The 60,948-nt window shown below is 49.0% G+C and overlaps 1 long non-coding RNA gene across 1 annotated transcript; it reads left to right on the forward strand.

Annotated features, from left to right (window-relative positions):
• Positions 1-36,452: 36,452 nt before the first annotated feature.
• On the forward strand, positions 36,453-59,954 carry LOC112651853 (uncharacterized). Its single transcript, XR_003131109.3, has 3 exons — positions 36,453-36,969; positions 57,711-57,957; positions 59,150-59,954. It is a non-coding gene; the product is annotated as an uncharacterized LOC112651853 (long non-coding RNA).
• Positions 59,955-60,948: the final 994 nt, after the last annotated feature.

Below are 60,948 nucleotides of genomic sequence, written 5' to 3' on the forward strand. Positions count from 1 at the left end.
CCATGACCTTATTTAGCAACAGGGTCTTTGTAGATGTGAGCTGTGAAAATGAGGTTATATTGGATTAGGGTGGAATTTTGGCCCAATGGCTAATGTCCTCACAAGAGGGCAGCTTGGATGGAGCAGACCTACGGGGAGACACCATGTGGCGATGCGGGCAGAGATAGGGGCAATGCATCTTCAAGGCAAGGGACGCCAAGGGTGCTGGCCACCAGCAGCCTCAGGACCTTTCCTCCACACCTTCACTGGAAGCCTCCCGACCAGGATTTCAAACCTCTGGCTCCTGGAGCTGCGAGGGAACCCAGTTCTCTCGATTAGGCCGGTTTGCAGTAAATTGGTGTGGCTGCCCTTTGGCACTCAGGCCCCTGGCACAGCACACTTTCCTACCCCTGTCTGCTTCCATCATGCCCGTCTGCCCGGAAGCCAAGCAGCCCCTCAGGTCATCTCTCTGCAAATTCCCTTCCATCAACTCTCCTTCTGACCTGTCTCAGCTTCACTGCCTGAGTCTCACCTTGGGGCCCAGAACTCCTGGGGACCCCTCTCCCCTCCAGATGCACACCCGACCACTCCCCATTTGTCCTGATGCCCCATCCCCGTCTGGATGAGTCACACCCCAAACGCCACCTCGTCTCCCATCGGCTTCCCTGCACCTGCAGGCTGGGGTTGGGCATCCCTCTTCCAGTCCACCCTGGTGAGCACTTGTCCCTGGCTTGTCACACTCTTGGAGGAGCCCATAAATTGCACCTGTCCCCATGTGGGAAGGATGGGATGCCCAAGAGATGAAGGACCTGTCTCACTGACCACATAGATAGCTTTGCCAGGTTAGGCAATTTTGCTGATGTCACCATCCTGGAGATATTAAATATTGATAATGTAATAAATTTTCCCCGCACCTTCTATGACTCGTGTCTTGGTGTGCGCCGAAAGGAAAACAAGCAGACCGGGGTGCCTGCCTTCAGGCTGACGGGCTTCCATTCTCCGGCACTCTGGGCACCAGAGTGTTCTTACTCTGGAAGGGGCCTAAGGACATCATCGGGTCCACCCCTCTCAGGTCGGGCCTTAGCCTGAGAGGAGCATTCTCTGCAGAAGAGGAAATCTCTCAGCACACTACACTGATCAATCACTCTATCTCAGGAAATTTTTCTTTTCGTCTGACTGGGATCTATGTGAAGCAGGACCCTGATGGGTGAGCCTCTTTTCTTAACAACCAAGTGTTAAGAACCAACCTCCCCAAACCTCATTTCTAAGCGTACTTGGCAGGACTCAGAGGTCTCCGTCTGACCAGTTTCTGTGTGACTTTGCCCACTTGCTGTGTGACTTTGGGCAAGTTACAACATCTCTGACCATCAACGTCCTCATCTATAAAATGGGACCATGATCTCTGCCGAGACTCCTTCCCAGGACTCTTGGGAGTGGGGCTTCCGCTGCCCAGATGCACACGGCCTGCTAAGTGGAGGGAGGACTGCTGGGCCAGCTGTCCCCTGCAGTAAACAGCTTGATCAAACCAGACAATAAATGTGGAAGGGCTTTACAGATGTAGATTGCTTTGTAAATGCAAAGCTTTGTGTAAATGTTAGGGATAATTATATGGTTCAAAAATTAGGATCCTCAAACCTAGAAAGAGGAAGGCTCCTCAATGGTTCTTTTATCCCCAGTCCTGGAGGCCCGGGTGTGAGTTCGTTGAGAGTGGTGGGAAGCCCCTCAGAATGTGAATCGTGCCCTTCCCCTCCCACCCTTCTGTCCCCTTGGGCTTCAAGCCAGGCTCAGGCTCCTGATTAAAATGGGCCAGGAGCGAGTAGCTTATCAGTTACTTGGAATCAATAGGCGTTTTCTTTATATTTTTCAATTAAAAGAGCCGACAGAGAAAAGGGAAAAACTCGAGTGCCCTGGCAGTCAATAGCTGTCGGGCGAGGGGAAGAGCAGGGTCAGTGGGCTGGGCTGTTTGTCAATGCCAAGTTCCGCCGGCCCTGTGCTCTGAATCACCTAGAGGCCCCCGGATGAGGGACATTAGACGAGACAGTGCATCTTCCGTGGCTTCCTTAGACTTTTTGGCTGTGGGTACACTGTCTCCCAGACCTTCATTTTTCAAGAAATAAGCGGAATTAAACTGGTGCTACAGTGAGAAAGCCCGGCAGCCGGGGAAGGGTTGATGGGATGGCCATCCGCAGCTGTGATCAAGCAGCTTCGGAGAACTACAGATGGGCGGGAGACGCTGAGGCTTGTTTGGGGAAAATGCTCACCCACTGTTCTCAGAGCCAGAGAGAAAACACAAGAGAAAATGGGCTCAGGAGGCAGCAGGCAGGATCAGGGCAGATGCGAGGAGATATTTGCAGACAAGGTTGGATTGTCAGATGCCCGATTTCTGCTCTTGAGATATCCAGGTTAGCACTCGGGTCTCTGAGCCACAGAGGGGGGCAGTCCTTTCCTGCCATGAATCCTGTTAGTGGCCCTCCCCGACCCGCACCCCTCTCTCCCATCTGCTGGGAGTGTCGGCTGCTAATGCCCCTTCGCCCCATCCCACCTCTCCACCTGGGGCACCCTCAGCTGATGACTATGGGGACACAAAAGAATTACTCTTGCCTGAAGGTGGCACCGGGTGGTCCTGAAGCCACATCCCTCACCTGGTGGGGTAAGGCTGAGGCTAGACTTTCTTCCTGCCCTATCTGCCTCCCTAACTGTCATGGAGCTCACCTGAGAGCATTTCCTAATCTAGCAGGTGCACAAGATTCCCTGATTCAGGCTCTGCTGGCTTCTGGGAGAACATGACCCATTCAATTTATTTGTGCGGCAGGCATTTATTGAGCATCTACTGTGTGCCGGGCTGGGCCCTGGAGACACATACGTGACCATGACTGACCAGCTTCTAGTGGAGGAGAAAGGCAAAAAACAGGAAAACAAGTAAATGGGTTAGATCAGAGTGCTCTGAGGAAAAGAAAAGGAATGACACGGTAGAGAGCATAGGGGTGGAGGACTGCTATGGATTCGGTGCCAGGGAAATCTCTCTGAGGAGGTGATACTTAGGTGTGGGTTTGAATGACGAAGAGCCAGCCATGTGAAGACGGCTAGGGGGTGTAGGGGGGCAGTACTCCAGGTAGTGTGGGGAAGTGCAAAGGCCCTAAGGCCCCGGGGCTGGGGTGTGCCTGTGGGGTCTGAGGCTCCCAAAGGCCAGTGTGCCTGGAGCCTAGTGAGTAAGTGGAAGATGAGGGCAGCAGGGCAGGGAGGTAGGGGGCTGGCCTGGTCAGTCATGGCAAAGGCTTTGTTCTAAGGACAGTGGGGACCTTTGAAAAGTCATAGGCCAAAAAAGACAGAATCAAGTGGTGTTTGCATAAGATCACCATGGTGGGCCCGTGTGGATGGGCGGGTAGGGAGATGGCTATGGGGTCTGTGACAGCTGCTTCTGGGGCCCCACACCACTCCCCAAAGCCCGCTGGTGATTCCAGCTGCCTCTGAGGAGCTGAGGACAAGCCTGTCTGCTTTTGCTCTGGGAAGAGCTCACCCGGCCTGCAAGGGACAGCCTGGGAGGAGGAGGGGGACAGGGAGCCTAGACCTCAGGAGACCACCATCTGGCAAGGGGGACGAGAGTCAGTAAACAAACACCCTAGGCTGCTGTCTGTCCTTTGAGGGTACTGTCTAGCCCACAGTGGTATCAGTAACTCAAGAAGAGGCCCTGGAGTGGCTCTTCCCCTTTCCTGTCTCTCTTGCATCTTGGGCTCGCTCATGTGTGCTCCTGAGATCACCTCCCAATAAGCAGCCCGCACACCCATCCTTGTCACTCTGCTTCTGAGGGACTCCACGGGGGTGTTTAGGGAGAGATGGTGGCAGCCTGGAGCGGGTGATGGCAGGGACCAGAAAGATCTAGAAACAGATGCAGGCCACACCTTGCAACCTGCGACAGGACAAGCTAACGAATCAGCTATAGCGAGGAAGGCAAGGGAGAGGTCAAGGACGGCTCTGAGGACTTGAGCTGGAAGGCTGACAGCTTCCAGGGGACGAACAGAGGTGTGGAAGGGACTCAGGGGTTGGCTCGGCTGAACTAAATTGTCAGTGCCTGTGAGACCGCCAAATGGGATTCCCAGGAGGCAGGTGCACATGTGAGTGCAGCTCTGGGCGGAGGTTAGCGCCACAGACAGCAATTTAAGTGTCAGCCGTCAGTTTAGAAATGGTACTTAAGCCATGGGTCTGGGTGAGAGCACCGGGGAGAGTGAGCAGAGGGGGAAGGAAAGCAGAGTGAACAGAAGAAAAGGGGCACCCACATCTGTCCTACCGAGCCAGGAGTCATAGTCCCATGGGATCCTCCCAGCAGTCCTTAGAGGCAGGACACAGGCAAGACTGCTTTATGTGGTCACACAGGCCAAGCACTGCAGGACCCCAAGGGGTACTGTTTCCATGGGCTACCATGTGACAGGCCCCCCTAGAGTTATTCAGGTTACAATCTTACCACCGTGCACATCTCTTTGTAAAGCCAGAGAGAGTATGGGCAGGACCCTACATGGGCCAGAGTGGAGCTTCTGAGAACTTAATGGAGGAGGAAACAATGGCAATTGGGGCAATCAGAGGAGGCTTCTTGGGAGAGGGGGCATTTTCCCCAGAGCTCAAAGAATGGGGAAGGTTTCCACCATTTGAATTGGGAGGGAAAGAGACACTTTAGCAGAGGTAACTACACTGGGTGAAGTCCTGGAGGTAGGAAATTACAGGGTATAGGTGGGAGTTTGGGTGTCCGGGATCACCAAGGAAATAAGAAGGCTTGTAGGAAGACTATTTCCGGCTAAAGGGTGGAGGCCCTTGAGTTACATGCCAAGGAGATGCCCAGAGTCACCTGACTCCGTTAAGGTCACATGGTGAGGGAGACTCCAAGCCAGGACTTCAACCTGGACCGGACTGTGCGCCCCCCACTATGCCATCAAGACACAGTGACCTCTTGCCCCGCCTGTTCCCCTTGTCCCCTGTGGCAACTCTGCAACCCCAGGAAGCGGTGGCAGCTGTCTCCTCCAGGCCCTTCCTGGCTCCTAGAAACCAAGAGGCCTGTTCTGCCTTCATTTCCCCAGAGCAGCACTTAGAGACGCCCAGCGGGCCTCCTGCAAGAGGCCAGGTTATCAATGGAGGCAGACACTGCATTGCCTCTGAGGGGCAGCAGCCCAGGAATGAGGGGATTAGCCAGAGCCAGCTCTCCCCAGGCCAAGAGTCTCCCAGGCATGGGGGCGGGGGAGGGGGTTCTTCGTACCCCTGGGGAAGAGCCTCTGGGCACCTGGCCTACAGCACAGAGGCTCAAATGGGAACACCCAGGCACCTGACAATGTGCCAGGGATGAGGGTCAGGGGAGATCTGGGGACACAATGAGCCAGGACTGAGGACTCCACTATCTACAAGACCATGGGGGGGGGGGGGGACAGGCCAGCAGGGGTTTTACTCCTCCCTCCCTTCCTGCAGCATTTATCAAATGCCCGCTGTGTCCTAAGCCCCATGCTAGGCCCCAGACATGAAACAGCTGTCTGCACGATGTGCACAGGCTGGGGGGACGGGTCAGGGCAGGCTACTGCGACAGAGCAGGGCTGAGCAATGATGGGGGCTGGGGACTCAGGACGGGACACCTAAGTAGATCTGGGATAACAAGAGGCTTTCTGAGGACAATGACACTTCACTGGAAGGTGGGGCATGGGTCTCAACCCGGAGGCAAGAGACTGTCAAATCCACAAACTGCCATGTGTGCAAGGAGCAGGCTTCAGCTAAAGGGGGGCCTGGGGCTGTCTGTCACCAGCTCTTTGTCACTCTGGAGAAAAAGGCTCCCCCCCTCCCCCGAGGAAGTGCGTCTTGGAAACCCTGGCGGATGCGGACGCTGCTCTGTGCGAGGCTCTGGGGACAGAGCTGCCTGGAGCCCAGCTCGGCTCTCCTGGTGCCGATGGCCCTGCTGGGAGCCAGGCAAGGGCCAGCTTCTGGGAGGCAACTCACGGAAGCCCTCCCAGGGGAGATGGTGCTTGGGATGGTTCCGCACATACGTGCAGGAGGAGGTGGCATGGAGGCAAAGGGTGCTCCGAGAGGAGGGAACTGCATGAGCAAGAGCCCGGGCCGGTCAGCGCTTGGAGCCTGGAGGAGTGCCTTCGTCTACTCGACACGGGCACTTTAAGTAGGTTATCCTGTGCCCGGGCCCCTCCGAAGTGCTGGGGGACTTCAAAGTGATGGTGCGACACTTGCTCTGCCCTCAAAGATTCTCTCCATCCAGTGGAGCTTCCTCTACTTCTTCCATGGGACCCACCCACCGTCCCCAGCACATAGTAGGTGCTCAGCAAACATTGGCTGCTGGACAAGAGCAGAGAAGTATGCTGCTGTTAACTTTATGGGAGCCCAGGGAGGAAGAGGAGGCCCCGGCAGGCTGGGGGAAACTGGGGAGCCTTCCTGGGGGAGGCAAATCTGGAGCTGAGCTTGGAAGGACTCGACCAAATAATGAGATCTGGGGAGGGGAGCAGGAGGTAGCTTCTGCTCAGATGTTCCCGTGTTTGCAAGAGCATCACTGAGGTTGCAGAACTGGGAGTCCAAGAGCCACACAGGTGTGTGAGAGCCTGTGAGTAGGTGAATTTGTGTGAGTGCTCATAAGCTTGGGATTGAATGCATGAGAGCAAGTATGAGTACGTGTGTACAAGACCGTGTGATTATGTGCAAATGTGAAAAACCACAAGTGAGTGGGAATTTATGTGTGTGTGTGTGTGTGAGCTGGCGTGAGCATGTGTGTGAGGGTGGGCTGCGAGAGTGAGTGTGAGAGACTGTGCGTGACTGTGAGTGACTGTGAGCTTGAGTGTGAGTGTGAGTGCATACCACACAGATACCAGGGCCACGACTGTGCTTGTTTTTGCAATTGCTACGTTTGTGGGATGTCAGCCGGGCAGTCAATCCTCCGTCAGACATAAAGAAAATGAATTTCCTACCCTGGGGACGCTCTGTCCAACCCCGATGGACAAGCACGTGGTGTGGTCAGCGGCACAGAGCGGCAGACAGGAGGTCCTTGCTCACCAGGAAGACGGCTCCTGTGGGGAGGGCCCTGCTGGGCCCTAGGAGCCCCCTGTGTGACCTTGGCCTGGTCCCCGGTCATCTCCAGGCTTGGCCCTTGCCCAAGCGGGAAGGCAGTGCAGAGAAACATGACTCATGAGAGACCGGAGCTGCAGGAGTAGGCTCTCTCCTGAAAGGCACACGCGCTCCCCCCAGCCTGTGGGAAGGACTACGGGGGGCCGGAGTGGGAGTAGAAGGAAGAGCACGCGCTTCAGAGCTCACTCCTGGTTCAGACCCCAGGGCTGCCCCTTACAGTAATAGTGATTCAAGCCACCACTTATTCCGAGCACGACTGTGCGCTTCCCATCTGCTGTCCCACGCGTGTCTTGCTGTGGCCCAGTGAGGGAGGAGTGATTAATCCCATTTTATGGGTGAGAAAACCGAGGCTCACAATGCCCCAGGGGCATGTGCCAAGCTGGTAAGTGGCTCTGACCACCTGTGTGGACTGCCTTCCTGGACTCCGTTTGTGTGGAACGAGGGTAGCCCTGTGGGCTTGTCCTAGGATGTAGTGAGACACCGTGGCTGAGAAGGGGCCAACAGGGCAGCTGGCTCCCAGGGGACCTGTCATGAGCAGCCCCACTCCTCTGTACAGGAGACAGGACCTGAGAGGGAGGTGGGAGGAGCCTCCCACTTTCTATAACTCACATACAACCTCCAGGCCATAGGGCCTGGATAAGGAGGGCTGGGCTGGGGTGGGAGTACCCACCTCATTCTCAGAAGACCAAGATTTTGTCCCGAGGGTGGATCAGGTCTCAGGATGCCCATTGCCTCACAGAGGGGAAGAGGAGAGGCCTGAGGCTGGCACCACCCCACGGTGCTGCCTGACGACAGGGGGACAGGGAGGCAGCCCCATGTCCACAGACCTTGCCTCCCCACCAACCTCCTGACACCTGTACAGAGCAGAAGTCCTCACCTCCTTCAGCCCACAGGGGAGCTGGATGCCCCGAATTAAAGCAGGTGCTAATGGGAGAGCTTGATGCCTCGGGCCTGGTGCGGCCTGGTAAGCAGCCACCCAGGTTCCTGGGGAAGGTGAGTGTGTGTGAATGTGCTCAAGCCCTGGTTTGTGGGGCCACCCGGCCCCGGGCTCCCTCGCACTCTCCACAGAGGCCTGAGGCTGCCATGTCCCTACCACAAGTCCCCCTTGGTCAAATCTGCTCCTTCCAACCTAGAGACTAGTCACCCCTCCGTAGCCCTGCTCCCAACCCCAGGCGCCCAGCCCCACACTGGGTCTTGTCCCCGGTCCTTGAGCAGAAGCCTGACTGAAGTGCCCTGCCCAGCCAGGGCTCTGGCCATCAGGCCCTGGATCTCTCTCCAAGGGCCCGTCCTTCCTGGAACAGGGCCGTGGATAAGGGGCGTGCTTGGGGAGTGTGGGGGACTCTGTGCAGGGATGCTCTGTGAGAAACCCAAGATGAGGGATGCCTGGGTGGCTCAGCAGTTAAGTATCTGCTTTTGGCTCACGGCGTGATCCCGGGATCAAGTCCCACATCAGGCTCCTTGCATGGAGCCTGCTTCTCCCTCTGCCTGTGTCTCTGCTTCTCTCTTCTGTCATGAATAGATTTTTAAAAATCTTAAAAAAAAAAACAAGATGAAAATACAAGTGAATAGAGCAAAGATGTTCTTTTCAACAAATGGCACTACAACAGCTAGACACCCACATGTGAAAAGTGACTCCGGACACAGCTCTTACAGCCTTCACACAAATTATCGTAACATAGATCACAGAGCTAAATGTAAAATGCAAAATTATAAAACTCCTAGAAGAGAACAAAGAAGAAAAATCTATATGACCTTGGGTGTGGCAATGACTTTTGAGATCCCACACCAAAGGCGCCATCCACGAAAGGAATAATTGATAAGCTGGACTTCATTGAAATTGAAAAACTTCTGCTCTGGCAAAGGGAATGAGAAGACAAGCCACAGATCGGGGAAATATATTTGCAAAAGACACATCTGATCAAGGATCATTGTGCCGAATATTCAAATAATTCTTAGAATTCAACAATGGAAAAACAACCTGATTTTAAAAAGACCTTAATAGACACCTCACCGGTTGAGAAATACGGATGGCAGATGAACCGTTTGCAAAGACGTTCGTCATCATATGTCTTTACACAGTTGCAAATTAAAACAATGAGATACTGGGACACGTGGGTGGCTCAGTGGTTGGGCATCTGCCTTCGGCTCAGGGCATGATCCCGGGGTCCTGGGATCGAGTCCTGCATCAGCCGGCATCTCTCTCTGCTTCTGTCTCTGCCTCTCTCTGTGTCTCTCATAAATGAAGAAAATCTTTTAAGAAAATAATAAAATAAAACAACGAGATACCACTAGACATCTATGAGAATCCAGAATCCGGAACACTGACAACACCCAATGCTGGTGAGGGTGTGGAGCAACAGGAAATCTCCTTCGCTGCTGGTGGGCACGCAGAACAGTACAGCCTCTCGGGGGGACAGTTTGGTGGCTTCTTACAAAACTGAGCATACCCTCACCATAGAATCCAGCAATTGTGCTCCTCGGTATTTATCCAAAGGAGCTGAAAACTTGTTGTCTAGACGAAACCCGCACATGGAGCTTTCCAGCTGCTTCATTCATAATTGCCCAGACGTGGAAGCAGCCAAGATGTCCTTCATCAGGTAAATGGATAAATCAACTGTGGTTCATCCAGACAATGGAATGTTCTTCACTGCTAAAAAGAAGTGAGTGACAAGCCCTGAAGAGACATGGGGCAAACCGACGTGGACGTGACTAAGTGAATGAAGCCAGTCTGAAAAAGCTACATACTGTAGGATTCTAACTAGAAGACACTCTAGAAAAAGCAAACTATGGAGGCGGTAAAAGGCCCAGGGGTTGCCAGGAATTGGGGGAAAGGTGGGGCAGGAAGGGAGGGATTAAATAGACAGAGCACAGAGTGTTTTCAGGGCAGTGAAACAAATTCCGTCTGACACTATAATGGTGCATACATGTCATCATACGTTTGTCAAAGCCCATGGAGTGTACAACCCCAAGAGAAAATCCTAGTGTAAACTACAGACTTTGGGTGAGGATGTGTCAGTGTAGGTTCATTGATTATAACAATGTAGCACTCTGGTGTGGGATATTGATAGTAGGGGACAGTGGGGGTGAGCAAGGAGCATATGGGAAATTTCTATACTTTTCATTCAGTTTTGCTGTGAAGTTAAAACTGCTCTAAAAAATAAAGTCTGTGTTTTTAAAGATATGTAAGTGATGGATACTTAAGTTTGATTCCTGTTCGCATCCTAAATCCACGCAACACGACCCTGATAACATTCCCATTGACAGATAACTGGGGCTGTTCTTATTATTGTCAAGTGTGGCTGTTATTATTATTATTATTATTATTATTATTATTATTATTATTAGCAGTCATTGAGCGAGCATGGGTCAGATACTGTGCTATGCATTTGATTCTGATGATCTCATTTGACCCCATGACAACCCCAAGACGGAAACTGGGGCCCACTTTACAGACAAAACAGCTGAGGCCTATCGCACAGGTGATCGGTGATGAACCCAGATCCATCTGGATCCCAAGCCCCACCTCTTCACGTCATGCAAACAGGATGGTAACAATTCATACTGACTACCCATACGTTTTTCCATCACACTCTCGTTCGCTGTCGTCGTTGGCGATCCGTATGTGGGAAGCTAGGCAGAGGGGTGAAGCACTCTGCCCGCGTTGGTTCCTTTGCAATCACACCCTTGTTTCTGGGGCTGTCTCCCCAGTCTGAAGTCTCAGAGGCTCCATAGGAGTGAAAGAAAATGTCAAGAATATTAAATTTGTAATTGAGTAAAACCTGAGGAGAATCATTAAATCACGATTTAATATTTCCCAAATGGTTCATCGACATTTTGAAGATGTGTCAAACTCTTTAGCGTTCCGCATCCTGATGGGGCGGATGAACACGTTGGATACAGGTTCAAGAGGCCAGCTGGAGAGTGGCCTGCACGGCACTGTCATGCCAACAGCATGGACCTGAACCCAGGGCCACAGCCCACCACTTCACAGCGCCCTCTCAAAGTCATTCTGCAGGTGAGGCTCGAGGGAGGGAGACATGGAGGTATGGAGGTCCCGGAGTGATATGGAGACATATGTAGCTATCAATGCGTAAGGACCCCTGAGTTACGTTGGATGCCAAGTCATTTTCAGATATGAAGTTCCAGATGCCTTATCCATGTAAAAATGTACTTAAAATAAATATATATGCCTAGCACCCAGCTCTTGGTTTCTAAATACCATTTTCCAATGAAAGGGACCAGGATCCTTGGAGAAAGGACTGATTCCAGGGCTGGGCAGAGAAAATACAAGGCAATCCCAAAGCTTTGTGGTGTCAGAAAATGAGGTAGTGCTAAAAAAAAGACAATAAGAACCACATGATAAACTTATTATAATCCAAACAGATTACGAAGGCCATATCAAGAGAACAGAAGAGTCTGCCTACGAGAGCTTCCAAAGCTGGATCAATTTGAGCAACGTGATAAATAACAAGACCACTGAATTCCAACCAAGAAAGTAGAAGGAATGAGGAAGCAGAAAATCACTATTAGAACACCAAGATGGGAATTGCCACGGGCTGGATCCACCCAGGGCTGCTGGGATTAGGGGGTGAAACTTGAAGGAGAAACAGGACCCTTACATAGTTTCAAAGTAACTCCCCTCCCAATTTATTAATGACCATGCTGGTTTTCACATTTGTCCACCAATTCATAGATGTCCAGGGGGTGGGGTTTGATCCCTCTCTTCTGGAGTGTGTGGGCTGGCTTTAGCAACTTGCTTCTAAGAATAGAACACGGAGAGGGAAAAATAGCAACTGTGCAACGAGAAAATCTGGCAGACACTACCTTAACCTGCGATCAAGGTTAACATCACCAGCGAGAAGTCCTGTGGATGTCATGTGCCCCGGTGGGACGTCACGTGGATCCGTGGGTTTTCACCAACAGAAAAGCCGGTGAAATTCAAAGTTAAGCCAGCTGTGGACTCTGTTAGCATGGGGAGTGCGGGGTGAGGGGGACTCGGGAGCTCTCTGCTCCATCCTAGGAGGACTCTTCTGTAAGCTTAGAAGGAGTGGGAAAGAAAATGTTGTCTAAAAAACACACATCTTGGGGGATCCCTGGGTGGCTCAGCGGTTTGGTGCCTGCCTTCGGCCCAGGGCGTGATCCTGGGGTCCTGGGATCGAGTCCCACGTCAGGCTCCCTGCATGGAGCCAGCTTCTCCCTCTGCCTGTGTCTCTACCTCTCTCTGTATGTCTCTGTGTCTCTCATGAATAAATAAATAAAATCTTTAAAAAAATAAAAATAAAAAACCACACATCTTGTTTTGGGTTTAGGATCCCCAAAACGTAGAATGCGAAAATACTGGCCTGAAATTAGGCTATTTTGAAAGCAGTAAATCCAACCTTTTTGTTCCCTCTGCAATATACGTACTGCATGCATAGACACACATATACGACACATTTGTCCAAATGGGATTGTGCCGTGGGCACAGTTTTATGGCCTGCTTTATTAATGACAATCCACCAGGAGAGAGCTGTAAGGTTTATCACAAACGCATTCCAGGAACTATAGTTAGGGGGTGTGGGGGGGGGGGTTTCCCAGACCTGGACTCTTTCCTGTGCCCTGCCGAAGCTCTGTGACCTTCTTTCCACACTCACCCTTGCCCTAGTCCCTGTAACAGAGGGCCGGTCGTGCCCTCTAGATCTCAGCAACCTAGGACACAGGACGGCACCCGGGAGATACTGTCTGGAGCTGTCCTGAGGTCTCCAAGCTGTGAAATGGGGAGAAGAATTCCTGGCTATGCCTGCTGTGCCCAGGATTCCAGGGGCATCAGGAGGAGGCCACCCATGGGAGATGTTGGGGAGCACTGCATTAGCTCTTCATCTGAGATCCGGGGTTCAAATCCCTAGTCTGTCCCTTCCTGCCTGGGCCCCCTTGGGCAATTTGACCTCACCAGGCCTGCTCCCTCACCTACAAATGGGACTGATGTGAGGTCTGTTGGTGGCACCTGCAGTGATTGCTACTTTGGACATTAACCAAATACACAGGGAGGAGGCCTGGGGGCTTCCTGGCACAATTGTGTGGCAGCTCCAGATGCCAGTGGTGGCACGCAGCCCTTCCTTCTCCTTGGAAGCAGCCCCAGTCAGCACAGCCTGCAGTCCCCCCGCACTGACGACCAGTCCCCAGATGTCTAGTGTCGCCTGGCCCAAGACCCAGCTCCTGCGGGCATCGCGGAGCCACCGGCTGGGTTAGAAGCTTGGCCAACAAGAGAGCAGGGCGGCAAGGGCCGAGCTGGGGAGGGTTGGGAGGGGACAGGGCCCTCCCCCCAGCCTCCTCCAGCCTCCCTGGAGATGTCACAGGCTTAGCAGGGGCTGCTTGACACATGTCGGATAAAATAAGGAAAAATAAATAACAATGTTTATAAGAAGATTAGCGAGAAGGCGGCAAAATTTCTCTAGGGAGTCTCCTTGGCTGCATCTGGGAGTGACAGCTCCCATTGCCTTATCAGAGACGTAATGAGTTGCCAGGATTTGGGGTCATTAAAAATCCTCCGCGGCTGGGCCCCCTCCCTCTCCTGTCGCCTTTGATGGTGGAGTCAGGGGGCCTGGTGGCGGCCCGGGCCCCCTGCCCCCACTGTGCTGTCTGCCCCTCGCTGTCCCATTCGCCGGGGGGACAGAGGTGCGATGGTGGGGCCCAGCTTGGCGGAAGTAATGCAACACGACGGCCCAATTTGTGCCCGCGGCCCCTCGGGCAGAGGACCCGTCTCCCTGGTGCGGATTAGACTCTGTTTTATCTCAGCTGCCTTCAGAGACAAAAGAGGGGCTCTGTGTGGACACGTGGACACGACGAGGCCTCTGCAGCTCCAGACTGCCCTGTAGGGAGGGAGCCCCGCCGGCCGTCTAGCACCCCACTTTGAAACTCAAGTCCGGGGATGGGCAGAGGTCAGAGGTGGCTGCGTATCGGGGGCAGAGTGAGGCTTTGAACCCAGGCGTCCAGGCTCCCAGGAAGCTGGGTGTGTTTAGGGGGCTACTGCATCCGTGCATAGGGAACAGAGCGGAGGAAATTCAATTTCATGAGGAAAAAACTGCGCCCCTGTCTCCCACAACGTGCAGGTGGCTGGGCGAGACGCAGGGACCCCAGACGCAGGGACACACGAGTCTGCGGCCCCAGGCGGGCAGGAAGGATGGATGCAGAAGCCGGTGTCCACAGGCCAGCATCTGTCCCACACGCTCACCCAGACTTTCTGATCCATTCCCAAGCCCCTGTCAGGCTCCCGGGAAAGAGCTCCCGCCTTCCATCACCTCCCTCTTTGTCAGAAGCTTATCTTCAAGGAGCTCAAAGCACTTGTAGTGTATTGATTTTCTCAACCACTCACGGGCTCCGCTTCCCTTGAGGGATGGAGGCTTGAAAGAGGAAGGATTACCCTGTGTCTCAGTTCAGGAAACTGAGGCTGGGAGCGGCCCACTCATGGTGCTACTGGCCCGTATGGTACCTTTGTGCCCTGGGCAAATACAGCCACATGCTGAAAGAGGTGCCTTGGTGGGCAGAGTGAGGCTGGATCCCAGTGAACAACCTGCCCAACTGTGTGTGGCAGCCCTGCTATCACATTTAACAGCAGAGGATGGCCATGAGGTCTCTCTCAACTAGATCTCTGGCAAAATAGTAAAGCCTGGAAGGTCCTCCCTATTGTGGAGAAAGCACCTAACTTCTTCAAGCATCAGTTTCCTCATCTAAATAGGGTACAATAAAGGCCTGTAAGGCAGTTGGGCTGATTTGTGAAATACTAGATGTTACTACCATCTTCTGTGAATAACCACATAAACACTGTGGTCATTCATATGGTTGCTCCGTGGAGCTGGTCACCTGCACCCTCCTTCTCAGTCTCACACCTGCCACAACCCAGGGTGTGCCTACCAGGTTTTCCCCCAGGGAGGGTCTCACCTGTCGGCCCACCAGATCTCCCTAGTGCTCACAGGCCAAGGCCAGAAGCCCTGAGTCACCCCTACCGTGCAGCACACCTGAGGAAAGACTGCAACAGCCCCACGGCCCAGGCAGGACAGCCAAGTCCGGCCAGGCCAGCGGCCTCTGCCCCCGATCTGCAGACCCTCCCGTCTCAGCCTTTGTGGCTACAGCTTCTAGCTGTTTCAGCAGGTGGGGTCTGGAATCCCAGGGGGGCTTTTGTCCAACCCTTCCTTCCAGGGCAGGGGTGATGTGAAACGGACCAGAAGAGGGAGTGTGTCCTCCCCCGCAACAGAGTCCCAGGCTGCTCTTCCTGCGGGCTCCTCCTGGGATCTCCTCGTAGGCTCTGGCCAGTGCAACTTTCCCCAGTGGAAAGCTGTCCGTTTGGCTGTCTTCTGGTCTGATTCCAGAGCCTCAGAGGTTCTCTGCTTACCTGAGCCCAGCCCTAGGCATTGGGGGTCCAGGGCGCTGCCAGAGAATCAAATTCAGTGGTAAGTAGTGGGGTGAGGTGGGGGCACCGCAGGCTCAGAACAGCCCAGTTGCTGGTTGCATCCCAGCTCAGGCCTGGGGTCTCTCCCGGGTGCAGCAGGCTCCATCACAGGCCCACCTGGGGCAGCCAGCACCTGGTGAGGCCACGCAATTCATAGGACTGTGAATCCCAGGGCCAACGGACAGAGCTTCCTCCCTGCAGCTGTGGCCCGTGACCTGGATGTCTGGTGGCCTGGGACAGCCGGCTGGGCCCTCGGCTCTGCTGCTGGTCCCTCGGCCTGCTCCCTGTCAGCCAGGGGGGCTTTCGGTGCCACATTCGACCAGCAATAACAGAAAAGTAGCCGTTTGCTCACAAATTATATTTGAAAAATAAAGTTGATTCGAGGCTACCCCTGTAATGCTGCCTCGCTTAATCCTGGCATCCTCACACTAAAGGGGGAGATCCTGATAATAATAGTAATAATAACTCGTATTTACAGGGCACCTGCTAGGTACCCGGCGCTGTGAGTGCTGCACTTCGAACAGCCCTGTGGGTCTAGAGGGAAGGGCAGGTGAGAGTCGCAAGCCTGGCTCACCGTGGGGTTCTCTGGGCACTGTCCCCTCCATGATGGAGGCCCTCCCCTCTCCACCGCCTCTCCCTCCAGGAGCTCTTTGACTACTATCTCCCGCCCCCTTCTTCCCCCAGGACGTGATGAGTCATGTCCCACACCATGGGGTTTCAGGATCTGCTCTTGGAGGCCAGCTGACATGTTCTTGGTTTGGGGATCCAAGGCTCATTAGCTTTACAAAACAACATGGCCACATCCAAGCAGCTTGTCCTCTGGGGCAGGGGTGTGCAGAAGGTCTGGGCTTCACCACCCACCTTCCCCTCCCACCCCTACCTGGGCCTCAAAGCACTCTTCTCTTCCCCCAGGCCTCCTCAGAAATTGCTTGCTCTGGTTTGCATGGGGAAACTGAGGCTGCTCTCCCTGCAGCCCAGTGCCTCCTCCCCTCCGTCCCTGAGAGCCTCAGGGAGGTCTCTGGCCCCCCATCTCTGAGGCCTGGGGAGGAGAGAGAGCTTGGAAGCATTTGTTTCTTCTCAACAAAGCAACTCATTTCTTTAGGCAAATGAGCTGGGGAGGAAAGGACGGGGAGCCCAGCAGTGATTAATTAGAAAGGAAATGAGTGGCCTGCACGAAGGGGGCAGGGGTGAGGCAGCAGGAATGGGTGGGCTCAGGGCAGGCAGGACGAAGAGCTGAGCCCAGGACACGCACAGGCTGCACCTGGAGTTGGGCCCTGACGGGGAAGAAGGGGGTGCCTGGCTTGGCCTGGGGGAGCTCACGGATCTGCTGGGGAGGCGAGCCGGGGCCAACAGGAGTGAGGTCGAAAAGACACAGGAGGTCACTCAGGAAACCAGGGGGTTGCTGTCTGGCTCCCCGTGAGGCCTGAGTCAACCCAGGAGTGTCCCTTCTAGCATCCCCTGGCTGCCCGCCCCCCAGTGCTCTGGCCGCCCTGCATCTCCCTGGGGTCCTGTCCCATTTGGGCCACTCCTTCACCTTCACAGCGGCCTTGCCCCGTTCAACACTGTCAGCCTAAACCGAACCCCAGTTACTCAGGGCACTATCCGCTGACCGATCATGCTAGAACAGACACAGGGCTCATCAGGATGATGTAAGAACATGGGACAAACGCCCTGTTAGAGCAGTGGGGTTCTCGTGGGCAAAGACAGATGCCTTGGCTTTTCGCAGGCCCTGTGAGGCCTTCGACCAGTTTTGGGTGCCACTCTCAGCTCGGGTCCTTGTCACAGACGTCACAGCAGAGGGACCCTTGAGTTTAACACCTCAGACCTAGACCAGGGGCCAGAGAAGGGCTATGACTTGTCCCCAGCCACACCCATTCGTGGTAGGGATGGGGCTCGATTTGACCCCCTGATTCCTGCCAGGGCTCTTTGCATGTCCTCTTAGGGCAGCCTTCTTCCCACTTGGCTACGGCATCTGTCTGATGGGTGCGCCCCGAGAGTGTCCCTTACAGGATGCCCCTCGCACTCCAGCTCAGAGTCCCAGCCCCCTTCCCTAGCCGCAGTGGGTTTCCTCTGCAGTTCTTTGTGGCACCCCAGCCCTTTGGGGTTAAATCCAACAGCTCCTCCCTCCCTCCCCACTAATGACACGCCTGTCTCGCCACGTGATGGGACACTGGCTAAGAATAGAGTTTGCCGCTCTCGGGCTCTGCTCAGCAAAGCTGCCACGACACTACGGTTTTCTGTGTCTGCCGCTCCGTGGTGCTCCAGGCCCGGGCCCCAGGGCCTCCTCTTGCGGCCCCACTAGGCTGGGAGGCTGAGGTCCCAACAGGGTCCGAGAGGACAAGCCCAGGGGAACTGACTGCCCAGGAAGGGCCCGTGGCTCGGGCTGTCTCGCAGGCATGCCCAGCGGCCCCCGTGCATGTGAGTCCCGTCTGACTCCCTCGTCCACCAGGTCTTCATCCAACCCATTTCACAGCGGAGTGACTGAGTCAGACCTGGCGAGTGGCTTGTCTGAGGTGCCACGGCCTCTAAGTTCAGGAGCCAAGATTTGACCCTGGGGCCCCTTTCTTCTGAGGACGCAACACCCCAGGATGACACAAGATCTCCCGTCCCACCAGTTGCAGCCTTCTTACTGCCTTCCTCACCTTAGCCCCAGCCCGATTCCAAATGAAAGACAGGCTTGACGGCAAGAGCAGAGAAGCAGTGTCTGAGATGAGGCTAACTACGACGGTGGTGGCGGTGGCGGCGGTGAGGTGTGCTGGAGGCGGTCAGGAGCACGAATAATAGTGACCCGACACGGGGTTTGAACCCCGGCTCCACCACTTACAGCCGTTCCACATTGAGAGCGTTGTGCTAACCACTCAGCGCCTCAATGTACTCGTCTGTAAAATGGAAACATCGGGTTGTAATTATGGACGGGGTTATCACACTGAGAACAGCACCTGGCGCGTGAGAGCCCCAGAGCAGCTTGCTCTACTATCGCCTGCCCCGCAGGGTGAAGGCACGGGGTGCAAGGTGTCTGTGTGCTGTGGTGTGCAGAGAGGGGGCCCTGCCATGAGCAAAAGGGCCTCCTGCCCTGAGCTTCCTGGATGCCTGTGCGGTACCAGCCTGCAGTGTGCGGACGTGGACGTGTGCGTGCGTGTGTGCGCGTGCCTATAGACACGTTGGACCGCTAGACTTCTAGACTTGGAAGGGAGCCACAGGTCATATCCTATCTCCCTCCGCCACACCCGGTTCTGAAATCCCCTCCACCATGTCACTGACCTCTGCCTCCCCGGACCTTGCTCACCTGCCTCCTGTGACAAGAAATGCCTTTTCTCCAAAGGCAGCCTGCCACCTTGTGAGAAGTTCCATCAAAGCGGACTTCCCTATGCCTCCCCCTCCTGCCCTTCACCACGGGGACCCCAAGTCAACACAAGCCTCCCTGAAAAGAATGAAGGAGTCTGGCTGCAGCCCCTTCCCTCTCCAGGGGACCTGTCCCAGGTCACCCCAGGCCACTGAATTGCCCCCCCTCTGTCTTCTCTGCTGTTCATAATAGTTCCATGTCTCTTCAGGCCTCTTGTCATATGGGTCCTGTCTCCCCTGCTAGATAAGAGCCTCATGAGGACAGAGGCTGCTCCTTTGTCACACCCTGACTCCAAATGACATGATAAAGAGAAAGCACTTAGGACAGTGGCCCACAAGCTGTGCATGTTAGCTACTGTAATGAGAAGTGCCATCACTATTTTTAGCATTGTCATGGTCTCTCTCACCATCGCCATCCACCATGATCTCACCCCTGGCATAAGGGAGCAAACCACACAGGGACCTTCTATCCCGTGTCCTCACCCGACCAGGTGAGCAATACTAGAACAAAGAGTTATGGGGACCCCACCACATGCCCTGTACTGTGCTAAGAATGATACATGTGATACACCTGGTAATCCTTGCAAGCTCTGATGCTCCCATTTTACAGGTGAGTAAACTGGAGGGGGGGAGCACAGAGCTATAAGACGGTCCCCCTAGGTTTGCACAGCTGTGAGTGGCAGAGCCAGGACTTGCATGTCACTAGTCTGTGCTCCTGCCTGTCTCCCTGCTACACCAAGGGCTCAGTGAGAAAAGTCTGACTTTTCTTCTTAGTGAGAAAGGATGACAGAGGTGCATCCTGGGGACCCGTTCTCTAACACGGAGCCTCCCGGGGCTGGGCCAGGAGTTCAGCTCTCATCTACCTGTCCCCTGTCCCCAAGCCTGGGAGAAGTCCTTGAAGTCCAGAGTGAGCCCTTGCACACGGTGATTTTGTCACACTTCCCCTGTCCTCCTGGGGCGGGATGAGAGGGAGGGGACCGCTGTGAGCAGGAGCACGTCAGCGTCACTCCACGGTGAGGGCCATTCGGACCTCCTGGAGGAGTCAGAGGCAGCCCAGCTCTGGGGACGCGCTGCCCCATCCTGAGTGACAGCAGGCCAGGGCCCGCAGCCACGGCCACCGGTGAGCGCCCCGCGGCCCCCGCGAGTGCACACGCTCGCCGCACGTGCGCATGATATTAAAGTCATATTTTTGGTGGCTGGGAAGGCGCGGTTGTCACTTCCTCTGCCCCAGGCTACCCGCCGCCCGGCTCCCCTTCCACTTCCCCGCCCACCGCGAGCGCCATCCGTTTGTATTTATATAGATAAATCGGCCGGCTAATTAAAGTTCTCTTGCCGGAGAGTGAGGGAATTAATAAAAGAACTTGGAACGGAGCCGACGGAAAGCTGGGGCGCTCGGAGCCGGAGCCAGAAGCCGCGGCAACAAAGGAGGCCACAGGGTCCAGCAGGCAGGGCCGCGGGGCCCCCCCCCGCCCTCCTGGGGGAGCAGAGGGCACTCTGCGCCCCCGGCCCCGGGAATGAGGGCGCCGGCAGGAGCCCGTGCCCTGCGTGTCCCGTGCTGTGATGCCACACACGCACCTTCCTTGACCTCTGGGCCTCTGGATCTGAGGCTGCGGGGAGAGAGGCGGTTGGAAGCCCCGACAGTGACACGCTGCTCGGGCTCGAATTCTAGCTCGGCCGCTACGGCTCGCCGTCCAGCCTCAGGCAGGTTTAGCAGCTCTGTGTCTCCGTTTACTTGTCTGTAAAATGGGAGCATCACAGGTGGCGGGACTTACCAGGGTTCTCCCGCTTCAACCGCTCAGGACGGCCCCTGGCATGCGAGAAGGGCCCCGTAACTGTGCGTTACTGCTCGCCTGACAGAATGAGGGCACAGGTGCGCAGGATGCAAGGTCGCTGCGTGGCTGTCGTGCTCGGAGAGCAGGCCTTGCCACCAACAAAAGAGCCTCCTTCCCTGGTCTTCTGGACGCGCGCTCAGTGCCAGCCTGCAGGCCTCCTTGTCCGGCCTCCAGCCCCAGTACGCTCCCCGCCGAGGCCCAGGGGACCCCTTGACTGGGATCCTCCCCCTGCCCGGGCTGTGCCCTTGGCCTCCAGGATGGCCCAGGGACTGGCCTGAGAGACGGGTTCTGACTAAGCCCGCAGCTGGCAGTGGAGTCAGCTGTGGCTTCCTAGGATAGGGCAGGCTCTTCGGATTGTATCCCATCCTATTTCCCAGTCTCTTCCCACCTCTCTGCCCTCAAAGACCCTTAATGTGCCCCTGTCCTTGGGTCAAACAGGCCACCAACCCCTCCTGGAGGTGGAGGCATCGTACCCTTCACGACTCCTCCCCTTCCGTTTTCCTGAGTCTCTGCTGGCAGGAGGCAGGGAGCCCCAGGAGCTAGGAGAACTGCGTGGCCCCTGCTCTGCTACCCACCGTCTATGGGACCTGGGCTGCGTCCACATGGCTGGACTCTCCCCCAGGCAGCCTTGTAGCTCAGCCCTCTGCGATTCTGACATAGCCCCAAAGAGCAAAGGGGGAAGAGCCGCCATCACAGGCCTGGACCCCGTGCCCAGAGGAGCCAAATGATACAGGGAGGATGGGGCTCTGTGAAATCTTGGACTTGAGCTTGGATTTCTCCAAAGCTTCTAGGGGCTTTCTCAGCCCCCAGAGAGGGAGATTGATGTAGGCCAAGTTCCTGATCTCCGGGGTGGGCAGCTGGCCCCTTCTGCTAGCCCAGCCCAGCCCCCCTTCCAGGCAGCCAGCAGGTCTTCCTAAGCCGCTTCAGCTCAGATGTCCCCTCCTCTGAGAGACTGTCCCTGACCACCCGCCCAACTCTCAATGCCATTCGCTTCTTACTTTGTCTTCACAGCATTCATCTTTATCTAAAACTTCTCCATTTGGGCATGATTTTATTGTCTGTTTCTTCCAACTGGAAAGAAAGCTCCTCATCCGCTCAAGGTGTATCTCCAGCACTTGGTGCCCACCGAATGTTTTTAAATGAGTAAGTGAGTGCCTGGTGAGTGGATGAGCAGATGGATGACACCCCCCCACCCCCGTCCCACCGCCGAGGAGATGGTCACTGGTACAGCCTGCAGAGGAGTGGCAGTCAGGCCAGCTGGGCTGAGGCCAGGGCACCCTGAGGAAACAGCTGGGCCTGCTGGAGCCAGAGGCCCCAGGCAGGCGCCTCCTGTTTGTCAGCCTGCGTGGGTGTAATGGTGTGGCCCCTGAGCCCCCGGTGAGGAGGGGAGCAGAGGGAGGGCAGCCCGAGGAGGAAGGATGAGCCAGATATAACTTAGGGACAATGAAAAAGCGAGGGCCTCAGGAAGAAACAGAGGAGAGGAAAGGTCTAACAATACGTAGGACCATCACTCATCGGCAGGATAGCCCCTGTCCAGGTGTCCCTCTGGGGCTGGCTCATCCTTCCCGTTATCTCTCAGCACGGTGACGCCAGGAAAGCCCCTCCCGGCCAGCCCTGGGGCCCTCTACCCTGGAAACATCATCTGGAAACCAGTGGAGCTCATCTGAGCCTCCCTTCCTTGTGCCTGGGCTGGAAGGTAAGGCCCAGGGACTTGCCCAAGGTCACAGAGCAGAAGGGTCCAGACCTCAGGTCTCCGGGCTCCCTGGGCAAGGCTCTCCCCACGTCCCAGCCTGTTTCAGGGGTGTGCACATCCACACCCCACCCCTCCCCACTGCCCCTGCTCACCATCAGCCCAGCAGAGCCCCATTTGGGCGTCTGCCACCTATTTCTAGGCAGTGCTTGCTGTCCAGGGCCTGGTGTCTGAGCGTCAAAGCCTAAAAATAAAAAGACAGATTGTCCACTTCGGCTGTAATTACCGCCTAAAAAGACCCAGTGGGGAGAAAAAGAGAGAGGGGGGAGGAATAAAGAGCTGAACATCTATCACAGGCAGACAGGAGAGGGAGGGAGGGTCTCCAGGCACGTCAGTGGGGCTCACAGGCCTGCTGCCCCCCCACCTCCCTCTCAGCTCAGCCATCCATCGGGCCTGAGTCCCATGGGACAAGGTGGACACAGGGCAGGCCGTGTGGGGGACCTGGGCCGGCTCAGCTGCCCCCGGCTGTGTAACCATACCAAATGGCAGGCTTCTTTAGGGACCCTGTTTTCTTAGCAGATTATGCATTCTCTCAACAGATCCGTGGTGAGCGCCCACGACGTGCTGGAGATGTAACTAGAAACAGCGGTGCTCATGGAACGTACATCTGGGCCAGATGCTGCTGGACACAAAGGAAGATGAGGACAGCAGTGGGACGGCTGGCTGGTATCACAGGAGACCTCGACAGGAGCCAAGCTCCCTTGCAGGGGTGGTGGCGGGGTGGGCCGGGGGCCATGGAGACAGAGGCTGGAGACAGCTGTGTGGCACGCTTGCTATCCTGCCAGCTGAAGGGGGCGGTGGGTCAGTGGAGACCTACTGCCGTGGGGGAGACCTGGAGCACATGGGGAGGCCCATGGGAGTGACACCTCTTGTGAGAAGGACTGCTGGGGCCCAGGGGAGGGCAGTACTGGGGGTGGCCACTGTGAGGCCTGAGAGCCAGGGACGGTGGGGAACCGTGAAGCGCTGCGGCCAGGAGGGATGGAGATGAGCATCTTTGGGGCTAGCACAGAGCCTTGTGACACCCACTGCGCACGGGCCCCCTGTGGAGGTGGCTGGTGGCCGGCGCGGAAGGGGGGCACCCCCGGGATGCACCACCCTGCTAGGACTCTGGGGGCTGAGGGGCTGTGGCTGGCAGGAGGAGCAGAGCCTAGGTGAGGAGGGCAGAGGCAGGGCCCGGGGGCCAGGGGTTGGGGAGCCCAGGTAGGAGCAATGCCGGCCTGAAACAGAGCCTCAGGACCACCTCTTTCCATGGACCTGCGGGAAGTGCCCTGCGCTTGGTGCTCCTGACCCGCCCATTGTCCTTCGGCCCCTCCAGCCTGGGCTACTCCTCCCCTCCCTCTCTACCTTGGGTGGCGTCTCCTCCGTGAGTCCAGCTTCCGCAGGCTGTGCCCACGAGGCCCCAGCTCCTCCCTGGTGTCCTGCCTCAGGTGGCAGCAGCCTGGCACCGTCTCGAATGCCTGCACCAGTCAGCACCTCGCAGCTCCTCCACGACCTGGGAAACCAATTCCCGCACCTAATCCCCCTGCTGTAAATATCTGAGGGCCCTTCTCTTCTAGTTAGAGCCTGGCTGCTAGGGCCCGCTTGACAGAGCTTCCACACCTGTAAAATGCAGACAGTAGCTCCCTGCAAGCTCTCATGGGGATGCAGTGAGGTAATGAATATAAACATGCAGCATGGGCCCGCAGCACGGAGCAGCAACAGGTAGGTCCCGGAGGGAGACAGAAGCTCAATGTTCATTCATCCTACACACTTCTTTAGCTCCTGCTCCGTGCCGTGAGCCGGGATCCTCCCAATCCATACCTGTCCCCTGGCTAATGGGCCTCGGCCCCTGGAGGGACAGACAGACTGGGAGCAGCAATGCAGGGGCGATGGGAACCGGCTCCTAACCTAGTCTCCAGGCTAGGCTGGGCTGGGCTGAGGTCCTCCGGAGGAGGCCACACCTAAGCTGACCTCACCTGAGTGATGGGAAGACGGGCTTTGCGCTCCTGGAGCTGCCCCAGGCCCAGTGCAGGCCAAGCGCTTCTCCTGCACCTCTTCCCATCCTCACGGCGGCCCAGGAGCGGGTGCTACTGCAGCCCTCTTCTCCGTTTGACTGGATGGGGAAATGGTGCTCAGGAGCTGTTAGGATAGCCAGGCCGCGGGATTAGGAGGCCCATGAGAGACGGGGAGGTGGGGGTGTGGAGTTTGCCTTCGCAGGTAGGCTCCTTTGTTCACATGGCATCAAAGCCGGGCGCGAATGGTGATGCATTCACCATTCTGCAGGATGCCCGGTGTGCTGTGCTCTGGACGAGTCCAGGGTGACATTCGCGCCTCGCTGTTGGACACGGGGCTCCTCAGCATTGGGCACGCCCAACCTGCATGGGGTGGGGGGGCACTGCCCCCAGCAGGCCAGGCTGAAAGGGCTCAGGTGGGGGAAGGAGGCAGAGGCACCCAGGGACAGGAGGGATCCAGAGCCTGCCCTTTGGTCTTGGGGCTCAGACAGTCGGAAGGCAGGCTGGGGTTCCCCAGCCAATCCAGCCGGGGTGTCCCCAACTCACTTATCCCACTGCTGGCTCCTGAACAGGCCAGAGGCCCATCCCGGGGCCTGAGCCTGCACTGACAAATTCTGAAAACTCCACAACCTTGGAGGTTGGTCAAATACCAGTAACAAAACCACTCCCTCTTGGAGCTCCAGGGCATTTGAGATATTATCTTTGTGGTTTTCTGTTCATGATTTTCATTAAAAATAAACAGTGTTCAATGAGAGCATTCCACCCAGCGTGGCTCCTCCGGGGGCCTCAATTTCCTCACCTGTGGAAAGGGCCTATTAATTCTCTCTCTTGCCTTCTCCCCCCGGGGCCCTGAATGGGCAGATGGGAGGAGGTGCAGGGAGGCAGAGCCTGTTCCTGACAGTGTGGGGCAGGAGTGCACTTCCTTCCCGTTCTCAAGGTCAGGCTTGGGGCCTCTGTGTACCCTCCCTTCTCAGATCCCCCCAGAACTGCAGTGACTCTCAGTTGAATGCAAGTCACCAGCTGTCTCCACCTCAGTTTCCCCGTCTGAGCACTGGAGAGAAGACCCGGTCTCTATTTCCCTGGACACAGCTAGAATTTAATAATGGGTAGAGCAGAGGAAGAAAACAAGAGGAGATTAGTGGCAGGGGACGGGAGAGGGGAAGGGGGGTTGGCAGGGCCACTCTATTCATAGCATGGGTGGCTCCTCCAGAGCTGCGCAAGGCGACAGTGCTGGGGGCTGGGGGCCCTTCCAGCTGCCTAGACGGAGAGAGGCTTTTGCTGTAACCCCAGCCCAACTGCAGCAAGATTGCACCCCCCCCCACACCCTCCCCACCTCCCCAGCCAAGCGGCCCCCTTCCAGCAAGGGGGAGCTGAGTACAACGCTAGGGCCAGCTCTGAACTAGTGTCCCTGTCCGCAAACCTCCACTGCTCCATCGTGCCATGGATGGGCTGGGCACACAGTGTCAGCAGGGGTGTTCTCAGAGCCGCCAATGCCTGTCGGCCCAGGCTCAGGCCCCAGTCTTGCACAGACCTGCTCCTCCTTGGGGCTGACCCCAACCCCAACCCAGGGCCCCCTCCCTAGCAGCGCCATCCCACCCTCGTCCCATATGAGGTTTGTAGAGCGAAGCGCCCCTGCACGTCGGGAGGATGGACCGGAAAGTGCCGCAGAGCTGGCCTGGCCTTTCCCTCCAGGTTTTCCCTCCTCTTGCTGCTTCTGCACACCCAGCCCTGGGTCACCTTCCAGTAGTCACGGCTGCTGTTGTTTAGATGTCACCCACTGTATAAGTGCTTAATAATGAAAGCAAAGGTAACACACACACACACACACACACACACACTCACACACACTCACACACACCGCCATTTCCGGCACACTTCTGTGCTAAGTGCCTCGCTTAGCTCTCTGAGCCTGGTGTCTCATTTAACCCTCAGTGCCCTGGGAGCAGCTCTATTGGCCCCGTTCCACAGGTGAAGACGTAGAGGCTCTGGGAGATTAAGTAATTTGCCCAAGGACACAGCAAGTAAGTGACCCAGCCAGCCCACATCTGCTGGACCCCACGACACCACTCTGCAGCCAGGGCATTGAAACTTCGGGGCTGGGGCCACGGGTGCCGCTGGGTCTCATCTTCTTCAATAACCACTTTGAGAGGCACCTACTCTGTACCAGCCTCACACCACCCCCTGGAGATACAGATGAATAAAACCCAATCCCACCAGTCTCAGGGACATAAGAGTCTCAGGGGGCAAGGCCTGCTAGGCTTGGTTTGGGACAAAACCATGTGGTTAACCTTTAATGTGTCACTTCGTGGGTCCCTCCCCCTCCCCCATCTGTGAAATGGGCCTCAGAGGTTTGAGCTAATGAGCTAACAACGTCTGGGCCCTGGCTCTGGGAAGTGTGTTAAGTGCTCTGCGTGTGAGGCCCCATTAAAGCCATTATCTGGCCGGGCATCACTCTGCAAGCAGCCTCCAGATGACCACAGATCTGGTCTCCAGATCCACCTCCACGGACTGTGGCTGCCGGAGGGGGGCACCCCCCTTTCGAAGCAGCTCTCACCTGGGGGCACACCTCCCTGGCAGGTCTAAGGTTAAGCTCCCCAGCCCCTGCCTGCCCACCCCCCTCCTCGCCCCGGCACCAGGGAGGCAGCAAGGGAAGGGGGTGCGCCTCTGCTCAGGCCCCTCCAGTTGCTTCACTAATGCCCCCTAATGGGCCCATTTAGCCACCCTGTCTCGGCTGTCACTGCAGCCGCTAATTGCTGCTCCTCCTCCAGCCCCACGCAGGCCTCTGCCATCAGCTGGCATTAGCTGCCACAGCGGACACGATTCTGCAGGCCCGGGCCCTCGCTCAGCCAGGGACGAGCCTCTCCAAACCCCCATGCTCTTGACATCCTCATGGTTCCCACCTGCACTGAGCGAGTCCAAGGGGCAGAAAGGGAAGTGGAGGGGGGTGGACGTGGGGGTGCTGGAGGCAACGGGCACAGAGCTCCTGGCAGGCAGGGGCGAGGAGAGAAGTCTCAGTGGCCCTGAGGAGGAATGAAGGTCACGTCCTCACCCCGGGCCTATGGCAGGGTCCTCCCAGAGCCGACTCTGGGGAAGGATTGGAGCACAAAGGGGTTTTCTTAGGCGATGACTCCAGAGGCCCAGAAGCCCTGTGAGGAGGATAGAGGGAGGCAGGAAAGGGAGGAGGGACACCACGAAACAGGGGACTGCCCTGGGCAACTCAAGGTCCCTCTGAGACTGTGGGGGAGGCACCTGGATCTTCTCCCGGAGAAGCCAGGGGGCTGGATGGCGGGGGAGCCCTGTGGAGAGATGCAGGGAGCCAACAGCACAGAGTAGGGACTCCAGGGAAGCCCAAGGGACAGCTCTGCCATGGCCTCCCCCCGCCCCCCGTCTTCTGTACAAATTCTAGGGTAGCCCCTAGGCGCATGGGAACCAACCCTGAGCCGAGGCCACCAGCCCTGCTCTCTGGCTGCGACAAAATAATCCCAGCACCCAAATCCAGGAAGATGATGACACCAGGGAGCACCAAGCTCCTCTCATCCCTGGTCTCTGCTTCAGTCTGTCCCCTCTGCTGGATGACATCCTCCCTGAGCCCCTCCCCTTGCTCTGTGCTGGTTCCACCTACATCCTCACTGGGCCAGTGAGAAGACTCAGTGGGACTCCCTGGTACCAGGGGTTCCATCTGGGGTGGGTGGGGTGCAGAGGCACATGAACCAGCCCCTGGTTGGGACAGTCCCAGGAGCCCCCCTGAAGGAGGGACGTCCCGCTTGGGTCCTAGTGCAGCAGGGCTTGTCCAACTGCATGGCTGGCCGAGACTTTTCAGACTCCTTCTCTTTCTGCTCACCCGTCTGTTGCTTTTTCTTGGGACTTTGGCTGCCTTTTCCCCGGCCCTCTCCCTTGGCAAGGTTCCTGCCCCCACGGCCTCCCCAGCCATCGTACTGGTGTCTTTGAAGCTTCCACCTGCAGCTCAGGCCCCTCTCCTCAGCTTTAGAGCCGGTATATTTGGTGATGGGTAAACGCTTCTACCTGGAGGGCCCTCAGGAACCCCAACCCCAGCCCATCCCAGAGTGACCAAGCTTCTCCCTGTCTGGAGCAGGCCAACTTCAGGCTCCACTCATCTGCTACCCACAGTGGGTCCTAGAGGTCAACCTTGACTTTCCCTGCCAAGCAAGCATGCAGGGCACATGTCACCTGTTAAATGTCTGTCCTCAGCTGTCACCTCCACGGCTGCTCCCCTGGGGCAGGTTCTTGCCACCTTCACCTGCATGAATGCCTGCTAGCTCCAGCCTCACCCCTGCTCCCATCCTCTTTCAACCCATGCGGCACTCCAGAGGTAAAGAGGGCTTGTCCAAAATGTTGGCCCGGCTATGCCACCTTCTTATTTAAAACCCTTTGATGCCATCCATTGACCAAGGGTGAAGTCCAAGCTCCTCGCTGGGGCTGGAAGTCTCTGTAGCCTCCTCATCACCTCCTGCCTCTGACTCAGGGCTCCCACTATACACAGCACCTTCCTTTCTCTGATGGCTGGTGCTGCCTCTCCCCTATGGGCCTTTGCACGTAGGCTTCCTTCTCTTCAAACGCTGGGGCATCAGGCCTCCAACAACCCCCCAGATTCGAATGTACAGTCAGCCTTGAGTACATGTGGAACGGATATTAAGAAATGTCTATTTAATGAATGAGAGCATGGAAGAGTAGATAAGAGGACAGGCTCTAGAATCAGCCAGAGGGGGATTCCAACAGGACCAATCGTGGCCCTTCCCATTCCAGGTTTGCCAACTTGGACAAACAGGTCTCCATCGCCTCATATAAGGTGGGGCAGATAATGTTTACCTTTTGGGGGGTGCTTGTGAGGATTAGACGAGATGATCCAGATGCCCTGGTGCCACATTGGCATAGAGTAAGGGTGGCTGTGATGGGCATCATCTCCTGGCCCAGCCCCCTCCCTAGCCACTGGGAGACAGGGCTGCCCCCTCCCCTGTCCCCTTGGCAGACTCCTTCCCTCCCAGCAGCCAGGCGGATCTGACCATCACACAGGCTCTGCATGAGGACAACGGGGAGGACCAACTGTCCTGGGGACCCCATAAAAGGACAGGAGGGGCCCTGGGGAGTGCAGGCCGAGCAAGGAGAGGTCTGTCTGCTGCCACAGGCAGGTTGCCCAGGTTCACAAGAACATACAGTGCAATGCAGGGAGTAAATGCAAGCACTTCTCCTGGTGTTGTGCTGCTGTGCCCGGTAGTGACAGTCCTGGGGATGGAGCTGAAGCGTCCTGACAACCCCTTCACTTCTGGAATTCTGGAAGCAAGGGTGTTGAGTATGTGAGGGCTTGCCAGCTCCAGAAATACCCCTCGCCCTCCCAAGAGGACAAACTGACTTGAATGTTGACTGGGAGGGGACCTTCTGGGATTGACCAGGCTCTACTGCCCCCTCCCACCTCCACCTCTGTCCCTAGGGTGGCTGCTGTGTCATGCTGGCCCTCGGGCTCAGAATTGGGATGTGAGCAAGACTAAAGAGGCTGACAATCACTTGTCCCCACCCCCACCTCCAACATTGCAGAGGCCCAGAGAGACAGACAAAGGATTGGCCTAGGTCATGCCACAAGGTCTCAGACTAGCTCAGGTATGTAGATTCCCCAGGCCAGGGTGATGGAGCACCATCTGGGGGAAGCCTGGGTGTCCCAGACCAGACCCCACCCTAAGCTCACTTGCTTTCCATTGCCCCACGTTCTGCTGACATCAGGCCAGGGCTGCCCAACTTGAAGACCCCATGGGGCAGGGCCAGGCTCCAACTACTCCGGACCCTATGGTCCTGAAGCAGAAACAACCCCCAACACCCTGTCCTCACCGATGGCCAAGGCAGTGTCCCCAGGGCCATATCCTCATGTCTCACCAGGCAGAGCCTGACAAGGGCCCCAGGTTCCTGGACAATGTCATGTTGCCACAAGAGCCCACTCTGCGCCCAGCCGGGACCTGAGCAGACAGTTCTCCTTCATGTGCTCCGGCCTCTCCCTTTCCTCACATCCCCTTGAGGCAGATCTTGTCTCTTCGTGTATCAATTATTAATTTGCTCCAGCTACATTAAGCCTGGGTCGGTCTGTTGGCTCCTTTGTCATTCTCCCTGGGGTGCGGGTGGGGCTGGAGGAGACTGGAGCACACAGCCCAAGAGGAGTCAGGATTCCTTCTGCACTGCAGATGCTCAAGCACACAAAGCCTGAACTGGATGACGCTTCAAACTCATCCAATCTAACAGGTGGGGAAACTAAGGCCCAGGGAGGGAAGGTGCTTGCCAAGGACACACAATGGTCTGCACTCGGCTGATCCCAGTGTGGCTCTGGTCCTTTCTTTTCTGCTTGCCACTCTCTGTCCTGGGCTCCAGCTGACCCAAATACACCCAGGGATGCTCTCTAAGTCATGAGAGATCAAGTAGGGTTTCCAAAGTCACAATGAGTGATGCAGAAAGTGGAGACTGTACCCTGAAGCCCAAGAAACAGCCCTCCCACCAGACCACTGTTAACATGAGCATGTTATAGGGGTTCCTTCCTCCCCACACTCTCCTGATCAATAAATTAGGAAACACTTGAAACCTTATACCTTCTCACAGAGCAGTAACAAGCCTCGTGGTGTAAAAAGGCTCTGAGAAGGTCTGCAGGGGAGGAAACAGTGTAGCTATAACTGACCTCCAAACTACTTGATGGCAGAATGATCTGGGTTCACTGTGTTCTGCAAACTTCAGGCCTCTCTGGGTTTTCTGCAACCTGTGGAGAGACAAGATGAGATGCCCCATCCCCCCACACCACATACAGTAAAGCCAGTGAGCAGGAAGGTAAAAGAGATGCCTGGATAATGACCCCAGGGGGAGAAAAGCTGAAAGCACAAGGCTGGGCTCCCTGGTGCTGCCCTCCCTGGCTCTTGGGCTTGAGTAAGTCACTCAACTCAATTGGCAGGCTGATGGTGTGGAAAGTTCTGGAGCTTTGAGGCCCTACACACCTGGTTACAAATCTACCACGAGCTTTACCAACCATAATAATCCCAATACTGTGTATTGCATCTTCCCGAAAGCTCATCTCACACGTTATCTCACGTAATTTCTATTCTTTTTCAGTTCAGTCACATGTGTCACTGCTCTAGAGTCCAACTGCTAACCGTTATGCTGTGCTGTCTCCGGGAATAAACCAATACATCTTTCTGGGCCTCAACTTCCCCAGCTGTCAATGGGGGGATAAGGGTGTTTCTTTCTCAGGCTTATTACAGGAGAACATACCTCCACACGGGGCTGGTACCAAGGAGGCCAGTAAATGGTAGATTCCTTTCATCCTTCTTTTGCATCTTACTCTTAAAAATAAATGAAGTTTTTACCCAGCATAATGGACTGAGCGTCTTCGGGTCCCACTGTCGGGGGTGTGGGGGTAAGTGAAGGGGGCGACTGGGGGTGTCAATCTATCCTCAGGTCTGTAGGCCACAGGCTGACCCCCTGCAGCCGAGGGCAGCTGGCTCTAAAACATATTTTTTAGATCCTTTTCTCTTCCCTACGTGAGAAACCAAGTTTTGAAATGCGAGTGGTCAGATTGCAATAAATATCATTGCAATCCACAACACGTAATGGTTTATAGATTGTGACTCATAATTCAACTGGTGCCTGGGTCGCCCGCTCTCTCCCTGCCACCAACTCTCCAGCCCTGCAGCCTGCATGAGTCCCTGGTGAAGTAATAAATCGGGAATAAGGGGCGCCCTGCTAACTAAATTTCACTTGTCAGCTTTAAGCTTCCATGCTGTGTGTTAAGTTGGCACAAATATCACAAAGCATATACACACGCACACACACTCACACACACACATGTATATTCTTGCATATATTCGTGTATATAAATAAGCTACCCTGCTGGTTTGCAATTCCCTCAGGATAGAAAAACCTTTTCTGGCAAGAGCCTCAGTTTTCCAGCCTCATAGAGGCTGTGGCAGGTAAACCCTTGCCTCCCTCTCCAGCCTCCCTTCCCCCCAAATTTAGGACTTTCTTATGGTTTTAGGTCCAGGGGCTCGGCCCAGTGCAGTCAGAGACACTCGTATGAGCTTCCCCAGGTGAGTTACAGTGCCTTAGAGTGATGGAGAGCCTGAGCAGGGGAGGGAGGTCCCTCGGGCCGTCTAGTCCTGCCTCTCTTCCAGCTACTCTGTGACGCTTCCAGGCACCAAAGTGTAGCTGATGGACTAGAAACAGAAACCAAGACCTGTCTGCGCAAGGCTGCCTGGAGCCCCCACGCAGAGCCTGCAGCTTAGGAGCCCTGGCTGGCCCTCATCTCCACCTGTGCTGGACTGACTTGGCCTCTCATGAATGATCTCGTGACAGATTCAGAGAGCAAGAATCAGGTTTTTTGGCTTTCCTTTTGCATCTGGTTGTAAAACTGGGGGTTTTCAAATTTTTTACAGGGCTTTTGTAGGGAGAAGGGCTTGGTGGTGGAGCCTAGATTTGTTTTCACACAGCAGCTTTGTGAACTCAGGAAAGTAGTTTATTTTCTCTGAGCCTTCATTTCCTTGTGGTGAAGAAAGGGGGGGATGGCTGTGTGGGTTCGATGTGGGGGTGCCAAGCATAGTGCCCTGCCCTCAGAGGAGGAGAAAGCCCGTGCCGCAGGATGAAGCATCCGGTGACAAGAGCAGCTGTCTTAAGGCCGAGGGGAGGGAGGTACCAGTCCCAACCTGGCCCATCAATCCCACCGACATGAGGAACAGCCCTGCCTGGGCAGTGGGGAGGGAACAAGGCTGCGTTCATTCTAGGTAATGAAAAGTGTCATCAGTAAATGAAGAATCTTGTAATTACCCAGACGTCCCTGGGAGGATTTGTGAGGCCACAGGCGGTGGCTGAGGTCCTGGTGCCGAGGGGCAGGCAGGGAGAGGGCGGTGGGCTAGATCGAGGGGAGTAGGCTCTGATCCCTGCAGACAGAGCCCCTGCTCCAGGGGAAAGTTGCAAGCCACTGGTCCAGGGCTGGATCTGGGTGCCTGGGGTACCTCATCTGCAAAGTGGGGGTTAGGCTCCAGACGAGACTGGACTCAGGGTGAAGGACTGACGAACTTTCTCTGCCTCACAGGACAAATGGCCCCCACGCATCACCTTTTCCTCTGTGAGCCTCAGTTTCTCTACTTGCCAGCAGGCATAATGATGACAACCACCTTATTGACTTGAGGGGTGGGCAGGGCCCAAAGAGACATGGACTCTTTCAAACAGCAAAGGACACAGAGTCAGGCCAAGGGATGCCAGTTTTCCCAGACAGCCCCCCCGAGTGACTCAACTCAAGTATTAGTTCTCCAATTGCCAGGGGGCCTTTGTTTTGCCCAGGGGGGATTTGGAAGCTTCGAGATCATCTCTGAAGTCTCCTCTGAACCTCCTGAGCCCCTTCAGAGCAAGGCTGGAGCTGCCCATATCCTATGGCTGCCCATGTCTAACTGTGGATTTTCATTAGTGTGTCTCCAAGGGGCCTCTGTAGGGAACAGGGTGAGAAAAGACACTGGTGGAGGCCTCCTACATGAGAGCTCACTTGAAAACATGTGGCTGTAGGGCCATTTAAGACAATATTGTAAATGACACATTCTGTACGATGGTCATCATCACTGTCCCCATTTGCCAGGTGAGAAAACTGAAGCACAGAAAGGTCAATGGCTCACCCAAGGTCACACAGCAGTGCCCATATCTCCGACTCCTCTTTTGAGCCCTATGGCTCCACCTTCTAGATCTACCATCAGTTTCTCCTCTCTCCTATTCTATGGATGTCAGAGTAAAGAATCTTCACTGATATGCCCCTCCCTCATTTTATGGCCAGGGAAACTGAGGCACAGAGCAGGACTTTCTTAGGTAAGACATGGACTAAGATGGGCGTGGGCCTCTGTGGTCACCGCTCCTCTGTGCACCCATGCCCAAAGGTCTCCCCATCCATGCCCTGCCGTGCTCCCCCAGCTTCATCTCCCTTGCCCGGGTGGGGTGGTCCAGAAGACCTAGTGCAGAGAAAGAGCAATGACAAACGACTGCCCGGGAGAGATAATCCACTATTAAAACACGCCTGCTGTTCTAATTATAAAGGAGACCAAATTGGGTTTAAATTGGAATTAATTGAATGCCCCCTTATCCACACCATCTATCTTGCACTCACCAGCCCTTCTGGTCGGGTGGGATGGAAGGAAGTGGAATCTCATCTTCTCCCCGACTGAACACACATCCCTGAAGGCAACCGGGGCCCAGCCCCCAGCCCCTAATCCCTTTAAACGTTTCAAGGAGCACAGACAATGGGAGCCCGGGTGCCTGGAGCCCTTCTCTGCCCACCTCGCCAGAGGGGGATGAAAAGGGATTAGGTGATTCTGGGAGGTGGGGCGAGGGGGGTCACACCCAGAGGACCAAGGCCTAAGGAAGCAGGCAGGCCTGAGTCAGCTCCGAAATGCACGCTGGAGTCTTGTAATGGGCCAGGAGATGATGCTCTGTACACAAAGCAAGGCCAGTCTGGGAGATATTTGGGGAAGGGGGCTTTGCCGAGGGGTCCTTAGGTCGGAAGGCTTTGATGGAGAAGGAATGAGGTCATCTAGCAAGCAAATTATGGGTCTGAGGCCAAGTGTGCTGAGTTTACAATAAACTGTTAGCTTGTGAGGGAAGAAGGGTGAGGAAGGCTCCATCCAGGAAGCACTGCTGCCCTGTGGTCCTTGGCAGTTAGGCTTTGTTGTAGAATGTTCTTCTTCAGCTGGGCTGGGCATCCAAGGCCTTTGCCATACACCCTTAGTCAGCCAAAGCCCTTGCTACTCTCTTGGGGTTTCAAACTGATGGTCCATGGGCCAGATTTCATTCGGCCTGCCACCCCGTGTATCATTTTATTGTTTTGTCTTGAAGGTCCTTAGCTATTTGGGGCATGTTCTCAATTTGTCCATCCCCACGTTTCTTAAATTCATTTTGTACCTGGCCTGCTTCACTCATTTATGTCACCTGCCTAGCTCCTTCAGACATCTGAGCTTATAATCCCCTCAGGATCATCCAAACAATTTACTGTGGCTGATTTCACTTCTCTACTGCCCCCCAAACCCCATCTCAGCCTCCTCACTCCTCACTGCTTTGCTATAATATATACCCTAAACCCAAATCTTTCTGGTCCTTTAAAGCACATTTCAGGGAGGCCATCCTCTTTGAACCCCAGGCCAGGGTTCCTATCCTCTCTAGTCCCATCAGCAATGTTCCTGGGGTACTTGCTGCTCCTCCCAGGCTCCCTTTGGGTTCTCTTGGGGTCTAGACATTTTGTTAGAAATTTTGGTTTCTGGAACACATTCTGGAAAGGACTTACTCTATATCCCAATATAGCAAGGAGCGAGAGTCAGGACACAGCATGAGTGGAGAGACTGCCTGGTGCCCAGCTGGTAGAGCTTGAAGGGGCCACTGTATACAGAGCCATGGACGGGGCTCTGAGAGCAATGTGGGTAGGGAGCTAACCCAGATGATCTCAAGCTCTCAGGGCGGTAGAGTTCTGCCGTGAGCTCTACCTCCTGCCCTTTCTTAAACCCTTCCCATCTTAGCTCTTACTTGCTTTAGCATTTTACCAGCCTACTTCCTGGTCTGTGAGCCTCAAACCACACAGAGGCGTACATCCTTCCCCCTCCCCACAGCGACACGCAAACACAGGCATAATGCCCTTGTACTCCCATTCAACACACCTAGGATTCTGCCCTCTCCAAAGTTATCCCCCATCTAAAACTGTATTCTTGATACATAATACCAGAATGCTCCCCTTCATCCACACCTAAAACTCCTACCCTACATCTAAAACCTTCTGTTCTCCTATGTGTACCCTGAGCCCTTTGACCCATCTCACTACCTTTCCATTGCTTTGGAACACCTCTTTTCTCACATCTGGAGTTATGTATCCTACTCCTAGAACATTTTCTTCTCCCTCTATTATATCCACAACTGGCCTTACACCCATCCAGAGTCCCCATCTCAAATTCCAAATTCATAACACTTGGAATACTACCATTCTGAGCCAGGCAGCTCAGAATTCTGAGCCCCCACTATCTGCCTGCCTTCCACCCTTAGCAATGACTCCTGTAGACCTTCAACATCCCTCCTCTGCCCTAGGGCAAAAGTGCTTTCAGGCTCAAGAGTTCTATGGCCTGAGTGAATGAGATATACCTATAGGAACATATCAGGACTCATTTCCAACATATCTGACTCCATTCCTTCTCCCCTATGCATTAGGTAAATATTTGCTAATCCTGAGCTTGGTTCATGGAGCATTTTAGGCAGGCTGAGGGTTGGGCACATGCTGGGGAGATCTTAGCTCCTGGCTGCCAGGAGGAGAGATGAGAGGGGATCAGAGTATAGGCCAGGACAAGACTATTTCCAGCTTCCTGGCCTTGGGAACTGAGTGGGTATCTCACTCACTCTGGCCACAGACTCCTATATTCTAACAAATTTGAATTCTTAAATATGGTAATCTATGAGAAAGCAAAAGGGATTGGAATGCTTTTACTCAGAGAGAGAAACCAAAAGGAGTTAGGGGGTGATATCAACATAAGTTTCAGTCTTCTGAAAGCCAGAGGATGAGCGGTGAGTGCAAGTTGCAATGTGCTCTTGAAGAAATGAATTAATGTGAAAGGGAGTGAGGCAAGGAAGAGTTTCCAATGTGGTTCATAGATAGAGATGGAAGAGGTTGATCCCTGAGACAGGTTCAATTGATGAGACAGACATAATCTACCAGTAACTATGCTTCCAGCAAATTCTTGTTGAGCATCCATCATTGTTGGACCTAGTGTGAATAGGGTAGAAAGATGAGACTATCATAATCCTGCTCCAGAACTGAGAGAGAAGGACAGAGAATCTGTAGGGGGATGGCTGGGGTAGGGAGTTGCAGACCTGTGTGGGGCCCAGGGATGCACTGGTCAGTAAAGGCTCCAGGGAAGAGAGCCTTTTGAGCTGGGTGTAGAAGAATGTGGAGTTTGCTAAACAGAGGAGTGAAGGGAGTAAGGCAGGAGGTACAGCACAGACAAGCACAGAAAGGAAGGACCGTGGTTGGCAAGAGTTCATGGTAAAGAGTTGGATTTGACTTTTAAGTACAATGGGGAGCCTTCTGGCTTGTGTGGAGAGTTGATTAGCAGGTGTGATGTGGAGACAGGAGACCCAGGAGAAGCTGTGGCTATGATTTAGAGCTAAGGGTCTGCTCAAAGACACAGTGGTAGGATGGGGGAAGAGTGAATGAACACCCTTATGAACTAGCGGACTGTGGGGGTAGGGCAGATGGAAGGGGTGATGACTCAGAGGCCTCTAGTTAAGGCAACCAAGGGGACAGATTATACTCAGCATCTAGCAAAAGAAAATGAATGAAATTAGCCAGGCTTCATACTGACCAAGTTCACACTCCCTCCCCCATCCACATCTCAGCATCTCTCTCAAATCTAGTGATACTCATGAACAGGGTGCACAAGGGGCAGGGGCCTCAACCCTCCCCTAACTTCCCAGAAGGAAAATTTTAGATGGAATTGCCCAGAGTACAAGAATCAGCTACATACCTTAGGAAGTGAGAGGCCTGATTCTATTTATGCTGCAACAGGTTTTTAAAAGATCTTTCACTTAAGAAAGAAAATAATAAAAGGTGTGAGTCTTGGGAAAGATTGCATAGAAGTGAAACGATAGGAGAGACCATCTCACCTTTGAGCCTGATGATACTTCAGCACCACGGACAGCAGCACACCAGGGAAGGTGCCAAAAAATGTAGTCGTGAGACACAATGGGGCTTGAAGATATCTGTGAACCACCTACAGTTATATGCAAATGTAGCAGATTGAGTCATTAAGAATTCAATACTGTAGATGCTTTAATATTATTCTATCCATCCTTAGGAGAAGATAACCTTGATAGCAGGAAGCTTACTCTGCCACCATGCAGGAAGGGAAAAACTAACTGCTGCATTGCTGTACCACTCACAAACTGCCCCCCGACCCCAAGTAACAGAAAGCAAGTTCTTTTGCCATTCTAGGTTTTGAATATGACTCCTGGGATCACCAGATCATTTAAGAAGGAAAAGGGGAGTGTGCGTTGGAACTGAGAAGGCCAAAGCAACCTGACACCTGAGTATTTCTGAGCCTCTGAAGCTTTTGAAGAGAACAGCATTTCAGGGTTCTTGGGAAGGAAGGGTGTATGGACCTGAGCCCATTTCCAGGAAAAGGACTCCCAGTGGGCTGGCTGTTTAGAGGGCAGTGAGGACTAGCCACTGAATGGCCAGGTGACGGTCCCTGTGGGACCAGCTGGCAGGGAGAAGTAGGGACTCTGTTAGAGCCATGACCCTTGGAATGGATTATACAATCAAGGCTGAGCAAGAAGGAACAGGGAGGGGTGACTTCCTCCACCCAGCAAACAACAGTGCCTGGCTTGCTGTTGCAGGATTCTGTAAGCCTGAGGCATTTGGCATTTGTTCAGACTGAAGCTTGGGAGGAGTCTTGAAAGTTACTGATATTGGTTGGAGAATGCTGAAGCCAGGTTTAATTTGTTTGAAACGAATACAGAAATGTGGTGTTATATATACCTTGAACATTGTGGAATAATTATACTTTAATTTATTCATTCATTTCCTCAACAAATATTGAATGCCTATGATGTGTGCCTTGCACTAGGTGTGGCCTTGAGGATAACTAAGGAGCAAAAATTAACAGTCTCTATCCCCCTGACGCTTATCATCTAATGAGGGAGACAGACATTAGTTATATAATAACACAAATAAAAGGAAAACTTCAAGCCAAAGTAACATTTCTGATAAGGAAAGTTATCCAAAGTCATGCTAGAAGAATGCATGGGGTGGTGGTGGGGTGTTACCTGGTTTGTAGGTAAGGGAGGTCCTTGAGGAAATGATGCTTGAGTTGAGAGCTGAGGAATAAGCTGGAGTCAGAAGAGGAGCAGGGAAAAAAGAGCTCCAAGAAGGACCAGCTCCTGAAAAGTCTTGAGGAGAGAGAAATTTCAGAGAGGAGAGGAGACTTAAAGGTGGCCCAGTGAGGCTGGGATGGGAAGTGGAAAGGTGGATGGGGAAAATGGTACTGGAGAGTCAAGTAGAGACCAAACTTTTTGGGCCCTTGTCAGGCACAGAAAGAACTTTGCAATTAGCACAAGACCATTGAGGAGCTATTGAAAGGTTTTGAGCAAGGAAGGAGGGCCCTGGAATCACAGTCAGATTTGTGACTGTAAACCAGTTCACTGGTTTATCCTGGGTTCCCCTCAAAAGCAGGACCTGAGGTAAAGACTCATGGGCAGGCAGTTTTTCTAGAAAGTGATCCCAGGTATCACTGAAGGACCAGGGAGAGCAAAAGAGGTAAAGAGAAAAAGCCAATACAAATATACATTACTGAGTTGTTCCCTGCCATATAAAACCAGAGCTTATCTCATTGAAACTTTCTCAGAAGGACATGGAATACTTCTCAGAATTTTCCACATGATGGGCCACAGAGAGAAGCATTTCTACATCAACTCCCATCTCCCTATGGGCCCAGCAGTGTTGACGCTCCCCTGCCATGCTTCCAGGCTGCACATGCCCTGTGCAGTGAAGATCTCTGCCGGTGTTTCACACTAGGCATCAGAGAAGCCCTAGTGTAGTAAGCAAAGAAATCACACATCACGTACTTGAGCTCAGACACTCTCAGGGGAAACTTTCCTGGAAATGTTCATTGCAATGGTGGCTGGGACCAGAGAGAGGCTGAGAGGATAGTCAGCAGGCAGCTGGAGCTTCTGATACCTTCCTTTGGTCACAGAATCTATTTTGGGTGACGGAGAAGGGTGGCATGGACCACAAAGGTGGTGGTCCTGCAAATAGAAGTGAGCTGGGGAGAAGAGAGGTTGGAAGACCCGGGCTACAGTTTAGAGACTGTCTGATGGGCTGGCAGTGGAAGGGTATGGGGGGAAAGTGCAAGCAAAAATGCCTCATGTGTTTTCAGCCTGAGAAACTGAGTGGATGGTAGAAATCCTGTTAAAAGAATCTTACAAAGGCAAGTGAAAAGGAGGGGCCAATGAAGGAGGAAATGACATGGAAGCCAAGAGAATAAGCAGCTTCAAAGACAGTGGTTAACCACTGAGTAAGATGGGGTGGCAGGCTAAGTTATGCTCCCCACCACCACCACCAAATATGTCCACACTCTAATCTCTGGAACCTGTGAATGTTACCTTACACTGAAAAGAAAGAAAAAAAAAAAAAAAAAAGGAGGGGATTGCACTTTGCAGATGCGACTGAATCCAGGATCTTGAGATGGGTTGATTATCCTAGATTATTTAGGTGGGACCTAAATGCACGTATCCTCATAAGAGCGAAGCAGAGGGAGACTTGACACAGACAGAAGAGGAGGCAACGTGGCCAGGGAGGCTGAGATTGGGGTGCCACGGCCACGAGCCAGGGAACGCCAGCAACCACCAGACACTGTAAGAGGCAAGGAAGTAGCTCTCCCCTAGAGCCTCTAGAGAGGGTATGGCCCTGCTGACATATTGATTTGGGCCCAGAGAAATTGATTTCAGACTACTGGCCTCTAGAACTGAGAGAGGATGTATTTCTAGCATTTTAATCCACCAAGATGGTAGTCATTTGTTACAGCAGCCACAAGAAGCTAACACAGACTTGTATAGAAAAATGATCACTGAATTTGGAAACATGGAGGTCATTGGGGGATGGACGAGCAGGCTTGGATGTGGGGAATGAAGGAAAGGGAAGGATCAAGATCGGTACCTTAATTTTTGGCTTAAGAAAGTAAGTGAGTAGGTAACATTGCCACTTACTGAGATGGGGAGCAGGATCAAAAGTTCTGTTTTGACTATGTTAGGCCTGAGAGCAGTACAGACATTCCTGCTGCTAAGAACAGTACGAGTAGATGAAATCAATCCCAGTTGCTCCTGCAGGACCTTGCAAAAGGCAGGGAGACAATGCCTCCTAGTTCACACATAGAATGACAACCAGAAAAGATGCTTTAGCCCTCATCCAGTGCATAGTGTGTGAGCATGCCCATGACCGGAGAATTCTTCGCTACGCCAGAATGAGTGCCAGCTCATGCCTGTGGTGTCCCCAGGCACTCCAGAAATAGCAGTTAGTGCCAGGGAGTCGCAATGAATGCAAGGCAAGTTAAGTTGATGCTGTGGAAGTAGGAATGGATGCCAGGAAGAGAGATAATATAGGCAGGAGGGATTAGCAACATGTTCCAAAGGGATAACATTGGTATATTGAGGGAGGAAGATGAATGCAGGCAGTGACTGTGTGTGCCAGGGGAATCACATGGCGTGCGGCAGAACCATAGGGGCCAAGGATTAAACATGTTGTGGGCCGTATGCTGTTGGACTAGCCATTCTTTAGCAGGAATGAGATCCGACTGCCAGCGCCAGGTAGGGGCCTGCCAGCACTCAGGCTCCAAGAGCCCAGGGCTGCTGCAATTTTGCCTTACACCTGAGTCCTCCTCTTCAAGGGAAGCTGGAATGGAAAGGACCCTCCTCCTGTCTCTGGAACCATTGCCATGTACAAGTAGAACAGTCTCCTATTAAAATGATCCGCTATCCCAGGAACCCACTACCGGAAGTCTCAGGAGGTTCAGGGCCAGAGGCTGTAAGGCCCCAGGAATATGCACTCCTGAGCAGCCTCCCACAGGCTATACTTGTTTGTAACCCTTCCCCTCCACTAGGCATACCTGGGATGGGGCGTATTGCTTGCTCATATCCACCTTCAGGAACCAGTAAGGAGAGCAACATGAAAGGGAGACCAGATGGCCGTAAAACTGCCATCAGGCCCTGAGAAATTACTGAGTTCCAACTGTGGGTCTGGGCCTCAGCTGGGAGCTGAGAAGGTCAGTGTGTGCCAGGAATGGAAACCAGCATATTACACAGCACAGGCCGAGGGAGATAGGGCGGTGTGGCGAGTGTGCCAGCAGCCAACAGCCTCCATGGTGATTTCACACCTGCCTTTTCCTTTCTTCTATATGGCAGGTATGCTGAGCAGGAATTCTCCATATGCTCGTTCTATAGATAAGAACACTAAAGCTCAGGAAAAGGAAGTGACCTGCCCAAGGTGACTGGTTCTTGATTCCTACTCCTCCCCCTGGTCCTGCACTCTTCTCTGTATAGTTTGCTGCCTCTGGAGAAAAATCAGACAAGAACACTGGCCCTGGTCTCTCCCCCAGGCTCCAAAGTTTTGCAAAGTCCTCTACTGGTACTTCTTAAATTTTAAAAACTAGACTCGAATTCAGTGGTCTCGGGTGAGCCCTGAGATTCGCACTTTTAAGAAGCTCCCAAGTGATGCTCATGCTGCTGATCCTTGGATCCCACTCTGAGTATCCAGGCTCCATTCCAATTTACCAATCCTAGTCCATCTACCCCATCTCAAACGCATTCTGTCTTGGGACCTGAAGCTTGATAGGGAAGGTCAGAGGTAATTAAGCCTGCCATATCTGAGCCCATCGCTTCCGATCTCAACCTGTCTTGTGGAAAAGCCTCACACGTTGTCTCTGAGACTGCTCTGACCCCTGTACTTTCCTTGTCTCCATTAAGACCCAATTCTCAAATTTTCCTTAATTCTGATGCAAGGGGGAAAGATCTGGGTGCAAAAAGACACGATTTCTAGGATTTGATCTGCCATAACCTCACTCAGTCAAATTATTCATCAGTTCATTTTCTACTCATCCACCCACTCACCGCATAGACATTGACTCAGTGTCTCTAGAATGCTTTCCTTCCCTGGGCATTGGTGTATCCCCATCAATAAAATAAGGTTGTGAGCTTGAGCCAATGGTCTCCACCCTGGCTGTATATCAGAATTACCCAGGTAGCTGATTGGTTCTATTGAGATATGATTTACACATACTAAGATTCACCGATTTTACGTATACAGTTTGATGGACCTTGGCAAATATATACAGTCATGTAGCCACCACTACAATCAACATATAACATTTCCATCCCTCAAAAAAACTCCCTCATAACCTCTTACAGTCAAACATCCACCTCCAACCCCTGGTCCCTGATAACCATTGCTCAGCTTTCTGACATTATAATTTTAAACTTTCTGACATTTCCTATCAGTGAAATCATACAAAATTACTCTTGTGGGTCTGATTTAACCCACCAGAATGCATTTGAGATTTATCCATGTTGTTGTGTCTTTTTTTTTTATTTATTCATCATAGTCACAGACTGAGAGAGAGAGAGGCAGAGACACAGGCAGAGGGAGAAGCAGGCTCCATGCAGGGAGCCTGACGTGGGATTCGATCCCGGGTCTCCAGGATTGCACCCTGGGCCAAAGGCAGGCGCCAAACCACTGTGCACCCAGGGATCCCATGTTGTTGTGTCTTTTGTATTGCTGACCAATACTTCATTGTATGGATATACCACAGTTTGTTTATCCATTTATCAGTTGATGGACACCTGGGTTGCTTCCATTTGACCACTATGAACAAAACTGTTATGACTATTCAAGTAAATTCTTCCTATAAATATGTTTTCCTTGGGTAAATATCTTGGAGTGGGGTTGCTAGTTAGGCTGGGTGTATGTTTAGCTTACAAGTAACTGTAAACCGGCTCCTCCAAAGTAGCTGTGCCATCTTACATTCCCATCAGCAGTGAATGAGAGTTCTAGTTCCACATTCTTGTCAACATTGGATATTGGCAGACTGTATCATTTTAGCTATTCTAGTGAGTACGTAGAAGTATCTCGTTATGGTGTGAGTTGTATTTCTCTGATGAGTAATGACACTAAGCATCTTTTCATGTGTTTATTTTCCATTCTTTTATCTTTGCTAAAGAATCTATTCAAATCTTTACCCATGTTTTATTGAATAATTTAACTTTTTATTATGAAGTTGTAAGAGTTTGTTATAAATTCTGGATACATATTTTTCTCCCAGTCTATAGCATGCCTTTTTATTTTATCATTAAATTTTGAAGAACAAAGGATTTTTTTAAACTTGGAATAAGTCCACATTATTAACTTTTATTTTATGGTTTGTGCTGTTTTTTAATCAGAGATTTAAATTTCTAATAAACCCAAGGTCATAGTGATTTTCTCCTGTGTTTTGTCATAAAAGTTTAGAGCTTTAGCTCACACGTCTTCAGGCTTATGATCCATCTTGAGTGACTTCTTTTGTGTGGTGTGTAATATAAATCGAGATTCATTTTTTGCCCAAGAACATCTAATTGCTTCAGTATCATCTGTTGAGAAGATTATTCTCTCCCCACTAGATTACCCTAGCACATTCATCAAAAATCGATTGAATATATATGTTTGGGTCTATTTCTGGACTCCATTGAGCTAAATACCTATAATTATGCCAATGCAAGGCTGTCTTAATTGTTATAATCTAATAGTAAGTAGGTCCTGAAATCTAGTATAGCAAGATTTCCAAGTAATCTGGTACAGTAAAGTCTCCAAGTTTGTTTTGCTTTTCAAAATTGTTTTGGCTATTCTAGATCCTTTGTATTTCCATATAAATTTTCGAATGGGCTTATCAATTTCTCCAGATACCCATATAGGATTTTGATAGCAAGTGCACCAAATCTTTTAACACTGTTGAGTCTCCTGATTCATGAACATAGTATGTCTCTCCCTTTGTTTAGATCATTTTTAATTTCTCTGAGCAGTGTTTTATAGTTTTTAGTGTACAGGAATAGCACATATTTTATTAAATTGACTTCAAAGTATTTCATATTTTTCATGCTATCATAGTGACATTTTATTTGAATTTTCATCTATTCACATTTAGTATACAGGCTTTTAAAATTGAACCTTGAATCTTGTTACCTTGCTAACCTCACTAATCAATTCTAGTAGCCTTTTTTAATTGAACCCTTAGCATTTTCTATATAGGCCAATGGTCATATTATTTGCAAAAAAATATAGGTTTAATTTTTTTCTAATATATAAACCTTCTAATTTCTTTTTCTTGTCTGTTTCACTGGCCTAAGACCTCTATTACATTGTTCCACTGCAATGATGAGAGTGGGAATTCTTACCTTGTTTCCAATATTAGGGATAAACATTCAGTCTTTTGCCATCAAGTGTCATGTTAACTGTCGATTTTTCATAGATGCTCTTTCTTAGGTGTGGAAGTTCCCTTATATTCCTAGTGTACTGAATTTCTTTTGTTTTGTTTTTAAATCATGAATGAGTATTAAATTTTCTCAAAATTTTTTTTCTCTATCTGTTAAGGTAATCATGTGTTGTTTTTTTAACTCTTTTAAACTGGTGAAATACATTAATTTTTGAATGTTAAGACAGCCTTGCATTCTTGAGATAAACTACACTTGGTCATGATACAACAAATTTTTTCAGATATTGTAGATTCAATTGACTAATATTTTTTTAAGGTATTTTGCTTTTTATTGACATGGGATGTTGGGCTGACTGTGACTTTCCTTTCTTACAATATCTTTGGTTTTGGTATTAGAGTAATGTTTACATAATAAAAGGAATTGGGAAGTGTTCCCTCCTCTTCTATTTTCTGAAAGATTTTCTGTAGAACTGGTTTGTTCTAATAACTATTTTGTCCTTAAATGTCTGATATAATTAATCAATTGAGTCATCTGAAGCCCAGGAATTTTCTTTAAGGGAATGCTTTTAACTATAGAATCAATTAAAAAAGCAGATACAATCTCTAAAATCAGAACAAGACAAGAATGTCCACTTCTATCACTTCTTTTTAAACATTGTACTGGAGGTTCTAGCCAGAGGAATTAGGTCATATAAAGAAATAAAAGGCATCCAGATTGGAAAAGAAGATGTAAAACTATCTCTATTTACAGATGACATGATTGCATATACAGAAAACACTAAAGAACACACACACACACAGACACACACACACAAACAATTAAAATTGGTGAATGACTTTAGCAAAGACAAAAGACACAAGACTCATATACACAAATCAACTGTATTTCTGTATAACAGCAAATAATAACCAGAAAATGAAATTAGGAAAACAATTCCATGAATATTAATATATATAAAAAAATACTTAGGACTAAGCCTAGCCAAAGAAATGCAATACTTGTTTGCTCACCAAAAATGACAAAACATTATTGAAAGAAATTAAAGAAGACCTAATTAATGGAAAGACATCCCACGTTCATGAATCAGAAGACTTGATTGTTGTTAGGATGGCAATACTCCCAAAATTGATCTGCAGATTCAACGCAATTTCTGTCAAAATTTAAACTGAAACTGTTTTGGTTTTTATTTACAGAGATAGACAAGCTGATCCTAAAGTTATTATAGAAATGTAAGAGACCCAGAATAATCAGGACAAAGTTGATAAAAAGGAACAAAATTGGAGGACTCACACTTCCTGATTTCAAAACTTACTATGAAGCTACCATCAAGACAGTGTAGTACTGGCATAAGGCTAGACATATAGATCAGTGAAATGTAATGGAGAGTTCAGAAATAAGCCCATACATCTATGGCCAGTTGATTTCCAACAATGGTGTAAATATCATTCAGTGGGGAAAGAATAGCCTTTTTAAATGGTACTGGGACACCCAGATATCCACATGCAAAATAATGAATGTACCCCGTCTTGTGCCATAAGCAAAAATTAATCCAAAATGCATCAAAGACCTAAATGTGAGAGCTAAAACTCTAACACTTTTTGAAGGAAACATAGTTGTGAATTTTCTTGCTCTTAGTTTAGGCAATAGTTTCTTAAATATGACTCCAAACGTACAAACAACCAAAGATAAAATAAATTGAACTTCCTCAGAATGAGAAACTTTTGTGCATCAGAAGACACTATCAAGAAGGTGAAAAAATAATCCATAGAATGGAAGGATGTATTTATATATCTGACAAGGGCCTATAATTGGGGAAATATAAAGAACTATTACTACTCAATGATAGAAAAAAAAGATCTAATTTTTAAAATAATCAAAGGATTTGAATAGACATCACTCTAAAGACATACATGTGGTCAATAAGCATGTGAAAATATACTCAACATTATTAGTAATTAGAGAAATGCAGATCTAAACCACAATGAGATACCATATCACACTCACTAGCATGGCTATTTTTTTAAAAAAAGAAAAACATACCTTGGTAAAGATGTAGATAAATTGGAAGCCTGGTACATTGTGGGTGGGGATGTTTAAAATGGTACAGCCTCCATTGAAATAGTTTGGCAGTTCCTCAAAAAGTTAAAAATGGGTTGCCATTTGAATTCCACTTTTAGGTATATAACTAAGAGACATAAAAATATACATTCACACAAAAACTTATAAAGGAATTTTCATAGAAACATTATTCACAATGGCCAAAAAGTGGAAACAATCTAAATGTCTATTAACAAAATGTAGTATGTCTATACAAGGGAATTTTTTTAGCCATGAAAAGGAATAAAGTATTGATACATTGTAAAACTTGGATGAATCCTGAAAACTTGTGCTAAGTGAAAGAAACCAGACACAAAAGTTATATATTGTACAGTTCCACTTATATGGAGTGTTCAGTATAGGCAACTCCATAGAGATGAAAAGTAGATAAGTAGTGTCAGGGAGTGGGGAAAGGAGGAAATAAGGAGTGATTACTAGTGGGCACAGGGTTTCTTTTTAGGGTGATGAAATGTTCAGAAATTGGATAGAGGTGATAGTGACACAACCTTGTGAATATGCTAATAACCACTGAATCATATACTTTAAGATAGTGAATTTTGTGTTACATTAAATTTTATGTTATATAAATTATATCTCAACTTAAAAATAGGTAAAAGGCTATCCAGAATTTTTATTTCTTCTGAAGTGAGCTTTGGTAGTTTGTACATTTCAAGCATTTTCTCTATTTTATCTAGGTTGTCAAATTTATTGGCCAGAGTTTGTCTATAATATTCTCATATTACCCTCTCAATATCTATAGTATCTCTGATGGTCTCCCTTTTGTTCTGTATTTTGATAATTTGCTTCTTCTTTTAACTGCTCCTCTTTTTTTTCCATGATAGTATTTGTCTTTATATATATATATATATATATATATTTTTTTTTTAAAGAACCAGCTTTAGAACTCTCTTTCACTCATACATCACCATCTTTCTACCTTTTTTAAAATAAAGATTTTATTTGAGAGAGAGAGAAGAGTAAGAGAGCACAAGCAAGGGGAGTGACAGATGGAGAGAAAGAAGTAGACTCCCAGCTGAGCAGGGAACCCAATGCGGGGCTCAATCCTAAGACCCTGGGATCATAACCTGAGCCAAAGGCAGATGTTTAACTGGCTGAGCCACACAGGCACCCCACCATCTTTCTACTTTTAAAAATTTCTATTGTCTTTACTATTTCTTTTCTCTTGGTAGCTTTTAATGTTCTCTTTTTCTAGTTTCTTGAAATAAAACGTAATATATTGATTTAAGACCTTTCTTCCTATTCCAATACAACCATTTAATGCTATAAATTTCCCTCTAAGCACTGCTTGAGATGCGCCCTATGCATCTTAAAATATATTGTTTTCATTTTCAACCAATGCAAAATATCTTCTGATTTCCCTTGTGATTTCTTATATGGTCCATCGCTTATTTAAAGATATTTTATGTAATTACCACATATTGGGAACTTTTCCGGATATCTTTCTGTTGTTGATTTCAAATTTATTTCTGTTGTGTTCAAAGAACATGCTCTGTTTGAGTCCAATCTTCTTGATTCCGTTTTATGATCCAGAATATGCTGCTTCTTGGTAAGTGTTCCATGAGCACTTGAGAAGAATATACATCCTGCTGCTGTTGAGTGGAGTGTTCCATAAATGTCAATTAGGTCAAGTTGATTGATAGTGTTGTTAACTTCTTTTCTATTCTTACTGATTTTTTTGTGTGTACTTGTTCTGTCAATTACTGAGAGAGGGATGTTGAAATTTCCAACTATGACTGTAAATTTGTCTATCTCCTTTTTTAGTTCTGTAAGTTTTTGTTTCATACATTTTGACCTCTATGCTCAGTGTGTACGTATTTAGGATTATAATGACCTTTTGATTAATTGACCTATTTATCATGATGAAATGTCTTTCTCCATCCCTGGTAATATTCCTTATTCTGAAGGTTACTTTGTGTAATTTAATCATACTAGATTTCTTTGGATTAAGGTTTCAGTTGTATATATTTGTTCATCTTTTTAGTTTTAACCTGTGTCTTCATATATAGAATAGGCTTTTTATAGATGATGTATAGTTGTGTTTTGCCTTTTTACCCTATTTTAAAAGTTCTGCCTTCTAACTGGAATGTTTAAATCATTTTATGTTCAATGTAATTATATATATTGCTGGTTTATACTTGCCATCCTGCTATTTGTTTCTCATTTATCTTATGGTTCTTTGTTGTTTTCATTCGCTTTAATTAGACTTGGGGTGTTTTTTATTTTATTTTTTTCTTTGTTGCTCTAGAGTCTGCATTATACATGTTAAATTTAACACAGTCTACCCTTAAGTAATATTATACCACTTCATAGATACTGTAAAAACCTTACAATATATACTTCCATTTCTCTTCTTCCATTTTTGTAGATTGTCACCATACATGTTACTTCTACATAGGTTTTATTTTATTTTTATAAGAGTAAGAGAGGAGGTAGAGAGGGAGAGAAATAATCTTAAGCAAGCTCCATGCCCAGTGTGGAATCCCATGTGGGGGTTGATCTCACTACCCTGAGCTCATGATTCGAGACAAAATTGAGTCAGATGCTTAACCAACTGAGCCAACTAGGCATCAAATTTCTACATAGGTTTTAAACCTTAAATGCACTATTATTATTTTATCTTGAAATAGTCAATTATAGGCCTATGAAAAGAGTAACAGTGACCACATTTACCCTCCCATTCAACACAATTTTTTTAAAAAAACAGACCCAATATGAGAAGCAATACTTCTATTTATTTATTAGCATTAGTGTATTTATTTTTTACTGAGGTAAAATTCACATATCACAGAATTAGCCATTATAAAGTGTACAGTTTAGTGGCATTTAGAGTGTGCACAATGTCATATAACGACCAATTCTCTAGTTTCAATACTTTATCATAGGTACCCAAAACTAATATAATAATGTATGTTAATTATATTGGAATTAAGAAAGTAAAAATTAAAAAAAAATTATTCTAAGAAAAAAGCCAGATGCTAAAGGTTATATAATTGAATGATTCCTTTATATGATATATCCAGAATTGGCAAATCTACAAATACAGAAAGCATACTAGTGGTTACCAGGGGATGAGGAGTGGGGGCTATGATCATTTAAATGTGTGGGTGATTATGGTTTTTATGATGAAGAAACAGCACTTTTAAAGACACCAGACATCAAGCAATAAAGGAGAATAATCTCTGAGAAATGAAATGAACCAAGCCAACCCTGCAATTGCTGTGGCTTATTTCCTTGAAAGAGTTTTCAGGTCTTGGTACAGGAAGGGAGAATCCAGGTGGAGCCTAGTGGATTCTTTGAATGGAGGAGACAAAGACAAGCATCCAGTGAGATGAAGGCAGCTAGAATTCTCAAGTCAGAATAGTAAAGAGAATAAAATATTGCACAGAGAGAGAACCCTGAGATATGCAGAGGTGGCCCCTTACATGTTCCGAGAGTCCTGAGCAGTATATGTATGCATGCATATTTCACAATATGAAAAGATTAGAGAATAGTGCCCAAAGTCACACAGAGCCAGAGTTAGTGCCTCTTCCCAGGTGCCAGACTGGAAAAACTGATAATTCATGAGTAGAATACTCAGGAAGCTTTTACCTTAGTAAAAGGGAATAATAATTAGCTCTCATTGGAATGTGACTTCAGATCTGCCTACCAAATCATAAAAGAAAGATTCAAAAGGATCAAACTCTTTCCAAGTATTTTAGCTGCATAGTCTCAGAAAAAAATAACATTATTGGAATATAAAAATATCCAGGACTTAACACTTAACTTAAAATTCATAATGTCTGGGACCACCATCAAACATCGCTAGGTAGAAAAAAAAATTACTAAGCACATACAAAAGCAGAAAAACACAATCCATATTGAAGAGAGTAATCAACTAACTGAAACAGACCTAGAATTGACAACAGATGTTACGATTAGCAGACAAGGACATTAAAAAAAAAATATATATATAAAATATATATATTATATATATTATATATTATAACCATATCCCATATATTCAAAAAAGTTAAGTAGATCTAGGAATCATAGTTTGTTAAAAATGGAATATGAAGAAATTAAGACTACAGTATCTGAGATGAAAAATGTCAGTGTCTGAGATGAGATTAACGACAGGTTAGGCACAGTAGAAGAAATAATAGTGAATTTGAAAGCATAGCAATAGAAACCATCCAAAATGAAAACTATAAAAAATAGCAAGAGTATTATTGAACTGTGGAACTTCAGGCAGCCTAATATATAAGTAACTGGAAACCACAAAGAAGAGGAGAAATAGGAGTGGAGGGAACAGAAAATATATCTGAAGATATAATAGCCAAAAAAAAAAGAAAAATCAAATGTGATGAAAAATATTGAGCCACAAATCCAAGAAACCTAATGAATTCCAAGAACATAAAGAAAACAAAAAAACAAGATATATTTTAATCAAATTGCTCAAAACTGATGATAAAGAAGACATCTTAAAAATAGCCAAAAGGAAAAAAAAACACTTTAAATACAGAGGAAAAAAGACAAAGATAATATTGTAGATCTATCACCAGAATACTGAAAGCAAAAAGGCACTGGAATACAACTTTTAAATTGCTGGAAAAAATTATCAACTTAGAATTCTGTGCCCAGTGAAAATACCTTTTAAAAAGGAAAGCAAAATGAAGATGTTTGCACACGTGCAAAATGGTCTAAACACCCTAATTAAATGGCAGAAATCATCAATTTGAATGAAAAAGCAAAATCCAGTTATATGCTGCCTATAAGAAATGCACCTTAACTATAAAGACATAATTAGATCAAAAGTAAAAGGATGGGAAAAGATACAACATGCTAACATGAAACAAGAGAAAGCTAGAGTGGCTATTTTAATATCAGACAAAGAAAATTTCAGAGCAAAAAGAAAACCCTCTCTGTACTATCTTCTCAATTTTTCTGTAAAAATAAAGTCTAATTTTAAAAAAGGGACAGTATTTTTGACATGACAGCATGTTCAACAGTATTTGATAGTATATCAGAATTTGTGGGATGCTACTAAAGCAGTACTTGGGAAATATATAACAATAAATGCCCGTGTTGGAAAAGGATAAAGTTCTCAAGTTAATGAATTCAAAACTAGAAAAAGAAGAGCAAGTAAACCCCAAAGTAGGCAGAAAAAAGAAAATAATAAAGATCAAAGTGTAAATTAATGAAACAAACAAACAAAAACGGAAAAAGAATAGAAAAATTTGATGAAACCCAAAGTTGTTCTTTTGGATCGATGAAATTGCTAGATTCTAGCAAGACTAATCGGAAAAAAAAATAGATAATACATAAATGACCAATATCAATAACTTGAGAGGTGATATCACTACAAATTATATGACATAAAAAGGATAGTAAAGTATGCTATTTTTAAAGATTTTATTTATTTATTTAAGAGAGAGCAAGAGAGCACAAGCAGGGAGTGGCAGAGGGAGAAAGAGAAGTAGTAGTCTCCACGCCGAGCAGGGAGCCTGACACAAGGCCCAGTCCCAGGATGCTGGGATCACGACTGGAGCTGAAGGCAGATGCTTAACTGACTGAGCCTCCCAGGCACCCTAAGGAATGCTATTTTTAAAACAACTGTATGACTATAAATTCAACAACTTAGATGAAATAGATAAATTCCTTCAAAGACACAAATCACTAAAGTTCACTCAAGAAGAAATTGATATCCTGGTCACCTTATATCTATGAAAGAAATGGAAAAATGAGATTTTCTTTTTTTTTTTTAAGATTTTATTTATTTATTTGACAGAGAGAGAGAAAGTGAGTGAGAGAGAACAAAAGCAGGGGGAGGGGCAGAAGGAGAGGGAGAAGCAGACTCCCCACTGAGTAGGAAGCCTGATGCGGGGCTCAATCCCAGGATTCTGGGATCACAACCTGAGCCAAAGGCAGATGCTTAAGCAACTGCACCACCCAGGTGCCCCCCCAAAATGAGATTTTCTAAGAGTAACAAATAAATGAGAGCAGATATTTAAAAAGAAATTAACTCCAGGCCTAGATGGATTCACTGGTAAATTCTACAAGGCATTTATGGACAAGATAATGTCAATTCTATGGAAACCCTTCCACAAAATAAAGGGGGAATACTTATCAATTCTTTTTATGAGGCAAGCATTATCCTGATATCAAAATCAGAGACATTAGAATAAATGTAACCTATAGTCCAATACCCCCACGTCAATCAAAATAAAAATACCTTAACAAAATATTATTGAAATGAATCTAGCAACATATGGGAAAGGTAGTACACCATGACTAGTAGAGTTTATCCCCCAAATGTAAGGTCCTCTTAATACTCAAAAATCAATGTATTTCACCAGCTTGATAGACTAAAAAAGAAAAATTATAAAATCTTAATTGATATAGAAAAAGTATTTTTGAAAATTGAATACTTATTCATGATTTCAAAAAGAAGACTCTCAGCACACTAGGAATAAATGGGAACTTCTTCAACCTGAAAAGTCATCTATAAAAAGCTGAAAACTAACATCTAATTTAATGGTCAAAAATTTAATGTTTCTCCCCTAATACTGGAAACAAGGCAAGAATTTTTAGTCTTGCCACTATTATTGAACATTGTAATGAAAGTCCTAGCCAGTGCAAGCAAGCAAGGGAGAAGAAAGGCATATAGATTGTAAAGATCATCTTCTTTACAGACGATCATGTCTAGGTAGAAAATCCTAAAAGATTTTTTTAAAAGACACTAGAATTAATAAATAACATGGTGACAGGATATAAAAAAATCTATTACATGTCTGCATACTGGGAATGAAAATTGCAAATTCAAATTTCTATTTTTATTTTATTTTTATTTCTAGACCTTTATTTGTCTGTGAAAAAGGAAAAAAAGGAATAAAATAGAGATGGCACATTTGACGCACACACACACACACACACACACAAACCACTGAGAAAAACCATTACTCAGCCATTAGAAATGACGAATACTCACCATTTGCTTCAACGTGGATGGAACTGGAGGGTATTATGCTGAGTGAAGTAAGTCAGTTGGAGAAGGACAATCATCACATAGTTTCACTCATATGGGGAATATAAGAAATAGTGAAAGGGATTATAGGGGAAAGGAGAGAAAATGAGTGGGAAAAATCAGAGAGGGTGACAAAACATGAGAGACTCCTAACTCTGGGAAACGAACAAGGGGTAGTGGAAGGGGAGGTGGACACGGGGATGGGGTGACTGGGTGACGGGCACTGAGTGGGGCACTTGACGGGATGAGCATTGGGTGTTATACTATATGTTGGCAAATCGAACTCCAATAAAAAAAATATACATATAAAAAATACTCTTAAGAGAATGAATAGACAAGACACAGACTTGGAGAAAATCTTTCCAAAGCATTTATCTAATAAAGAATTTGTATCCAGAAGAGTTAAAGAGATCTTGAAATTCAATAATATGAAAACAAACAATACAATGTTTAATTTGGAAAAAATATTTGTGAAATAGCTATTTCATTTAAGAAGATGTATGGATAGGAGATAAGCACATGAAAAAAATGTTCAAAATCATTTGTCTTTAGGGAAATGCAAATTAAAACTACAACTAAGTACTGCTACATGTTTACTAGAATGTCCAAAGTGTAAGACTGACTATATCAATTGTTGATGAGGATTTGGAGGAAGTGGGATGCTCATACATTGTGGGTGGTAATGTAAAATGTACAACCATTTGGAAAAGACTTTGGCAGACTTTTGACAGTTAAACACATACTTCAGTTAGGCAAAGATTTACTAGACATGACACCAAAAGCATGACCCATAAAAAAACAAACTGATATATTGAACTTCATTAGAATTTGAAATGGTCATTCTTCAAAAAAATACTCTTAAGAGGATGAATATACAAAGTACAGTCTTGGAGAAAATATATCCCAGCCATTCCACTATTGAGTATTTACCCAAGACATTGCTTATGTCCATACAAAGACTTATACATAAATGTTTATAGCAGATTTGAATGTGGGTTCAAATCTTAAGCTTCATGATTCTGGGGGTATATAGTTTTCATCAACTTTGGAAAGTTTCTGGCCATTATTTGTTTTAAAAATATTCCACGGCATTTGTATTTTTTCTACTTTTTTTCCTCCCTGGGTGCTTCATTTTGTATTGTTTTATTGCTATGTCTTCCATACCATCTTTCTTTAGTAGCATCTACTCTGTGGTTAATCACATCTAGTATTATTTCAAATATTAAAAATACAGTGAAATTTCAGATATTGAATTTTCATTTCTATAACTTCCACTTGGAGATATATATAATTTCTTTTTTAAAAAAGATTTACCTATTCTAGAGAGTGCACGAGTGCAAGAGTGGGGGGAGGAGCAGAGGGAGAGGGAGAGAGAAACCCAAGCATACTCCATGGTGAGCACAGAGCCTGATGTGGGGCTCAATCTCGCTACCCTGAGATCACAACCTGAGCCAAAACCAAGAGTCTGACGCTTAATTGACTATGCCACCCAGGCACCTCTATTTCTCTCTTCATAGCCATGTTTTCCTCTGTCTTCTTAAAGGTTATGCAACATATTCACAATAGCTATTTTAATATCCTTTTCCACTAATTTGTTCTCTCATTTCTGGTCTATTTCTAACGTTTGGTTTTTTCACCTGGGATGGATCATATTTCCTTGCTTTATTTAATATCTGGCAGAATTATGGCCTCCAAAAAGATTCCATGCTCTACTCCAAGGAGCTGTGGATATATTAACTTATATGGGAAAAGGTGCTTTGCAGATGTAATTAAGCTTACTAATTGCCTGACCTTAAAATAGGAAGATTATACTGGGTTATCTGAGTGAGCTCAACATCCCATGAGTCCTCAAAAGCAGAAGCAGAAGCGGAAGTCAGGGAGATTCGGAGCACGAGTAGAACTTAATGCACCATTGCTGGTTTGAAGACAGAGAGGGCCTCAGAAGACGAAGTGTGCGAAGCCTCAAGGAGCTGAGGGCAGCCCCTAGCTGACATGAAGCAGGGACCTCAGTCCTACAACCACTAGAACTCAGGTTAAGCTGGGAAGATATTCCCAAGCTCCAGAGAACTAAGCAAACTGACATTTTTATCTCAGTCATGTGAGACCATCAGCAGAGTACCCACTTCTGATCCCCAGATGGCATGAGAAAATAAGTGACTGCTATTTGAAGTCACGATGTTTGTGGTAATTTTGTTATGGCAGCAATAGAAAACTAACGCACCTGGTAATTTTTGGTTGGATGCCAGACATTGTTAATGGAACCTTGCTGGGGGCTGGATACTTAGGTATTCCCATAAGTATTCCTAAATTATATTCTAGAACACAAGTAAGCTACTTGAAAATGGTGGAATCCTTTCAAGGGCTATTTTATCTCCTTTAGGGTAATTCCAGAGCACCCTTTATTCTAGTGTTAATTTAGCCCTACAACTAAGGGGATACCTTTCTGGGTACTCGAGCTGATGTCTTCTGTATTATAAGGATTTCCCACTCTGGATGGCGGGGGAAGGGGAGAACAATTCCCAGCCCCGTCTCAGCTCTGGAAATTGTTTGGTCCATTCCATTCTAGTGATTCCTTTCCTGGTAACTTTCTGTCACAGGGGCTCAGATGAGTTCTTAGCCAAAGACCCAAGGAGCCCTTGCCATGCCTGACAGCTTTCTTTGCAGGCCTCACCCCTCGAGTACTCTGCCCCACAAATTCTAGCCACCTTGGTCTCTCTGAACTTCAATTCCTGTTTCCTTAACGTGGAATAGTAAGTTGATGAAATTGTCAGGCTCACCTTCTTTGTTTCCTCTCTCTAAGCAATTATAGTCCTGTCATGCCTGTTGTTCAAGGTCTGAAAACCATCATATCCTGCATTTTGTCCAGATTTCTAGTTGTTTAAGATGGAGAGGTAAATTCAGTTCCTATTATTCCCTTAGGCTAGAAACAGAAGTCCCTGGGGGAACGTTTTAAATATTGAAGGATGGATCCCATCCCTGGGTGCCCTGGGGGCAGGCCTGGGCATTTTTTTAAAAGCTCCTTTAGTCATTGTAATGTGCAACCACAATTGAGAACTGTTGACCTGGATGATCTATAAAAACACTTTTTAATACAAAGTATGCCATTTGGTAAGTACTTACCATGCATCAGGCATTCTTCTAGGGACTTACTTACTATCTCCTCTCATCTTCACAGCCACCCTGTGCAGCGGGCTTTCTTATCATTGTTCTACAGTTGAGGAGTCTGGGGCTCAGGGACCTGCCCCTAGTCACACCACCAGGAAGCAAAAGAGCAGGAAAAAGAAACCAGCCTGACTCCACAGGCTCTTCCCATCCCGTGGCACAGCTGTGCCTCCCTGATCAGACCATCGGATTCTGAATTGCCTCGTGTGGGGTTCTGTGCAGGTTGGACAGATCCACGGACACGCTTCCCTGGACAGAGGGTGGGTACTCCTCTTGACTTGCCAGTGGCCCTACTGAAAGGGCTGTGGGGTGAGGGAGCCCTTCTCGCCTTCTCCTCAGCTCAGAGCTCCTCCTGACATTTCAATTCCCATCTTTGTTCCTGCTTCAAGCTGCTGAGAAAAACAGTTGGCCTTTTGGACTCCGTACTCCCCAAAGATGGAGAAGCCTTGGTCATTATGAGGATGGCCCAGTGGGAGTGATTAGGGGCAGGTTGGCAAGCAGAATGGCTGGCTTGTGTCCTTCATTCTGCTCACACCTTGGGCCGGGGGGGCGGGGTTGGAGGTAGGGGGTCTCAATGTGACAGGAGAGGGGAGTTCTTTCAGGAGGAAGGCATAGAACCACGGGGTTCCTTAGAGACTCTTTGTCCAGTGCTTTCATTGTACCAATGGGGAAGCAACACCCAGAGAGGCAAAGGTAGGATCCCCAGGTCGTTCAGAGACCTGGGCAGGGCGTAGGGGGAGATAGCCAACCAAGTTCCCTAGCCACCAGCCCGACTCCTCCGAGGACCAGGGGTCTGCTGAGGGACTGTAGCCGCTCCTGGCATCCTTGCCAGTGAAAATTCAGCCTGGAAGGAAATGACCTGCCCAGGGTCCCTCCGCAGGCCAGATGTAGCAGTGCTCAGGGCTCTGCTGCTCAGAGTGCTGCTCTGAGGGGTGGAAGGGCTGCTTCATCTCGGCTTTCCCTCCCTTTCAGGGGCCTTGATTGAGCCATGTGGTTCCCTTGGAAACAGAGCTGCTTGTCTCCTGGGGTCAGCAGCACTTAATCTGCGATTACTGCAATTTTGAAGCTGGTGGGGGAAGGGACCTTGGACTCTCCCCACATTCCTACATCACCCTCTCTACCCGCTGCTTCATGAGAGCATGCACACTTTCCTTCGTTCTCACACTCAGGTTCCCCACATGTGGGGACACAGACACACACGCGCACACACAGGCATGCACACACACTTTCTCCCAAGCTCAGAGAGCTTTGAATCACTCTGTTTTCTAACCCCCAACCAAAAAAGAACAATCATGTCCCTACCAATTACCCTCTTCTTGTGCCCTGAGTTTGCCCAAGCACCAGAATGGGAACACCCTTTCCTTTCAAACTATCTCTACAGCATTACAATCAGATGAAGAGTGGGATGGGGGGAAGCAGGCCAGATGATCCATTTTCCTTGCCTCCCCACAGGAGATTTCAATGTCTGCAAGGAAAGTCAAGGGTGTGTTGGAGCATTACCGTGGACAATGAAATTTTAAATAATCTACATTATAATTCATCAGCATACACTCTGCTTCTGGTGAAGTCCTTTGAGGGCTGGCTTTCCTCTAATCCCCACTGTGGCTCCCTAGTACCCTGGCGCCTGATGGGTTTGTGCTGAATAAAGATATCCTGCACTTCAAGAGGGCAGAGATGAAAACTTCCTGAGCAAAGATGGATATGGTCCCACATCCCGTGCCCTGATTCCAACCCAGGAAAAACAGTTGATATCAAACAAGAAATGGAGAGACTTCTAAAATATCAATTAAGTTTTACCAGAGACCCAGGGAGAGGATGGAAGGAGAGATATAGCTAACATCGAGAAACAAAAACTTTGAAGTGACCCTAGAGTTTGGAGGATCGTGCCCAGAATGAGGAGAGATTGAAGAGAAAAAAATTCACCGAAACAATAGAAAAACGAATGGAGGCGACAATAGGACTTTCGACCACATTCAGAGCCCAGAGTCACTAGAAGGTCTGGGTGGTGCCGAGTTCAACTAGGACAGAGAAAGAAGGAACCTTGAGTCCTGTCTGGGGTTCTTCTCCGTCAAAGACAATGGCCGGGAGCTTGCCACACGTGGTCTTGGTGAACACCTGAATGGTAGGGACAGCCAGAGACAAAGCAGCAATTTTTAAAAACTATAAAACAAATGCATGCACTTGGTATCAGTAAAGAAATTATAATCATATACAGAGATATAATACAAAGGTAAAATTTCTCTTCCCTTCTCCAAGCCCCCGTTGTACTCTCCAGAGATATTTGTAGTCTCTTACATATCCTTCAAGATACTTCCATAAATAAATATATATATATATATTTCTATATGTGTGTGTGTATACATATATATGAGTGTGTGTGTGTATTTACACATTTTTACACAAATAGAATCATGCATCCAGACAGCTCTGCACCTTTCATTCATTTACTGTGTCAAAGCTCTTTCCCAATCAGCCCAGGAGGGTCTACTTCATCCTGTCTGATGGCTGAACAGTTCATTTTCTGGCTGTGTCCATGTGACCAGCTGCCTAGTGGCAAACCTTTGTTTCTATTGCTTTTACGATCTTGCAATAAATATCCTAGTACCTATGTGTTTGAGATATGTGATCAAATCCCTAAAGACGAAACCACAGGCATTTAAATTTTTGATAGGTATTATCAAACTGCCCTTTAAATAGATTGCAGTGATTTATGCACTGATTAACCATATATGTACGGGCCCATTTCTCCGTGTCCTTGCTGGCACTAGGTTTTATCAAATGTTGATTTTTGCTAATCTGATGTACAGATTTAGCCTTGTCCCTTTGCGTTGTGTTAGATTAAGCATATTTTCATATGTTTATTGGCCTTTGGTATTTCTTGTTTCTATAGAATGTTTATTCATATCCTCTATTCATTTTCTACTCCTTTTTATTGATTTTTAAAAGCTGCTTGTATGATAGAAAAATTAGTTTTGTGTCATATTTGTGGCAAATGTATTTGTAATTGGTTTTTATTTTGGAGAGGTATTTTTTCATAGATATGATGTTTATATAGCCAAACACAAAGACGTTTTTTTCTTTACGGTGTTCAGGCAGCGAGCAGCTTTAAACAAGTTCGCCTGAGAGCATGAGAAAGTTATTTTTGAAGCTTCTAGAAGAACCAGCAGATATGTTTCCAGAACCTGAAATGGAAATTCTTAACAAATCAGGGAAAACTAAAGACGGACAAAAGGAAGTCAATAAACATCCCA

Source organism: Canis lupus, chromosome 4 (genome assembly GCF_003254725.2).
Source record: "Canis lupus dingo isolate Sandy chromosome 4, ASM325472v2, whole genome shotgun sequence".
Classification (NCBI taxonomy): Eukaryota; Metazoa; Chordata; class Mammalia; order Carnivora; family Canidae; genus Canis; species Canis lupus.